At 43.7% G+C, this 72089-nt stretch overlaps 1 protein-coding gene across 1 annotated transcript; it reads left to right on the top strand.

Moving 5' to 3' along the window:
- Positions 1 to 31701: 31701 nt before the first annotated feature.
- LOC137677091 (phosphatidylinositol 3-kinase regulatory subunit alpha-like) lies at positions 31702 to 59158 on the top strand. The gene is given in 15 exon segments (XM_068424277.1): positions 31702 to 31735; positions 32673 to 32765; positions 34496 to 34570; positions 36660 to 36791; positions 37675 to 37876; positions 38069 to 38148; positions 48847 to 48892; positions 49326 to 49506; positions 49966 to 50091; positions 52375 to 52515; positions 52770 to 52948; positions 53055 to 53123; positions 57878 to 57966; positions 57969 to 58044; positions 58972 to 59158. Coding segments are annotated over 15 exon segments (1710 nt in total).
- Positions 59159 to 72089: the final 12931 nt, after the last annotated feature.

The following is a 72089-nucleotide window of genomic DNA, read 5'->3' as shown; positions in this document are numbered from 1 at the left end:
TTTTGGGTCACCTGTCCTGTCCGCTTCCCCCTGCAGGTGCGACCCCCCTTCGGCCCTTCGGCTCTTCACTCATAAGCAGTGAGGAATTCATCAGTGACCTTGGTTTCTCTAAGAACAAGTACAGCAAGAGCCTTTCTGCACAACATCCCTACCGGTGCCTCAGCGATAACTACAAACTTCGAGCGTTATCAGTCCTGAAAGCAGACACTGTCTGCAAAACATGCAGTTAGTTTCAGAAAGTGCAGTTACTTAGAGGAGACTGAGCTGAAAGTAAAAATCACTGAAAGGAAAATTGGCCTGGTTTAGGCCAAACCAGGACATAATTGAACCTTCTCAGGTGGGACTTGCAATCCCAACCCTTCCAGGTGTGTGATAATTGCTGACTGCACCTTGCCCACAGATTCAATTTGGTCTCCCCCTATTAGCACATCATCAATGTATTGATAAGTTGTGACATTCTTTTCCAGAGGGATTTGTTCTAATTCCCTTGCCAGTGCGTGATGTGCCAGAGTTGGGGAGTGTTTAAACCCTTGGGGTAACCTTGTAAATGTATATTGCTGTCCTTCCCAAGTGAAGGCAAAGCGAGCCTGATCCTCTGGTTGGAGGGGAGCCATGAAAAACGTATCTTTAACATCAATAGTTGCCAAAATAGGGTGGGCTTGCTCCTGAATGGTACTAATGAGTTCGGTAATGTTAGGCACAGCAGCAGTTAGGGGTCCGGTGTTGGCATTCAATCGACGATAATCAATCGTCAGTCTCCATTTTCCATTTGGTTTTCGCACGGGCCATACCGGAGAGTTGTAGGGCGAGTGCGTGGGAACTATAATTCCTTGTTCCCGCAATTCTGTCAAAACAGGGGCTATGCCTTCTCTGGCTCCCAGGGGTAGAGAATATGGTTTCACATTAGTCAATTTAGATGGGGGAAGGGGAGGGGCTGGAATCAGGAGTCTCAAATTTAGTTTGGCAACTCCAAATATCCAGTTACCTCCCTGATTGTCTGTCCACTTACGGCCCTTTAAGACATCCATTCCCAATAAATTTGATGGGAATTCTCCCATTACCATTTCTACAGTAATTGATGTGTCTTCCCCGGGGAGTCTGAGAGAGGCTCGCACTAACCTCTGTACCTTAACATTCCCGAATGCATTCGACACCATCAGGGATTTTTTTGAAGGTTTTATTCCACATCGACGGGCATCATTCTCCTGTATAGCAGAGATTTGAGCACCAGTGTCCACTACAAAAGGAATAGGTATTTGTTTAGGTCCCACCACACAAAATAAAATCAAATCACCTCGTGGGGTGAGGGTGAGCTGTCTAATGTGCATCCACCCTTCGCCCATCCGCTCACGAGAGACAGGCGAAGGAACTAGTTTTCCTCCCTTCTGGGTGAAAATTTAGAAACTACCTCCTGCTCCACCCAAGGTGGGGCAGAGGGAATTTCGCACCTTCCCCCAGGGGCATTAGATGATGTTTTTTTCGGGTAGTTTCATTACCCATTCCTCATCAGTGGTAATTACTCTTGTGCCTTTCCCTGGCCACTCTAGTACCATTTTCTCCAACTGTTCTGTACTAAGCCCATTCATACTCTTCAGGGGTATTCCCTTGTGTTTTCCTATTAACCACAATGCTTTCCTGTGAGATATATTATAACACCAGAGGCCTTGAGGAGGCGTGATCACCGCCTTGCACGTATCATTTGGCCGTGGCTCCAGAATCTGAATCCAGAACAGAAAATGCGGGAGCATCATGGGTTTTTGGATGACTGGTTGGGTGATCTGGGAATTGGAGGGTGGATAGCCAGCCTAGTGAAAGGCTTGGCGCAAGTATTGCTATTCATTTTTGTCTTGGTATTCTGTATCATAAAAGGTTTGCGGGGAATGAGATCAAGAACCATTGCTATTGTATTAAGAAAGAAAGGGGTGTTGCCGCTTGTCTGCAGCAAGCTCCGTTCAGTTGCTGGCTGGCCTGAGGCTATCCGCACCCCAGGGCCATTGAGCACTGACACCAATGTGAGGATGCAACAAATGGTGTTTATTTAACTGCGCAACAGCCTTATATAGTCGTCTTGTCCCGTACGAACTCGCACGATAATGACACATCCTGCTCCTTTCGCCACGCCTACCTTCCGTTACAGCCCGAGATTTTCCAGTCGCTGTACCCTTATCTACCTACATTTCCCCCTCCCCATGCTTCAAGTCATGCAAAGTAAAGCGTATCGCTGATTCTGGAGCCTTGCATCAAAGCGTAAGCGTAGCTGGCGGATACAACATCCTGAGCCCAGGTTCTCCAGTAAGATTCCCCTGCAACTCCTGAGATGCAAAGCAAAAGCAAGCTAATCATAAGCGCATTGTTTAAAGCTTTTGTTTCACTCAGCAGCGGTCGCCGTTCCTCATCTTTCTTGGCACCCCGCCGCTTTACCAGACTCTCTGTACTGTCATGACTCCTCACGTCTGAAGGTCGAGGCTGGTGCTGTTTCGGCTTCCCCCACAGGTACTCTTAAACCTGGTTCCCTGTGTCTCGCAGAGCCCAGTCAGAGAATCCCAGCCTTGGTTACCCATAAATCCTGCTCTCTGTTGTTGAGCCACAAAGGTTGTATTGACCATTCGTTGCACAGTTTTCTGCAAATATGCAAACAAACAGGGTAACACAAGTAGGATAATGCCTATTATAAACATTCCCATAAGCAGACTCTATCTACAAAACATGCAGTTTACTTCAGAACATACTGTTATTCTCTGTTATTCTAGCTGAAAGGGAAATTACTGACAGGAAAGCTGATTCTGTTTAAAGGTAACACAGATCAGGCCTTTTAGAGCCTACTCTGAGGCCTACTCTTGCTAAACCGTTGCTAAACCATCCGGTATCAATTTCCCCCTTTGGAAGTAGTTAGATTTATTATCTCACTACTTCCATATACTATTCTCAATGATTTTCTTAACACAACCCACGCAGATCCCTATGATAATTATAATCACAACTATATAAACTATTCCCTCTAATAATGTGGCTAACCATCCTTTTAGAGACAATCCACCGTACTCCTGCGCCTGTAGAGACAGAAGCATAACCTCGACCCATTAGTAATAGTTCCCCCGGTCCCAACCATTCGTTAGTACCTGGTTCCCTATACCACACTTTGCCTTTGTTTTGCACATAGCTTGCTCCTTGTCGAACTGCCTCCCAATGTATTACAATCGGGGGTCGCTCCTTATCTCCTGCTAAAGTTAAATGGTTAAGTACATAAACAGCTTTTGCAAGTCTCTCAGAAGGTTCAGTTTCCTCTCCCCCTTTTTGTTTTTGCAGAAGCTGTTTCAATGTACTATGAGCACGTTCCACAATCGCCTGACCCGTAGGCGAATGAGGAATCCCGGTGACATGTGTAATACCCCATAGTTGACAAAATTGACGAAAAATTTATGAACAGTATGCTGGTCCATTATCAGTCTTAAGTTGTTGTGGAACCCCAAGACTTGTAAAGCAAGCAAGTAAATGTCATTTGACATGACGACCTGTTTCCCCAGTTTGTGCTGTTGCCCATATTATATGTGAAAACGTATCAACAGATACATGAACATATTTGAGCCTTCCAAATTCTGCAATGTGAGTAACGTCCATTTGCCACAGTTGCAACGCACTCAACTCTCGAGGATTGACCCCTATTCCAATTCCCATGCCAATTTTCTGACAACTAGGACAAGCACTAACTAATTCACGTGCTTGTGCCATGGTGAGGTGAAATTGTTTCGCTAACGTTTTCGCTGATTGATGAAAGAATTGATGGGATAGGTGTATTTGTTCAAATAAATTTGGTGATATTTGCGTATAGGATACAAGTGTGTCTGCTTTATTATTTCCAATGCTCAAATTTTGATCAAATTGATGACTACGAATGTGGGTGACAAAATAAGGTATCTCTCTGAGGTTTATTGCTTGATGCAACTGTAGCAAAATAGTGTAAAGTCGCATATTTCTTATTGGTCCATTTTACAAAAACCTGATATATCGCAAAAAATTCAAGTGTCTGCAATGAGTCCTCAGTTTGCCCTGAGAATTTACAATGTTTCTATTGTCCATCCTCTTGCCAGGTAATAACTGCTGAATGTGATCGCTTCCCTGCATCAGTAAAAACAGTTAGTCCAGTCATAGGTATCTCTGATCTGATAGGTTTTTCTTCCCAATCCTGTTTGCAAATAAACTGTAGCTTTTTATCTTTTGGCAAATGTGTTAACAATTGTCCAGTAAAGTCCTGTAAGGCCATTTGAAAAAGAGTTGACTGATTTGTTAACCACTGTAGATATTCCTTTCTGATAGGTAAATAGATAGCATCTGAGTCTAGTCCGGTAATGTCTGTAACCCTTTTATGCACTTTGACAAGCAATTGTGCTATTGCTTCCACTCTGGTACAAATTGTTGTTTTAGGATGAAAAAACAAAGAGTCCACTCGAGCATTGCCTTCTGCAATAAACCCAGGCAAATTAGTATGATTTCTTACATGTAAAACATAAAACAATGCAGTTCGGATTTGAATTTCTTGCCACAGAGCTCGCAGCAATTCAAAAACACACTGATTACATATATGCTCTATAACAGATCTATCCAATTGCTTTATAATGCCAGCTACATATGCTGAATCAGCAATCAAATTAAAGGGAATGGGAAAATTCTGAAATATTTTTAATACAGCTCGTAATTCTACCACCTGAGGTGAACCCTTTTGTTGTATTACCATAGATTCCCACTTGCCATCAGAATACCAGACAAGGCCCGCCTTGCCTCTGTTCCCAGATCCATCCGTAAAAATGGTAGTTCCATCCACAGGAGTGTCTGCGCACCACACTCCTGTGGCAATTGGAAGTTCCACACTCAATTTTATAACAGGATGGGAGGGCAAGTGGTAAACAATCTGTCCAGAGAAATTCTCCATAGCTGTTTGCAAAGCAAAGTTATTAGCCATACACCACTCAAAATATTGAGCTGCAAAATAGGAACGGTTAGTGATGCAGGGATCTCTGGCCACAAGCTCCCGACATCGCATCCATCCTTTGATGAATAATCTGTGCCAATAGCTCTGTAACGAATCTGATCATTCTGAATTCCATTGACCAATTATTGCATACAGAATTTGCCTATCAAACAAAGTGATAATTTGTATTTCCTGATTCAAATCAATACGATGTACAAATTTGGAATGTAGCCTGCTTTCTATTTCTGTAATCAGTTGCTGTATCTCTGAAGTAGTGTGTCGTGGCGCTGTTAAAGTTGTGTCCCCTGCTAACAATTGGAATAGAGACTGCAATTGTGACAACGTAAGCCCCAAGTACGGCCGCAGCCATAACTTGAGCCTTATGTTCCACAGTACCCACTTTTGCACATGCCTTTATCATAGCATTCAAATCTGTTTTTCCAGGTAAAGCTTCAATGATCTTTTGACAATCATCATTAGCATTATCCCTATTTGCCACAGGTCCAAGGCTTGGCAGCCGCACAGGTTAACCCCGTGTGGAAACACCAGTCCTGCGCTCCCTGCGGTTTGGGCTGCGAGTTAACTGCATAGGCCTGGAACTGGTTGGGAAGATTCATTTGTGTCAGCATACGATTCCCCCCCCACATTCTTTCTCCAGTTTCCCTGTATTCTGCAGCTGGTTGTTATCAGCTGACCTTGAGCATTATACTGAGACCTGCACAGCTTCACAAAATGCCCTAGCTTCCCACAGCAATGACACATCAAAACAGAGTTATCTCTCCCACTCAGCTTCAACTTCTTAAGGCAGTTTTTCTTAAAGTGACCTTCCTGTTCGCATGTATAACAACGATGAACTACCTTAATTGCCGCCGCAAAAGTTTTTGCTAAATGCTCCATCTGAAATGTGGTGGTTCCTACTTTCTCACAAGCATCCATTAGCTCAGTTAAGGTGGCATTACTATTTGCCTTCCCTGCAACAACTTTTCTGCAGTCCTCACCTGTGTTGTCTTTCGCTAACTATAGTGGTAATGCTTCTTTTACAATTTTCCAATCTAACAGTTGCCAAATATTTCTTCCCTCAGGACCCGCACCCACAATCACCGGATATGCCCGTGGAATCACAACTCCTTCTAATAACACATCTCGAATGACCCCTTTCCATTTCACTCCTCCCTCACCTCCCCCCCCTTCCCCTGTATACGCGGGCGGAAGCTGACCCTCTCCCTCACCTCCCACATTACCAGATGGACGCAAACCTCCCCCCCGCCCTGATCTAAAGGTGGAGTAGGGAGTTGTAAAGGAGGTTGAGGTGGCCCTAATACTTGTCTCGAACACAGAGGGGGGTTTTTGGGGGAGACATAGTCACGTGTCCCGAGGCATTGGCTGAACGATGCTGCTGCAATTCCGTCTTTAATTCTTCCAGTCGTCTACCAAGCTCTGTCATGTCAAGTTCGTGTCCATTTCGTGATGGTAACAGTCCTTTAAGTCCTTGTGACTCTGGTACTGCTGACTCTGTAAATGGTGAATCCGGTAAAGGTGGGTACAAAGCATGTTTACCCTCCTTCTTGTCCTCCTGCTCAGCCTCATCCGTAGAGAGATCAATGAGAGGGAGGGGGTTTCGGAGGGGGTTTCTGCCAAGTCTCCTGTTCAGCGTCTGAATCAATTAGTTCAAATCGAGTTCGTGTTTTAGGGCGCACTACCGGTTCTGATGGATCTGTATCTATTTTTCTCACTCCCCGCTCCTCAGCTTTTTCGGAGCCGTCCGTACCCACGGTGATAAAGGAGCTGCCACCGGTACAGCCACCGGGGCCATGGGAGGTGTTGGTCCCGCAAACAGTGAGGGGGTAGTAGGCGCCTGTGGTCCTAAAGCCATAAAAGCTGTATGTGTGACTTCTCTCTCTGCTTTTATTCCTTTTAACGCTTCACTAACCAGCCTCCATGTAGCAGACAATTTAAAGGCTTCCTTATCACCACTTGACACCGCATTCCAGAGAGAGTCACCAATCTTCTCCCATAAAGGCACTTCAAAGACATCATTAAAGGTTGTAAAATGTCCTTTATCTTTTGCCCAAAACAGTAACTGCTTTAACGCAGCTTCGTCATATTTAATTCCTCTCTCAGAGAGTATATGTTGGAGGAGTTTCACCACTGTCACTTCTGTCTTGGTCAGGGTAGACCCCATGTAAACACGTCCGAGCCGCATCCCATGTCGCCCAGTCCTCCCGCGCAGCCCGTAGCAGCCACAAGATAACTCCCCATGTTTTTAATTCTTTGGCAGAACCCGCTGCCATAGCTCGCTCAGCGAGCTGCATCGAGCACCGCTCCCAGGTATTCGGCTGTAAACAATCAGCCGGTCCTGCCACCGCCCCCCCCTTTAACGAGACGGTCCACACACTGGGCTATGTCTTTCGATTTCACAGAAATTCCCCGCCCAGTAACGAAATCACCTTTATCAAGGTTTCCATGGTTCGCGAACCTACTCCGACCGCCTGCGGTCCGCCAGCCCAGCAATCACGTCGGGGTCACCACTTGTTGCCGCTTGTCTGCAGCAAGCTCCATTCAGTTGCTGGCTGGCCTGAGGCTATCCGCACCCCAGGGCCATTGAGCACTGACACCAATGTGAGGATGCAACAAATGGCGTTTATTTAACTGCGCAACAGCCTTATATAGTCGTCTTGTCCCGTACGAACTCGCACGATAATGACACATCCTGCTCCTTTCGCCATGCCTACCTTCCGTTACAGCCCGAGATTTTCCAGTCGCTGTACCCTTATCTACCTACAAGGGGGAGATGTTGGGGCCTGGATCGTGGAAGAACTATAGAGAGAACATACGAATACACTGTTATGTAAGAGCATGAGTCAGCAAGAAAGCATAAGGATGTGGCTTGCTTAGGCTCATAGCAAGTATCCAATCAGAACAGTAGAAGTGGCACGCAGCCAGAGTGTGTACAGTGCTTGCAGCCAATAGCTTAAGGTGTAACCGAGAGATAAGAAAGTATGTATGTTATAAAAGAGCTGTGTTAACTACAATAAAGTGACTATTAGAGCATCATATTGGTGTGCTGTAGTCCGTTCCTCGCATGGACCCCAACAGAAGACTATAATGTAATGCACATCTCAAAAATCAGAGCCAATTTATATTACAAAGCCTTGAAGTGTAGCACTAATATTGCAAAAATTTGAGGGTTTAGGTCTTTTTTTTTTTTTGAAGAATAATTTTGTAAGGTTTACAGTGCTCATGCAGTCTGTGTCAGTTACTAGAGAAGCTTCTCTCTCATTCCACACTTTCTTGCAATTCGGGTGCTTACTGAAAGCCCTTAAGCATTTCACCTTGGTTGAGGTGCCTGCAATACGTTAATATGTAATTTATAGCGTTAACATGGCTGTTTATACAGGTGAGGCACAAAGCATATATAGCATATCATCATAGAATCATAGAATAGTTTGGGTTGGAAGGAACCTTTAAAGGTCATCTAGTCCAACATCCCTGCAGTGAACAGGGACACCTTCCACTAGACCAGGTTGCTCAGAGCCCCATCCAACCTGGCCTTGAATGTTTCCAGGGATGGGGCACCTACCACCTCTCTGGGCAACCTGGTCCAGTGTCTCACCACCCTCACAGTAAAAAATTTCTTCCTAAGGTCTAATCTAAATCTACCCTCTTTCAGTTTAAAACCATGACCCCTCGTCCTATCGCTACATGCCCTTGTAAAAAGTCCCTCCCCAGCTTTTCTGTAGGCCCCCTTCAGGTACTGGAAGGCTGCTGTAAGGTCTCCCTGGAGTCTTCTCTTCTCCAGGCTGAACAATCCCAACTCTCTCAACCTTTCCTCATAGGAGAGGTGTTCCATCCCTCTGATCATTTTTGTGGCCCTCCTCTGGACCCGCTCCAACAGATCCATGTCTGTCTTGTGCTGAGGACTCCAGAGGTGGACGCAGTACTCCAGGTGGGGTCTCACAAGAGCAGAGCAGAGGGGCAGAATCACCTCCCTCAACCTGCTGGCCACGCTTTTTTTGATGCAGCCCAGGATACAGTTGGCCTTCTGGGCTGCAAGCACACATTGTTGGCTCATATTCAGTTTTTCATACACCAGTACCCCCAAGTCCTTCTCTGCAGGGCTGCTCTCTCTCTCTTCATCCTCCAGCCTGTATTGCTACTGGGGATTGCCCTGACCAGGTGCAGGACCTTGCACTTGGGCTTGTTGAACCTCATGAGGTTCACATGGGCCCACTTCTTGAGCTTGTCCAGGTCCGTCCTGATGGCATCCTGTCCCTCAGGCGTGTCAACTGCATCACTCAGCTTGGTGTCATCTGCAAACTTCCTGAGGGTGCACTCAATCCTACTATGTTGTTGATGAAGATAATAAACAGTACTGGTCCCAATATGGACCCCTGAGGGACACCACTTGTCACCGATCTACATCTGGACATTGAGCCATTGACCACTACCCTCTGGATGTGACCATCCAACCAATTCCTTATCCACCGAACAGTCCACCCATCAAATCCATATCTCACTAATTTAGAGAGAAGGATGTTGTGGGGGACTGTGTCAAAGGCCTTACAGAAGTCCAGATAGATGACATCCATAGCTCTTCGCTTGTCCACTGATGTACTCACTCCATCACAAAAGGCCACTAGGTTGGTTTCCTGGTTTCATTTGGATTTTGTTTCAGTTTGTGGCCAGCCATGGTGATCAGGGCCATTAGCAGCTAAATCCAGGGCAGCTGACCCAGGCTGGTCCACAGGTGTATTCTATATCATTAACAATCAAGTTCACTATAAAAGGGAGGGCTTGGGAAGGAGAGGTGAGGCTCTTTTTGTTCTCCTCTCTTCTGGTTTTCTCTTTTTCTTAATTGCTGACAATTGCTATTTCTGGGCAACCTGCTGTAACTCTATAGCTAAGTATACTTTTGTGTGTTTTGAGTTACTATTTATATTGGTTTCTTTATTTTATTAAAACTGTGTAATTTCAACTATTGCGTCGTCGTCTTTTTTTTTTTTACCCAATTTCCTTCCTTGGTTGGGGAAGGGACATTGGGTGAGAGAGAAACTGCTATTGTTTAGCCCCAGGTGTGGGCTAAACAAAGTTTATTTGGTGCCCAGTGTAAATAGCTTACTTGGGAGAACCATATACTTCTGGTTTAAGAGTCTTGAAGGGTTGAAGCTTTCACAGATTTCACTGTTTTTGTTATGAGCATTCATTAGGTTGGTGTCAGTAGCAGGGTCACTGGGTGGAATTCTCTGGGGTTGGGTTTTACAGTTGCTTTTGTGGTGGCTAATCAAATGTCTGGCTTTGCTGCTGTTTGTCACCACTTTTGTGTGGTTTATCACTTCTGGGCATAGACTTAGAGGTATCACTCTGCTATGTTGTTTGGCATTGGTTTATGGTATTATAAATTCTTTTGGAACTGTGCCCATTTCTGATTTCTATGGAATGGGAATAGGTGACATGTACTTTCCTTTTCCCTTGAGGCTGATCTCAATGGCTTCTGAGAATTTTGAATACCCTTGGGGTGTTTCAACCATCATGCTTATATTGTTAGGCCTTTTGAATGTCTTTCAGTTCTTGTTCTTGCTTAAACATAGATATAAGGGTGGATACAGCACAGCTGCTGCAACCAGTGTAACGAGCCCCACAGCAGCCCTGGCCCCTACACCAGGCACCACAGCAGCTCCAGCCCCTATGACAGACACTGCAGCTGCCCCAGCACCCATGACTGGCATGGCAGATACTCAGAACCTGCCAGTTCCTACAGCAGGCACCTCGGCTACCCCAGAGGCTATTCAGATTTCTGCACTGGGTACTATGATTACTCAACTCTAGGAAGCACTTGCTGTGATGACCCGGACTTTGGCAACAAGGGCTGCATGTAATCAGCCCCCAGCGATGGGTGATGCGGCTAACCTAGGGACTCAACCAGTGCTGGTATCAGTGGCCCTGCACAGAAGATGAAAACCACAAAAAGAGCAGGTTGCAATGGCCTACCAGGGACATCAAAGGAAGAGGGACCAGAGGTAACCACTCAATCCCTATCCCTGAGTGAGCTGTGAGATATATGTAAAGATTACAGCCGTCTTGAACGTAAGCAACTTGTTACTTGGCTGCTCTGCTGCTGGGATAACGGAGCTGATGGTTTTGAGTTAGATGGTAAAGAAGCCAAGCAGCTGGGACCAATGGCTAGAGAAGTGGGTATTGATAGGGGTCTTAGAACAGGTGCACAGACCCTCACTCTCTGGTGGTGACTACTGTTAAGCATAAGGAACAGGTATCCCTTTAGGGATGATGTCATATACCACCCAGGCAAGTGGACAACCATTGAGAGGTGTTAAGAATCTGAGGGAAATAGCTGTGCCAGAGCTAATTTTTGAGGACCTGGATGACCCACAGACACCTCTATACCCAGATGCACTCAAAGTTACTGGACCCATGTGGTGCTAGTGGGTACTGAGCGCGCCACTGTTGTATGACAACACATTAGCATTATTTAGCTAGGCAGATGCTGATGCACCAATGGTGGGAGACATAGATAATTGGATGTGGTAGTATGCAGACAATCTCTCTTCCTCCCCACGAGCCCATGTCTCTGCTGTTGAAGAACCATCTGACAAATCCACAGAACTGTTCTGTGAGGTGTTGGCAAAATTGTCCCAGATGGAGGACAGACCTCGCTCCCCACCTGCACTGAAGAATGTCTCGGCCCTCAGGAGACAGCATCCCCCTGCAAGACCTACTCAGGAGAGATGTACCACATCATGAGGTGCCCTGTGGTTTTTCCTGCGTGACCACGGAGAAGACGTGAGAAAATGGGATGGAAAACCTCCCTCGGCTTTATGGACACACATACATGAGTTGCAAGGTGAACCAATTAGGAATGGGGCTTCTTCCAGGAAACTTGTTGTTCCAGTTTCCAAGGGGAAGCTCTCCAGACAGCATAGATTGGCTTTGGATCCCTATTTACCTCGTGTGAATAATGGGGATCGAATCTATGTGAGATGCTCAAACCAAGATGTTGATAACGGACACTATATTGAGGATTAGAGGGGCCTTGCCTTCATCCAGGTGGAGGATAGGGATAACTGTGGTTTTTGGACTGTGTGGATTTGATGGCCTGGCACATCAGCCTCACAGCAGTATAAGGCTCTAGTGGACACCAGTGCACAATGCAACTTAATGCTGTAAAGCTATAAAGGCACTGAATCAATTTGTATTTCTGTTGTGACAGGGGGCTCCCAAGAGCTGACTCTATTGGAAGCTGAAGTGAGGCTGACTGGGACTGAGTGGCAGACGCACCCTATTGTGATGGGCCCAGATGCCCCATGCATTCTTGATATAGATTACCTGAGAAGAGGATATTTCAAGGACCCAAGGGGGTACCGGTAGGTGTTTGGTGTAGCGGCCATGGAGATGGAAGAAATGAAACAGCTGTCTACCCTGCCTGGTCTATCAGAGGACCCTTCTATTGTGGGGCTGCTGAGGGTCAAGGAGCAAAAGGTGCCCATTGCTACTACTATGGTCCACAGGTGGCAATATTGTACGAATAGAGACTAAATGATCCCCATCCATGAGCTGATCTGTCAACTGGAGAACCAAGGAGTGATCAGCAAAACGCACTCACCCTTCAACAGTCCGATATGGTCACTGTGGAAGTCCACTGGGGAGGGGAGAGTAACTGTAGTCTATAGTGGCCTGAATGAAGCCATACCACTGCTGAGTGCTGCCATGCCGGACATGTTAGAACTCCATTACGAACTGGAGTCAAAGGCAGTGAAGTGGTATGCCACGATTAATATTGTAAATGTGTGTTCTTTTTCTCCATTCCTTTGGCAGTGGAGTGTAGGCAACAGTCTGCTTTCACCTGGAGGGGCATCCAGTACACCTGGAATCGACCACCCCAGGGGTGGAAACATAGCCCCATGATTTGCCATGGACTGGTCCAGACTGCACTGGAGAAGGGTGGAGCTCCTGAACAACTGCAGTATGTTGATGTCATCATTGTATGGGGTAATACAGCAGGGGAAGATTTTGAGAAAGGGGAAGAAGTCATTCAAATCCTTCTAGAAGCTGGTTTTGTCATCAAATGAGCTAAGGTCAAGGGACCTGCAAAAGAGATCCAGTTTTTAGGTATCAAGTGGCAAGATGGCTGCTATCAGATCCCAATGGATGTGATCAACAAAATAACAGCCATGTCTCCACCAACTAACAAAAAGGAGACACAAGCTTTCTTAGGTATAGTAGGCTTCTGGAGGATGCACACTCCCCATTACAGTCAGATTGTGAGCCCTCTCTAGGCAGTGACTCGGAAGAAGGATGACTTTAAATGGGGCCCTGAGCAACAACAGGCTTTTGAGCAAATTAAACAAGAGATAGTCCATGCAGTGGCCCTTGGACCAGTCCGGATGGGACCAGAAGTAAAGAACATCCTCTATACTGCAGCCGGAGAGAATGGTCCTACCTGGAGCCTGTGGCAAAAGGCACCAGGGGAGACTCGAGGTCGATCCCTAGGGTTTTTGAGCCAGGGATACAGAGGATCAGAGGACTGTTATACTCCAACTGAAAAAGAGTTACGGGCAGCCTATGAAGGAGTTGGAGCTGCCTCAGAAGTAATTGGCACTGAGGCACAGCTCCTTCTGGTGCCCGGATGGCCAGTGTTGAACCGGATGTTTAAAGGGCAGACCCCCTCTACACATCATGCAACTGATGCTATGTGGAGTAAGTGGGTTGCATTGATTACTCGGTGGGCCTGAATAGAGAACCTCAATTGCCCAGGAATTCTGGAAGTGATCATGTGTGGGGTTCCCACGGGACAATGGTGGGAACGAGCTATGTCCAGGGGGTGGTAATGGGGTGGTAATGAACTAGCCAATCATAAGACAGAACAAGGGCCTTGGCTATGAGAAAAATAAGCTATGGGGAAGTTGAAAAATAAGAAAGAATATCTTGCAGGTGCAGCATAGCTTTTTAGCATAAGCCAACCAGAACTAATATAGAGGCATGTGAACAAAGCATACTAACCAATCATAATAGAAATGACACGTACACAGAGCGTGTACAAAAATAGAATAGTATAAATGTACCCTCAGATACGTAAATAAACGAGATCTGCTTAACGATCATATTGGTCTGCGTGCATTTACTCCGAGCCCTCTCAAGAACACGGACAATCACGGACTGGCTGGAAGGCAAAGATTTTGGAATGTCACCAGAGGAGGAGGTCATGCATGCTGAAGAGGCCTCACCATACAATAGACTATCAGAAAATGAGAAGCATCGTGCCTTGTTCACTGATGGATCTTGTCATATTGTAGGCAAACAGCGAAGGTGAAAAGCTGCTGTGTGGAATTCTACAGGACGAGTGGCAGAAGCAGCTGAGGGAGATGGTGAGTCAAGTCAGTTTGCAGAAGTGAAATCCATCCAGCTGGCTCTAGATATTGCTGATCAAGAAAAATGGCCAGTACTCTATCTGTATACTGACTCGTGGATGGTAGCAAATGCCCTGTGGGGATGGTTGAAGCACTGGAAGGAAAACAACTAGCAATGCAGAGGCAAACCCATCTGGGCAGCCGAATTGTGGCAGGGATATTGCTGCCTGACTAGAGAAGCTGGTTGTGAAGGTATGTCATGTAGGTGCCCATGTACCCAAGAGCAGAGCCCCTGTGGAACAGCAAAACAACCAGTAGGTGGGTAAAGCTGCTAAGGTTAAAGTGTCCCAAGTAGACCTCGATTGGCAGCATAAAGGTGAATTATTTTTAGCTCGGTGGGCCCATAATACATCAGGCTATCAGGGCAGAGATGCAACATACAGATGGGCCTGTGACTAAGGGGTGGATTTGACCATGGACGCTATTGCACAGGTCATCCACAAATGTGAAACTTGTGTGGCAATTAAGCCAAAAGACTAAAACCCCTGTGGTATGGAGGACGATGGTTGAAATATAAGTATGGAGAGGCCTGGCAGATTGATTACATCTTGCTTCCATGAACCCGCCAAGGCAAGCGCCATGTGCTCACAATGGTGGAAGCAAGTACTGGCTGGATGGAAACATACCTGTGCCTCATGCCACTGTCCGTAACACTTATGGGCATTGAAAAGCAGATTTTGTGGCAACATGGTACTCCGGAAAGAATTGAGTCAGACAATGGGACTCATTTCCCAAATAGCCTCATAGACACCTGGGCTAAAGAGCATGGTATTGAATGGATGTATCGCATCCCCTACCATGCACCTGCTGCCGGGAAAGTGGAATGATGTAATGGACTGTTGAAGATGACACTGAAAGCAATGGGTGATGGGACATTCAAAAACTGGGATGAACCCTTAGCAAAGGCCACCTGGTTAGTTAATACCAGGAAATCTGTCAACCGGGCTGGCCCTGCTCAATCCAAACTGTTACGTGCTGTAGAGGGGGATAAAGTCTCCATGGTGCACATAAGGAATATGTTGGGGAAAACAGTTTGGATTACTCCTGCCTCAAGCCACGGCAAACCTATGTGTGGAATTGCTTTTGCTCAAGGACCGGGGTGCACCTGGTGGATGATGCAGGAGGATGGCCAAGTGAATTGCCGAGGCCTGAGCAATAGGCCCCAAACTAAAGTTGACCTCTAGATGAACCTCCAACCATACATTATATAGTATTAGTATCTGATTATTAGTGAAATATGCATGATTATTAATGAAAGACATAGCTTAGGTAAAATATAATCCTTAGTGAAAGTGACAAGTTATGAGAATGTATCTATTTTTTTTCCTTCTTTAGAAGCAGGCTCTCAAGGCTGGGAAACGAGGTGTTTGGCCTTGTTTGGGAACATGTAGTCAGAGCCAAACAGATGAAGACACTCCTTTACTTCCTCCTTGAGCCTTGGCAAGGCTTTGGGTGGCATCTAATGGAGTGAAACCAGACTTTCCGTATTTCAAGTTATGTAAGCTTGTTTATTCAATAGTATAAAAGCTGGCCCCTCTTACAGCGACTTTGGAGACCTCACCTATGAGTGGACGCGCTGCATAGGACCTCCCAATTGCTGGGAAAGGCTCTCCAAATCCTCGCTGTAACAGGGGCTCCCCAGCTGATGTATGGATCTGGATAATGGTGAAGTATTAAGGCAATTGGTGATGAATCTTTCTTAATCACTATGCTTAATTCCATGTAGTAATGATTAGGTGTATCACCTTGCTTTGTTTGGTTCCTGCTTCATTATTTTTTCTTTACTAGTCTATTGCTGCTTTAAACTAAAGTAAAAGTAAGCTCATCTTTTTAACCTGGTGTCTGTGCCCTTTGTGCTGACTCAGTCTATTGGCAAAACAAAGTTGGCGTCACGAACGGGATCAGAGTAAAATGGTGTGTGTGTGTTCTTTTTTTTTTTTTTTTTAAAAAAAAATCTAAATGTAAGGTATCAGCTTCATCTGAAATTCCCAGATGGGAAAACATTCCCTCCAGTTCGCTGGCTCTTGTGTGCTACACTCTGAGGACCGTGCGAACATTGGGAAAGTTTGTTGAAAAAAGCCAAACTGTTGGATGTCTTAAAAGGTATCTAAAAATTTTCTATTAAGGAAGAGAAAGAACAAAATATAAAACCAAAAACTTGTGGGTTTGGGAAGATGGGATGGATTTTTTTATCAGCGTATTGGACACAGTGTCAATAGAAAGAACAATTGTTATCAGAATGCTCCCTGATGGAGCAGCAGATGTGTGATTTGCAGAATCAAATTGTAATGTTACAGTGCCAAAACAAACTGCTTGCTGACAAGTTGGATGCTTATCAGACTGTAGCAGAAAAGGCTGCTCTTCGGGTTGCGCAGTATAAGAAAAGGAGGGGGCGAGTGAATTGCAAGAAAGTGCATTCAGTGATTGCAGAAGCAGGTGTACAAAGGGATCCTGATAAATGGGATGGAAATATTTGGGATTCTACAGATTCTGATGAGGCTGGTTCCCCAGATGAGTCTGTAGATGTGAGACTGGTGTGGCAACAAAAAAAGATTTAGATGTTAATGAACAGCAGGTGTTAAAGACTGGGGGAGACACTGCTTTTCTGGATGGTGCGCTTGCATGATCAGGGAGCATCGGGGTAACTCTAGATTCAGGGGATTCTAAGAAGTTTTTAATCCTTAGTTTGGACTCCTTTGTGCAGGAAGCATTCCAAAATAATGCCAAGGATACCAGTTTGTTAGCCTTAGCTGCCCAAGGGTGCAATGATAAATACCCCATGGAGAATGATTGGCCAGGTAGTGAACATCCGTGGTACACTTCATGAGATTGTATACAACAAAAGAAAGAAGAGGGGATGAAACTGGCTATTTTTATAGAGCTATGTCCTTGAAACGGTTAAACCTGAGAGTGAAGAGGAAAAAAAAATAAAAATAAAAAAATTTGGGGCCGCGGCTGCTATGGGTGGCAGGGTATTGGCTTGCCTGGTATATCGAGGGGACGGAAATGGCCCACCCGAATGGGAGCCATTCAATTGGGAAGTGATTAAGGAGTTAAGAGCTACATGTATGCAACATGGTCTGGGCTCGCCCTATGCTCAATCGTTATTGCGTAGTATTTTTACGGGAGACTTGACAGCCCACGACTGCCGCGCGATTGCTCAAGGGGCACTGACCCCTATGCAAATGTTGCTTTTTGAGGCAAACTGGAGGCGATTGGCTAACGAACAGGCATTGATGAATTTGGAATATCCACAAGATGATCCCCGTTTTGGGGCCGGGATACCGCAGTTGATGGGAGATCCTCCGATGAATTCTCCTCAGTTGCAAGCTCGCTTGCATCCTTTAATCCTGCAACAGGGAAAAGAACTGGCCTTCCAGGCCCTGTTGCAGGTCCCAGATAAGGGTGCTCCTCAACAATCTTGGACCACAATAAAACAAGGTCCAGGTGAGGGATACATGTCATTTTTAGATAGGTTGAGAGATGCCTTAGAAAAACAAATACAAAACGGGGCTGCTAAAGAAGCGTTGTTGTTACAGTTAGCGAAGGACAACGCAAACGAGGACTGCAGGAAAGTTATTGCAGGGATGGCAAACCGTAACCCCACCTTAACCGAGCTAATGGATGCTTGCGGGAAAGTAGGAACCACCACGTTTCAGATGGAGCATTTAACAAAAACATTTGCGGCAGCAGTTAAGGTAGCTCATCGTTGTTATACATGCGGGCAAGAAGGTCACTTTAAGAAAAATTGCCCTAAGAAGTCGAAGCTGAGTGGGAGAGGTAACTCTGTTTTGATGTGTCATCGCTGTGGGAAGCTGGGGCATTTTGTGAAGCAGTGCAGGTCTCAGTATAATGCTCAAGGTCAGCTGATAACAAGCAGCTGCAGAATGCAGGGAAACTGGAGAAAGAACGCGGGGGGGAACCGCGTGCTGACACAAATGAATCTTCCCAACCAGTTCCAGGCCTATGCAGTCAACTCGCAGTCCGAACCGCAGGGAGCGCCGGACTGGATGTTACCACAGCAACCGCAATCACAACAGAGAATAGCAGAGTGCATAAGGTTCCACTGAATGCTGCGGGACCCATTGGAAACGGGTTAAGTGCACTATTACTCGGACGTTCTAGTGTAACCTTGCAAGGTCTATTTGTTTTACCAGGAGTTATTGATGCAGACTATATGGGTCAAATTTGTGCGATGGTATGGACTCCTACCTGCCCCGTGTCAATTTCCAAAGGTAGCCGGATCGCACAGTTGATTCCTTTCCGAGAGCAAGTCACTTGTAAACAGGATAAGATCAGAGGGGAGGGGGGGGTTCGGTTCGACAGGAACGCCGCAGATCTTTTGGGCTCAGAGCACACAGAATACCCGCCAAACTTTAACTTGTATACTCACCTTTGCCAAAGGAACCCCCTCGACAATACAGGTGACCGGGATGATTGATACGGGAGCAGATGTGACCATCATATCTGCACGTATATGGCCTCGATCCTGGCCCACCTGCTCGGCTGGCTCCATGCTGGCGGGAGTAGGTGGTGCGACACAGAGTGTCCAGAGCCAATTTATGGTGCAAGTTCAGAGCCCTGAGGGTCAGACGGCGACAGTGCGACCCTACGTGATTGATGTCCCCTTGAATTTGTGGGGACGGGATGTTCTGGGACAATGGGGAGTGGTCATTGGTGCACAAAAGGATTTTTAATAGGGGCCACTGTCATGGAGGGTGCACAGAGACCAACTCTGCCTCTAACTTGGCTAACAAACACCCCCGTTTGGGTGGAGCAGTGGCCCCTTCCTGAAGAAAAGTGTGTAGCCCTCTGACAATTAGCGGAAGAACAAGTAGCACAAGGTCACTTAGAACCTTCCCGTAGCCCCTGGAACACCCCTGTGTTTGTGATTAAGAAAAAGTCAGGTAAATGGCGACTACTGCAGGATCTGCGGAAAGTAAATGATGTGATGGAGGGGATGGGAGCCTTACAACCAGGCATGCCCTCTTCGACTATGATCCCACGAAACTGGGACATTTTGGTTATTGTTCTGAAAGATTGTTTTTTCACCATCCCTTTACATGAAACTGACAAATGCAAATTTGCTTTTTCAATACCTAGTAGGAACAACATGGCGCCTTGTCAATGATATCAGTGGATGGTATTACCGCAAGGCATGAAAAACAGTCCCACAATACGCCAATGGTATGCGGCAGAAAAAGGTACATTGTGTGGATTTAGAGACGCCAGTAAATTTATATGTAGCCATTGCCAACTATCATCCCATGGGATTACTGGGCCAGCGCTGGCAGGATCCGCTACACGTTCTAGAGTGGCTGTTTTTATCCCTTCAACCATGAAAAACAGTGAGCACTCAGATTGAGCTGATATCGAAAACAATCACGAAAGGACGCACACGATGCATTCAACTCACGGGCCGAGACCCCAGTCGACTGATAATTCCCATTGAATGCGATTATGTAAGCTGGTGTATGGCAAACAGTTTACCATTTCAATTGGCCCTGGAAGGATTTGAAGGGCAGGTATCTTATCACCTTCCCAGTCACAAATTATTACAAGCTCATTCAGAGTTACAAGTGACTCAAAAGCCGCTGGCAGCAGATAACCCAGTACAAGGCCCCACGGTCTTTACTGACGGCTCTGGAAAATCGGGAAAAGCAGTAGTTACCTGGTATGACGGAAGGCAATGGCAGGAATTGGTGCATTTAGTACAGGGATCACCTCAATTGGTTGAACTTAGTGCTGCCATTGTTGCTTTTAAAACATTTTCGCATTGTGCTGTAAACATTGTTACAGACTCTGCTTATGTAGCAGACATTGCGCAGCGTGTTGATCGTGCGCTGCTCAAAGAGGTAAACTCAGAACAATTATTTTCGTTGCTAAAAATGCTATGGACTGTAGTGAACCGACGTATGCATAGGTATTATATCTTGCATATTCGCAGCCACACCCGGTCTGCCAGGATTCATATGTGAAGGGAACGCGCGTGCCGACGCTCTTGCAGCCCCCGCTTGGACCCCTCCAGTGCCAGACCTAGTTCGTCAAACGTTTCTGTCTCACCAGTTTTTTCACCAAGGGGCTTGGGCGTTAGTCCGTCAATTCAAGATCTCGTTTGCAGACGCGAAATCTATCCCTGCCGCTTGTCCGGAGTGTCAACGCCTAGGACCCAGACTGGTGTTTCCACGTGGGGTTAACTCACACGGCTGCCAAGCCTTGGACCTGTGGCAAACGGACGTAACACATATTCCCTCTTTTGGTCGCTGACAATATGATCATGTCTCTGTGGATACTTTTTCTAAGGTTGTGTGGGCATCGCCCCATGCTGGCGGAGAAAGCAATCGACGCCATCTCACATCTTCGGCAAGCCTGGGCTGCCCTTGGGATTCCGAAACGTATTAAGACGGACAATGGGCCGGCGTATGTGTCTGCACGCAAGACCCGATTTCTCACCTCCTGGGGGGTGGAACATGTTACTGGCATTCCTCATTCCCCTACCAGCCAGGCCATTGTGGAACGAGTGCACCACACTCTGAAGCAACTTCTTGAAAAACAAAAAGGGGGAATGAGCTCTGAGACCCCGCATGCTCGCCTATGGAAGGCTGTGTACACATTGAATCATTTAACTGTGCCAAGCGGGAAAGAGTGTCCTGTAATTATCTCTCATTTTTTGTCTTTGCAGGGAGGCGATCCTCTTGTCAGGGCAAAGGTTTTAGCACGAGACCTGCAAACGGGAAAGTGGACAGGCCCGAGGGATTTAATTACCTGGGGACGTGGGTATGCTTGTGTCTCCACAGATGCAGAGCCACGGTGGTTTCCCACCAGCTGTGTTAAGCCTGCTTTGGATCCTGGAGCTGACAAGAGGACACCAGCCGATAGTCCTTCCGCCGACACCTTGGGAGGGCAGTCACCTCTGAGCCTCCTCTTCTCCAGGCTAAACAACCCCAGCTCCCTCAGCCGTTCCTCATAGGTCAGACCCTCCAGACCCTTCACCAGCTTGGTCGCCCTCCTCTGGACTCACTCCAACACCTCAACATCTTTCTTGAAGTGCGGGGCCCAGAACTGGACACAGTACTCAAGATGCGGCCTCACCAGTGCCGAGTACAGAGGGACGATCACTTCCCTAGACCGGCTGGCTACACTATTCCTAATAGAGGCCAGGATGCCATTGGCCTTCTTGGCCACCTGGGCACACTGCTGGCTCATGTTTAGCCGGCTGTCGATCAGCACCCCCAGGTCTCTTTCTGCCGGGCCGCTTTCTAACCACTCTTCCCCCAGCCTGTAGAGCTGCATGGGGTTGTTGTGGCCAAAGTGTAAGACCTGGCACTTGTTCTTGTTGAACCTCATGCCGTTGGTCTCAGCCCATCTATCTAACCTGTCCAGATCCCTCTGTAGGGCCTTCCTACCCTCCAGCAGATCGACACTCCCACCCAGTTTGGTGTCATCTGCAAATTTACTGAGGGTGCACTCAATCCCTACGTCTAGGTCATCTATAAAGATATTGAACAGCACCGGCCCCAGAACTGAGCCCTGGGAACACCGCTAGTGACTGGCCGCCAGTTGGACTTTGCCCCATTCACCACCACTCTCTGGCCTCGGCCATCCAGCCAATTTTTAACCCATCGAAGAGTCCACCCATCCAAGCCCCGGGCAGCTAGTTTGTCTAGGAGGATGCTGTGGGAGACAGTGTCAAATGCCTTACTGAAGTCTAGATAGACTACATCCACAGCCCTGCCCTCATCTACTAAGCAGGTCACTTGGTCATAGAAGGAGATCAGGTTGGTCAAGCAGGACCTGCCTTTCATGAATCCATGTTGGCTGGCCCCGATGACCCATCTACCCTGACTGGAGAACTCCTCACTGGTAACTGGAGCGCAGTCATCCTCCTAGGAAAACTCCCTCTGGTATTTCTTTTACCTTGCAACTCACATACTCGTGCCCACAGGGCAGTGGTAGGTTTCCCATCCCATCTCCTCATGTCCTCTCCATAATCACACAGGGAAAACCACAGGGTACCTTGCAGCATGTTCTGTTTTCCTCGGGCTGGTCTTGTAGGAGGGCTTCTTCTCTTAATGGCTGCGATGTGGGCCCGTGCAGGTGGAGAATCAAGTGTATTCTCTATCTTGGACAGTTTGTCCAACATTTTCTCAAATATGTTGTTGTTTTTCTAAGTCACCTGTTTCACAGGTGAGACAGAGGCCTGCATTCGGGAAGAAAGACTGTCTTCATACTGTCTCATTCTGTTAGCCACCTCACCCACAGTAGTTATTGTCTCTTCATCTCTTCCCCAGATCAATACTGTCAATATGTGGGCATATGTCAATGGTGCACTCTGCACAAACTTCCGCAAAGAAGGCATTCAGTAACTCTGCCTTCTTTTTATCCTCTGTCTCCAGGGCCCCCACCTCATTCATCAGTGGGCCTACATTGCCTCTAGTGTTGGTTTTACCTGCAATGTATTTGAAGAAGCCCTTTCTGTTGTCCTTGACCTCTCTTGCAAGGTTTAATTTCAAGGAGGCCTTAGCTTTCCTAGTTGCCTCCCTACATCCTCTGACAACAGACTTATATTCCTCCCAAGTGGCCAGCCCCTCCTTCCATGGTCTGTACACCCTCTTCTTCCACTTGAGTTTGCCCAGCAGTTCCCTGTTTAACCATGCAGGTTTCCTGGTACCCTTTCTTGACTTCCTACCTGTTGGGATGCTCTGATCTTGAGCTCGGAAGAAGCAGTCCTTGAATGCTAACCAACTATCTTGGTCCCCCTTACCTTCTAGTACCCTGTCCCATGGGATTTCCCCTAGCAATTGCTTGAAAAGGCCAAAGTTGGCCCTACTGAAGTCCAGGGTTGTGATTTTGCTAGCTATTCTGTTCCTGCCACATGAGATCCTGAACTCTACCATCTCGTGGTCACTACAACCAAGGCTGCCCTCAACCTTCACCACTTCAACCAGACCGTCCTTGTTAGCGAGAACAAGATCCAGCAACGCTCCTCTCCTAGTTGGCTCATCCACCATTTGCATCAGAAAGTTATCATCAATGCACTGGAGGAACCTCCTGGACTGAGGATGGCTGGCTGAGGTCGGTTGCATTGCACTTCATCAGGATCTACAATTATTTGTGGGTCACTGTAAATCATCTCTCACGCAGCTAATTCTCTCAGGTACTTAATACCTTTTTCCATAGTGGTTCATTTGCTTGGGCGGCATACATTATCATCCTTAAAGGGATACCTGCTCTTTACGGCTGACAAGAGTTGCCTCCAGACGCTGATAATTTTTGGCTTATTCCCAAGTGCCTTATCAATTCCCCCCATCTCTAGCCAGGGATCCCAACTGCCTGGTTTCTCTACCCTCCAAGTCCAAGCTATTGGCCCCATTGTCCCAGCATCAGAGCAACCAGGTAATAAGTGGCTCACCTTCATGATGGCTAAAATATTTTCTTATATTTCTCAACCCCTTCAGGGATAAGGAGTGGACAGTTTCCTCTGCTTCTGGCTCTTCCCCCTGGGATGGCTCTGCTTGAGAAGGACCCTCATCTCCATTGTCGTCTCTCACTACGCGAACTGATTTCTTTTGGTATTTCTTCCTGGTTACAGGGGCAATTGATACCGGCACGGGTTGGTTCTCTGGTCCATCTGCGGTGCTTCCCAATGGGGTTGTAGTAGCCATAGAGCACCTGCATCTGCACTGAGCACTAGTAGCAGATGGGGGTAGAATCACTGTGGCAGACACCGGGGTTGGTGTAGCTGCGGTGCCCATTGTCGAAGTTAAAGTAACTACAGTGCCTGTTGTCGGAGTTGGAGTGACTGCAGAATCTGTTGTCAGAGTTGGTGTAACTGCGGTGCCTGTTGTCAGGGGTAGAGTGGATGCAGTGGCCGTCACGGGGGCTGCAGTAGCTGCAGTGCAGGTTGCCGAGGATGGTGTAGCTGCGGTGCCCATTGCCAAGGCTGGCATAGCTGCGGTGCCCATCGTCGCAGTTGGAGTAGCTGTAGTGCCCGTTGTTGGAGTTGGAGTAGCGGCAATGCCCGTCATCGGAGGTCGAATAGATGCAATGGCTGTCGTGGGGGGTGCAGTGGCTGTCATGGGGGTGCTGAAGCTTGCTGGGGGGTGGGCAAGGGCCTGGCCCTCATCCTTGCTGGGGTTTGAATAGATGTAGTGCCTGTCGTGGTGAGCTAAAGGACACCCGGAGTACTCAGATGAAGTCACTGCTACTGATTCACAGTTAAAACTGGCCATCATTGTGTCATAGATATAAGAGATCAGAATAGTAACGGCCCAGTTTATCACGGCATAAATCAGTATCAAACCCCATAGCAACACGATGCATTTTGACCGCACATAAACATTAACAAGGAATAAGCAGTAACACAGCACAGATGGCAGGGAAGGCAGCATTACAATACTCAACTCTGTAAAAAGCTCTATAAAGACACAAGATAACATTTTGCTCAAAAAAAAACATGATGTAAGCTGTCTGTTTTAACTTCCAGCCCCTCAAAGGAAGAAATCTGATACTCTCTGAACTAAGCTATTTGGGTCTCCTCCCACTGGAGCCAGGATTTGAACTTATCAGAGCAACCTGTCAAAGCCCTCTTGAGTCGAGCCCCATGTTGGGCACCAATAAATATGTCACGGATTAAAGCTGGACTGACTATTAAACCAATGGCAGATGGTCTCTATTAACTCCTCCCCCGAGAAGGGAAAGGGAAAGGGAGAAGGGAGAGAGACTTACAGGTTGGAAAGTTAAAACAGTTTTAATAAACTATAACAATGAAAAAAGAGTATAATAATAATAATGGAAATAATTAAATATATACAAATACATACAAAACCAAGATCGAGGGCCCCCCCCCCAATTACATCACCACTGGCGCTGCAAGGCATGCTCCGGGAAGCCCCAGACTGGACTCAGTGGCAGATGGGAACTGGATTCAGGAACGCATGGATTGGGATTGAGGGCAGGAGAAAAACAGACAGAGTCCTCTTTGGACCCCCGCCATAGCAGAAGAGAGCGAGACCTTTGTGATCCCCCAGCTTTATACTGAGAATGACGTATATGGGATGGAATACCATCAGTTTTGGGTCACCTGTCCTGTCTGCTTCTCCCTGGAGGTGTGACCCTTCTATGACTCTTCCCTTGTAATTAGTGAGGAATTTAGCAGTGACCTTCGTTTCTCTAGGAATAAGTACAGCAAGAGCCTTTCTGTATACCATTCCTACCAGTGCCTCAGTAATAACTATAAACTTTCAGCATTATCAGTCCTAGAAGCAGACACTGTCTGCAAAACATGCAGTTAGTTTCAGAAAGTGCAGTTACTTAGAAGAGACTTAGCTGAAAGTAAAAATCACTGAAAGGAAAACTGGTTCTGTTTTAGTCCAAACCAGGACAATCGTTCCACTTTCCCGGCAGCTGGTACATGGTAGGGGATGTGATATATCCATTCAATACCATGCTCTTTAGGCTAGCTGTCTATGAGGCTATTTCGGAAATGAGTCCCATTGTCTGACTCGATTCTTTCCATAGTACCATATCACCACAAAATTTGCTTTTCAAGGCCCACAATAGGGTTACAGGCCGTTGCACAAGGCACGGGGTATGTTTCCAACCAGCCAGTACTTGCTTCTACCATTGTGAGCACGTAGTGCTTGCCTTGTTGGGTTTGTGGAAGTGAGATGTAATCAATGTGCCAGGCCTCTCCATACTTATATTTTAGCCATCATCCTCCATACCACAATGGTTTTAGTCGTTTCACTTGTTTAATTGCAGCACAAATTTCATATTTGTGGATGACCTGTGCAATAGTGTCCATAGTCAAACCCACCCTTTGATCATGGTCCCATCTATATGTTGCATCTCTGCCTTGATGGCCTGATTTATTTTTAGCTCAGTGGGCCCGTAATACTTCACCTTTATGCTGCCAGTCCAGGTCTATTTGAGACACTTGAATCTTAGCAGCTTTATTCACCTGCTGGTTGTTTTGCTGTTCCTCACTGGCTCGACTATTGGGTATGTGGGCATCTACATGACATAGCTTCACAACCAGCTTCTCTAATCAGGTAGCAATATCCTGCCACAATTTGGCTGCCCAGATGGGTTTGCCTCTGCGCTGCCAGTTGGTTTTCTTCCAGTGCTTCAGCCATCCCCACAGGGCATTTGCTACCATCCATGAGGCAGTGTACGGATAAAGTACTGGCCATTTTTCTCGCTCAGCAATGTCTAGAGCCAGCTGGATGGCTTTTACTTCTGCAAACTGACTCAACTCACCTTCATCAGCCGCTTCTGCCACTCATCATGTAGGACTCCACACAGCAGCTTTCCACCTTCGCTGTTTGCCTACAATGCGACAAGATCCATCAGTGAACAAGGCACGATGCTTCTCATTCCCTGATAGTCTATTGTATGGTGGGGCCTCTTCAGCGCACATCACCTTCTCCTCTGGCAACATTCCATAATCTTTGCCTTCTGGCCAGTCCATGATTACTTCCAGAAGTCCCAGGCGATTAAGGTTCCCTATTCGGGCCCGCTGAGTAATCAATGCAACTCACTCCACGTAGCATCAGTTGCATGATGTGTAGAGGGGGTCTGCCCTTTAAACATCCAGTTCAACACTGGCAATCTGGGTGCCAGGAGGAGCTGTGCCTCAGTGCCAATTACTTCTGAGGCAGCTCCAACTCCTTCATAGGCTGCCCGTAACTCTTTTTCAGTTGGAGTATAACAGTCCTCTGATCCTCTGTATCCCTGGCTCAAAAACCCTAGGGATCGACCTCGAGTCTCCCCTGGTGCCTTTTGCAAGAGGCTCCAGGTAGGACCCTTCTCCCCAGCTGCGGTATAGGGACGTTCTTTACATCTGGTCCCATCCGGACTGGTCCAAGGGCCACTGCATGGACTATCTCTTGTTTAATTTGCTCAAAAGGCGGCCTTGGGAGTGACAGTGTCCAGGAGCGCCGCGAACAGAGCTGGCAAACAGAGCGTGGAGCGTCAGCCAGAGCGTGGCACGGCAGTTTGCACGGAAGGGCACGCAGGGAGGGCGCAGACATCCTACCTCACCCTCAAGGCAGGATGGTGAGCACTCACCTGAGAGCAAGGGCTGCAGCTCCGTCTCGGGGATCTCCACCATCGACCCCAGCCATGACCGATGCCTCCACCCAGATAGAGCTGCTGAAGGGAGAGGCTGGAGTGCAGACCTCGGGCTGTGGTAAGTGCCTTGATCTTTCGCCTGGGCCAGGGATGGGCAGCAGCAGACCTGCCTGCATCAGGTGTGCCCAGGTGGAGGATCTCCTGCAGCAGGTGGCTGAGCTGCAGGAGGCAGTGAGGAGGCTGTGTGACATCAAGGAGGCTGAGAAGGAGATGGATAAGGGGGTTCAAGTGCAGTCTGCAGTGGCCCCACAGTCCATGGCCAAACAGCCAAAAACCCCCCCAGCGGCACACTCAGAAGGAAGGGGGGATAAAACTGCAGAGGAATGGAAGGATGCAAAGGCAAGGACTAGCAGGAGGAAGAGACTTCCCCCGAAGCCTGAGGTGCCCTTGCAGAACTGCTTCAGTCCTCTGCAGTCTGAGGAGGAAAGACCCGCCGCATCAGGAGAGACACTGGAGCCCAGTAAGGCAGCCCAGTGTGCTCCCCATATAAAGACCAGTGCTACCAAGAAAAAGTGATGGGTGATAGTGGTAGGTGACTCTCTACTGAAATGCACAGAGGCGCCCACCTGCTGACCTGATGCACTCTCTAGAGAGGTGTGCTGCTTACCAGGGGCTCCCATCAGGGATGTCACGGAGAGACTATCGAGCCTAGTACAGCTCACGGACTATTACCCATTGCTGCTGTTTCACGTGGGCACCAGTGATACAGCTAAGAGCAGTCTGAGGCATATCAAGGAGGACTACAGAGCCCTGGGAGCAGTGGTAAAGGACTCTGGGGCCCAGGTAGTTTTCTCATCAATCCTCCCGGTCAAAGGGAAGGGGACTAAAAGGGACAGTCGAATTAGGCAAATCAACACATGGCTACAGGACTGGTGCCACAGCCAGGGGTTTGGCTACTTAGACCATGGGAATCGTTTCGAGAAACCTGGTCTTCTGGCAGCTGATGGGGTCTATCTGTCAGAGAAGGGGAAGACCATTCTCTGTCATAGGCTTGCCAAGCTGGTAAAGAGGGCTTTAAACTAGATTTGCTGGGGGAGGGGAACCTCAGTCCATCCCAATTCAGCCAGTCTGATGCCAGGGCCAGCAATAGGTGCCCAGAGACTGGAGAAGGATGGCAGGTCAGCAGGAGAGCGCCTGAAGAGCAGCGGAAAGGAATTTCAGACAGCAAGGAAGCTTCATTGGGGGCCCAACTGAAATGCCTCTATGCAAACGCACGGAGCATGGGGAACAAACAGGAGGAGCTAGAGACGTGCGCATACCTGCAAGGCTATGACCTTATTGGCATCATGGAGATGTGGTGGGATGGCTCCGATGACTGGAGTGTTGGAATGGAAGGATACAGGCTCTTTAGGAAGGACAGGCAGGGGAGACGAGGAGGGGGTGTCACCCTCTGTGTCAATGACCAGCTGGAGTGCATGGAGCAATGCCTGGGGATGGAGGAGGAGCCAAAAGAGAGCTTATGGGTCAGGATTAAAGGGAGGGCAGGGATGGGAGACATTATAGTGGGTGTCTGCTACAGGCCACCTGACCAGGAAGACTGAGCGGATGAGGCCCTCTATAGACAGATAGGTGTAGCTTCACGATCACAAGCCCTGGTCCTCATGGGGGGCTTCAACCACCTCGATATCTGTTGGAGGGACAGCACAGCAGGGCATAAGCAATCCAGGAGGTTCCTGGAATGCGTGTGTCACGGTTTAAAGCTGGGCTGGCAATTAAACCTGCAGCAGACGCTCTCTGTTAACCCTCCCCCCCCCCACCCGAAGGGAAAGGGAAAGGGAAAAGGGAGAGAGACTTACGGGTTGGAAAGTTAAAACAGTTTTAATAAACCTATAATAATGAAAAAGAGTATAATAATAATATTGGAATAATCAAATATATACAAATATGTATACAAAACCAAGATCGAGCTCCCCCGATGTCGGCAACGTCACCACCAGCACTGCAGGGCAGGCTCCGGGAAGGCCCAGGCTGGGCCTAGCGACGGTCGAGAGCTGGATTCAGGGATGCAGATCAGAATCGGGGGCAGCAGGAAAACAGTCGGAGTCCTCCTTGGACACCGGCCATAGCAGAAAGAGCAAGAGCGAGCCAGAGGAGAGAGACCCTCGTGATCCCCCCGCTTTATACCGAGAATGACGTGTATGGGATGGAATACCCTCGTTGGTCAATTTTGGGTCACCTGCCCTGTCTGCTCCCCCCTGCAGCTGCGACCCCCCCTTCAGCTTTTCACTTGTAAGCAGTGAGGAATCAGCAGTGACCTTGGTTTCTCTAAGAAAAAGTACAGCAAGAGCCTTACTGCACAACATCCCTACCGGTGCCTCAGCGATAACTACAAACTTCGAGCGTTATCAGTCCTAGAAGCAGACACTGTCTGCAAAAACATGCAGTTAGTTTCAGAAAGTGCAGTTACTTAGAGGAGACTTAGCTGAAAGTAAAAATCACTGAAAGGAAAATCGGCCTGGTTTAGGCCAAACCAGGACAGCGTGGATGACAACTTCCTTCTCCAAGTGATAGAGGAGCCGACGAGCAGAGGTACCATGCTGGACCTTGTTCTCACCAACAAGGAGGGGCTGGTGGGGGATGTGAATCTCAAGGGCAGCCTTGGCTGCAGCAACCATGAAATGGTGGAGTTCAAGATCCTTAGGGCAGCAAGGAGGGCGTGCAGCCAGCTCACCACCCTGGATTTCAGGAGAGCAGACTTTGGCCTCTTCAGGGACCTGCTTGGGAGAGTCACTTGGGATAAAGCCCTAGAGGGAAGAGGGGCCCAAGAAAACTGGTTAGTATTCAAGGACCACCTCCTCCAAGCTCAGGAACAATGCATCCCAACAAAGAGGAAGGCAGGCAAAAATGCCAGGAGGCCTGCATGGATGAACAAGGAGCTCCTGGATAAAATCAGGCACAAGAAGGAAGCCTACAGATGGTGGAAGCAAGGGCAGGTAGCCTGGGAGGAATACAGGGAAATTGTACAAGCAGACAGGGACCAGGTTAGGAAAGCTAAAGCCCTGATAGAATTAAATCTGGCCAGGGATGTCAAGGACAACAAGAAAATCTTCTATAGGTATGTCAGTGATAAAAGGAAGACTAGGGAAAATGTGGGCCCTCTCCGGAAGGAAACGGGAGAGCTGGTTACCCAGGATATGGAGAAGGCTGAGGTACTCAATGACTTTTTTGCCTCAGTCTTCATCGGCAAGTGCTCTAGCCTTACCACCCAAGTTGCAGAAGGCAGAGGCAGGGACTGGAAGGATGAAGAACCACCCACTGTAGGAGAAGATCAGGTTCGAGACCATCTAAGGAACCTGAAGGTGCCCAAGTCCATGGGGCCTCATGAGGTGCATCCGCGGGTACTGAGGGAACTGGCAGATGAAGTTTCTAAGCCGCTATCCATCATTTTTGAGAAGTCATGGCAGTCTGGTGAAGTTCCCACTGACTGGAAAAGGGGAAACATAACCCCCATCTTCAAGAAGGGAAAAAAGGAAGACTCAGGGAACTACAGGCCAGTCAGACTCACCTCTGTGCCTGGCAAGATCATGGAGCAGATCCTCCTGGAAACTATACTGAGGCACACGGTAATCAAGGAGGTGATTGGTGACAGCCAACATGGCTTCACTAAGGGCAAGTCATGCCTGACAAATTTGGTGGCCTTCTATGATGCGGTTGCAGTGCTGGTGGATAAGGGAAAAGTGACTGATGTTATCTACCTGGACTTGTGCAAAGCATTTGACACTGTCCCACACGACATCCTTGTCTAAATTGGAGAGACATGGACTTGATGGATAAACCACTCGGTGGATAAGGAATTGGCTGGATGGTCGCACTCAAAGAGCTGTGGTCTACGGTTCGATGTCCAAGTGGACACCAGTGACGAGTGGTGTTCCTCAGGGGTCGGTATTAGGACCGGTCCTGTTTAACATCTTTGTCGGCAACATGGACAGTGGGATTGAGTGTGCCCTCAGCAAGTTTGCCGACGACACCAAGCTGTGCGGTGCAGTCGACACACTGGAGGGAAGGGATGCCATCCAGAGGGACCTTGACAGGCTTGAGAGCTGGGCCTGTGCAAACCGCATGAAGTTCCACGAGGCCAAGTGCAAGGTCCTGCATGTGGGTCAGGGCAATCCCAAGCACAAATACAGGTTGGGCAGAGAATGGATTGAGAGCAGCCCTGAGGAGGAGGACTTGGGGGTGATGGTTGATGAGAAGCTCAACATGAGCCGGCAATGTGCGCTTGCAGCCCAGAAGGCCAACCGTATCCTGGGCTGCATCAAAAGCAGCATGGCCAGCAGGTCGAGGGAGGTGGTTCTGCCCCTTTAGTCCGCTCTTGTGAGACCCCACATGGAGTACTGTGTCCAGCTCTGGGGCCCCCAACATAAGAAGGACATGGAGCTGTTGGAGCAAGTCCAGAGGAGGGCCACCAAGATGATCAGAGGTCTGGAGCACCTCTCCTATGAAGACAGGCTGAGAGAGTTGGGGCTGTTCAGCCTGGAGAAGAGAAGGCTGGAGAAGGCCTTATAGCAGCCTTCCAGTACCTGAAGGGGGCCTACAGGAAAGTGGGAGAGGGACTTTTTACAAGTGCAAGTAATGACAGGACGAGGGGGAATGGTTTAAACTGTAAGAGGGTAGATTTAGATTAGATATTAGGAAGAAATTCTTTCCTGTGAGGGTGGTGAGACACTGGAACAGGTTGGAACTAGCCACCCGTGTAGCCTCCCCGCTACCAAAACCTTGCCACGCAAACCCAATACAATGAAATACTTGTTTCTGCTGCTATTTCAGGCCTTTGTAAGTGTGTTTTGCCCAGGGGATCAGCAACTCCCAGCACACTGGATGTACATTTTTCAGGCCAAAAGATTTTTTAATTTTCATCCTTGCATTGTATTTCTGACCGTCCATAGGTTGCAAACTTTTATTGTGTTTTCTTTTCCTAGGTAATATGGAGGGTGATTCTAGCACTAGCTAAAAGAAAATGCTGTAAAAATGCAATTGTCATTGTTTTTATCTGCTTTCTGATTAGTTGCGGAGTATTCTAATTAGGCCTGGCAAGTGGGATATTTTTTCAGTACTTAAAAATTAACTGGTTGCATTATGTGCCATGACTTTTATAAACAGAAATTGCATTTATCTGTAGCTTAGCTTATTTTTCTTCTTTTCTTTTACAGCTTTTTCATTTACAGATCTTACGGAGCAGTTTGCACCTCCTGATGTTGCTCCACCAATCCTCATCAAGATAGTGGAGACAATTGAAAAGAAAGGTAGGCTGAAGAACGATCTACCAAGGTTTTTTGTTACTTGTGTGAGCCAAGACTGCAAAATCGGATCCAGAGCTGGCATCTCCCCTTCCTAGAGCTGCTCATGCATCACATTACTCAACAGATATGAAAATAATCTCATTTAAGGTTTCTTGTGTTGGTTTCTGCTCAGTAGAGGCTACTTGGACTGTAGGAGCAAAACTAAAGCTTATGTCAAATGACATTTAATAACTCAACTAATATAAGTATTATTGAAAGGTAAGGGAGAAGGGTTTGGTATTGCTTTGTTTTTTCTAACTGATGAGCACCTTAAGTTGCTTATGGAAATGCCATCATGACATTGAATTGGATACAAGGCCAAACAAGTAATGTGTTGCCCCAAAGCAGAAAAAAAAAAAGAATTAAATATGAAAAAGATACAAGAACTGTTTTTATACTTCAGGAGCCAGTTCTTTATTGCAGCTGTATGCTAAGCCAGCCAGTGTTATTTTTATGTGTTTTTTTTTTATCTGCTTTCCTATGTTGATATTTCTCCATCCTTTTGAGGCTTTCCCCTTTCTTCTACTATGTCCTGCCTCTTTTGCCATTTATCTCTCTTCATGGCTTCTCCTCTGATTTTACCTTCATAGTTCTGGTGAGGTAAACAGCAGCCCAGTGGGTCCTGCTCATTCAGTGGCCTTACAGCCTGGGAGCAAGAGGAAAAGTGGTATTCTGATCAGACTCAGACTGCTGTCCTTGGGGACATGGGTTCTCACATAGTGCTGTGACACTTTAAGAGAGCATAAGCCTTTCCTGAATGAGTAGGAGCTTGCTAATATCAATAAGAAGGGCTAATGTTTAGCAACAGTTTGCATAAGCAAACGCTGCTTCCAGGAAATGCCACTGATACTGTTAAATTGTCGGTGCTCTGCATCCTTGGGTATGGTCTCTTTCCTTGTGTATTCTGTATTTTCTCTGAAGTAGGGAAGTAGTAAACAGTATCTTTCATCTGAAAACATTGTATTGGTGTCTTTTATTCAAGTGGATTCTCAGACATATTATGTGACATATACAGACATTTTCTCTCACATCAGTGATGTGACACTCACCCTACATACACTGTGAGGTTATGGGCTCTACGGATAGTCAAAGGCAGCCTAAGAGTTACCTGTCCCATAGAAGGGACTCTGTCTCTGTTGACTGCATAGGGTGCCAAAGGTTAGGCACGTTTGTAACTTATAAGTCTCAGTTAAATCTTTAAAGCTAATTAGGATGTGTCAGAAATTTTGTCATATCCCTATCTCATTCCTGTGGGGTATCATGACTGAGACTGCTCACTTGTTATCCACCTGAAGGACATGGTGTTTCCAGCTGGTATGTAGAGTGTAAAGGAAGATCTGGCTCCCATGTTGCTCCTGCAAGCTGTTTTCTTCCCTGGGTTATGTGAATCTCTTTCCTAGTCCTGGCCTTCTACAGTCAGCCCATGGAGAGTTGTCCAGAATATGCGGGACTGACAGCATCTCTGGTCTTCCTTGGCCAGCTCTTTCTGCAGACCCAGCAGTTTGCATGTACAAAGAGGTGTCTTACAGCCTTAAAAAGCAATCACGTTCCTTAGTGTAGTAGGTGGTAGGAGGATGTTGGGGAGAATGTTGCTCATTTATACTGTAAGTACGTATTTGAAGAAAACAGAAGTATGTTGTTTCATGGCAACAGGCACTGGAATGTTAATGTATCCCATCGATTTTGTTTTGAAGATCTGGAGTGGTCAACTTTGTATGGAGCACAAGGCTCAAGCAGCTCAGCAGAATTAAGACAAATTCTTGAATGTGGTAAGTACAGTTCTCTTCCTTAAAGCACTATACAGATTTTGTGGTCAGGTGGATCCTGTTTTCTTTGCTCCCCTACTCAGCTTATATATGAGCTGGTTCTGAATAATATAATATTAAAAAGACAAATATAAGTAAAAAAGGTTTCTAACTTTTACACTTAATATGAAAGGTATTTTTCACTTTTACAGGTTGTCTTTTTTTCATGGCTCCACTGCATGGTTCTTTTTCCAAGAATGATTATTTTAATCATTTGTTGGTAACTTGCTTGTTCAAGGACTGAAAAATCTAGCTATACAGAAAAAAAAGGTGTTTTGTTCAGAAGCAAGGTAAAGATACACTATTCCTGTAAGGCTGCAGGTTAATATTTTGTAAACAAAAGGCCATTTGTTTATGTACAGTTCTGTGCATGCGTTTTTTTGGTCCAGTAGTGGAGAGGCAATAGCTCCACATTCCCTGCCTGCTACTGAGCTGATGCTGGAAGGGAAAGAGAAAATTAAATTGATGTTGCTGCAGTAGGCTAGGTTCTCAGGTTTTGGACAGTAAAATGCAGCTACAACACTAACACCACATACTTGTTCAACTTTTCTGAAATATGCTTCCTTCTCTTTTTGGTACTCTCTTATTCAACTTCAGACCAGAATATACTGGCATGGCAACGCTCAGTTGCACTATGAGAGATCAGGAGCTATTGTAGGAGGAGTGCTTGACCACACCTTTGCAAGCTGGGGTGCAATGTGGGATGTGAACTTCCACTTGCATAGAAGAGCAAAAAATACAAAGGCTAGAAAATGAAACTGGTTACATGACATGTTGCCAAAGGGACAAAGGAAAGAAACTCAAACTGTGAATTAGCACTCTCAATTTTTAGTAATTGCAAATATTAACAACATGAACAAGAGATGATACTATGAGTTGTCTGTTCCTTCAGATCAAAAGAGTCCTCTGCTGATTGTGATGGGAGTGAAGGAGTATATGAGTGCAAGCAGGGAGAGGAGATATGCATATGGTGCTAGCAGCCTGTCCTGGTTTTGTGGGGATAAAATTTACAGAATCAATTTTCTGTTACATTTTGTTTCAGTTTGTGGCCAGCTGTGGTATGGTGATCAAGGCCATGAGCAGTAAGCCAGGGCAGCTGACCCAGGCTGTCTCTCTCTCTCTCCCTCTCCCTCTCTCTCTCTCTCTCATTTGGTTTAAACTGGCCAAATAAATTCAGGAGTTATTTTACAGGGGACTTGACTAGCCTAGAAAGTTGGTCAGCATTAATATCTCTAAATTCTTGTACCAAATGTGGATCTTTCTGTAAACATTTAGGACTTTACTGTATGGGTTTCATGTTTTAAGAGGAAACCTAATCTTGCTTGCATTAAGTAAGCATTTCTGTATTTTCCTATCTTTATTTTTGCTGCTGATATTCCTTGCTCCAATGCTAACAAGTAGTCCTAGCCCCATACTAGCTACTATGAAGAAAATTAACTGTGTCCCAGCCAAAACCAGCACAATGTGACACTCCCAAACCTTAGCCTAAGTCATAACTATGCTGGAAGGATACCAGGTTTTACAAGATAAATCCTCACTGCTGCATAAAACACCAAGCACCCAGTTCTGCATGTGTATATTTGTTTCAACTCATAAATATCTACAGTCTTGGGGCCCCAAGTTGTTAATCAAGCTTTCAGTCATAATAGAAGCTGCATTTGTCCAAAGCCTTGATTAATACTACTTACACAAAAAATTTACAGGTAAAACAAAGACCTGTTAAAAACACTCTGATGTTACATAACACTGTCGACTTACAGCAAGTCACTACCATTATTCTGACTTCAGCCCTGCACTGTATATGACAGAAGGCCACACAGCTTTGGAAGCTATGTGGTTCATCAGGTGCCAAAGGCCTAGGCATGGTGTTGAGTGCTGTATGTTCTTCATCTCAAAGATGTGTTTTGGTGTCTTAGATTCTTTCTTACAAGTTGTTCCCTGTAAACCAGATATAAGTTAGCAGTTTTGGCTTGGTATAAAGTGTTAATATCATGAGCCTATGTATTTTTTCTAATTTCTAATGTCTAAAAAGTATGTTGCTCTTTCCCTTTAGATGCCACTCTGTCGGATTTAGAGACATTTGATGTGCATACTTTATCAGATGCTCTCAAGAGGTATCTCCTGGAACTGCCAAATCCCATCATTCCAGCAGCTGTTTACAGTGACATGATTTCTGTAGCTCAAGGTATTGAATATCAAATTATTTCAAATGTCAAAACAAAAAGCTTTTGTTAGGATTCTGAATATCCAGTGGTCCAGCTGTCACCCACAGAACATGGAAGATTCTGCACAACCTGGTATCATCTCAGAAAAAATATATACCTTCACTGCTTTTGATGAAAGCAGTTTCAGTTCAGATTTAGACATGCATTATTTACTTATCTATTTAGGTAAACATAATGGAAAATATAAGGAATAACACAGTTCTCTTCATTTTAGTAAGTAGAATGACTATACAAAAAATGTGGGGGCAATCAAGGATTTATCTGTATTCAGAAAGCTAATTTTTAACTTTTTATCAGTGCTGACAAAGTAAATGTATTAGAGGTCATGATGTTCTGCAGTAGATTGGGAGTTGCAGATTATGAAGTGACAAATATATGCATGTAAGATTCATCATCTACAATAGTCACTTCAAACAAGTACAGATTATAGGCTTTCAGCACATGGGCCAAATATTGTTATATGTCTCGGGACAGGATATTGTTACTGGTAACCTTCAAAGTTAGAACAGCACCTGTGAGAATTATCTAGTGCATTTCAGAATTACCCAATCATGTGTGACACTAAACACAAGACAGACTTCTATCAGTACACTCTGAACACATTGTGTTTTTTACCAAAATGCATATCTGTTTCCATTTGACTTTTAAATACTTGTTCTTTACTCTTCCCTGAGCATTTCACTTTTTTCAAAAGAAGAAACAAGTCTTACGGCACTAATGAAGGACAGAATTATTATTTTTTTCTGTAAGATTCATGCTTCCAAAGGAGTCATATATAGTTTCATTTTACTTGTTGAATGTTACTGTTCTGATATCAAGATCCTTTTATCTGTTTGCTTGCAGAAGTGCAGAGCTCAGAAGAATATGCTCAGTTGCTGAAGAAACTCATCAGATCTCCAACTATACCTCCCCAGTATTGGCTCACACTCCAGTATTTGCTCAAACATTTCCTCAGACTTTGTCAAGCCTCCAGCAAAAACCTCTTGAATGCAAGGTTTCTGGCTGAAATTTTCAGTCCTCTGCTTTTCAAATTCCAGATAGCAAGGTACGTGGGTCATCTTTATTATATTCTGTACTGTAAACATGGGTTAGCTATATACAAAATTAAGTTTAATTAACTTCCTGACCTTACTTCTAATGTGGAGGGCATTGTTATAAATTTTTCCAATGTTTTTTGAATAATACTAATGTAAACTTTTGCATTTTTCCTAGTTCTTGTCTAATTCATCTCTTGCAGCTCTGATAATACTGAACACCACATAAAAATCCTAGAGGTTTTAATCACAAGTGAATGGAATGAGAGACAGCCTGTACCAGGTAAAAATATTTTTACTTAAAAAAATTATATACCGTTGTTTTCTTAAATATTAAAATTCAACTTAAGGACAGTAAATGCATGTTGTTTTTCTTTTTTAATCAAACTTAATGCAAAAGTGCAGAATTACAGAACTAAGTAGAAGTTGTTCATATGTTCCATAGTGGTGTGCAACATTTTTGTCACGGTTTAAAGTTGGGCTGGCTATTAAACCGATGGCAGATGCTCTCTATTAACCCTCCTTCCCCTTCAGAAGGGGAAGGAAAAGAGAAAAGGGAGAGAGACTTACAGGTTGGAAAGTTAAAACAGTTTTAATAAACTGTAATAATGAAAAAGAGTATAATAATAATAATAATGGAAATAATTACATATATACAAATATATACAAAACCAAGATCGAGCTCCCCCGATGATGGTCACGTCACCACCAGCACTGCAGGGCAGGCTCTGGGAAGGCCCAGGCTGGGCTCAGCGATGGACAGGAAATTGATTCAGGAGCGCACGGATTGGGATCGGGAGCAGGAGAAAGATGGACAGAGTCCTCTTCGGACGCTGGCCATAGCAGAAAAGAGCGAGACCCTTGTGATCCCTCAGCTTTATACTGAGAATGACGTGTATAGGATGGAATACCTTTGTTGGTCAATTTTGGGTCACCTGTCCTGTCCGCTCCTTCCTGGACGTGCGACCCTTCTGCGGCTCTTCACTTGTAATTGGTGAGGAATTTATCAGTGACCTTGGTTTCTCTAGGAATAAGTCTAAGCAAGAGCCTTTCTGCATATTATACCTACCGTTACCTCAGTAATAACTATAAACTTTGAGTATTCTCAGTCCTAGAAGCAGACACTGTCTGCAAAACATGCACTTAGTTTCAGAAAGTGCAGTTACTTAGAAGCAGCTTAGCTGAAAGTAAAAATCACTGAAAGGAAAATTGGTTCTGTTTTAGGCCAAACCAGGAAATTTTTTTTGTAAGAAATTGTATTTTTCATTAAAATCATTTTAGTACCTGTAGTTTGTACAGCCTTAGGACTTTCATTTCTTTTTCAGAAAACAGTGAATAGGAATTTGTGAACTTATAAGACCTGTAAACCAATAGAATACATATCATATGGTGGTGGTTGTGGTGGTGGTGATATTCTGGAGATTTTATTTAATTCTCACTCTACTTCCAGGCAAATTTTCTTAGAAATACAGTACCCCATAGAGATCATCTGAAGAAAGTAAGATTTCCCCCTTTCTTTACTTATATGCTTTTTTTAATCCAGAGACTCAAAAGATTTCTTAAGCAATATCAATAAACGATACGGAAAAATATTAACACCCCACTCAAGAAAGTTAGATTACACTTGTTTTGATTCTGTAAATTAGCACCTAATTTAGTCAACAAACAGTAAAACCCACCTCTAATTTATGCAAAAATCCCTGGTTTTAAATCAAATATTTGGTAGGAGCAAGTCAGAGTTGCTAACTGTGTGAAAAAGAAATTATTAATGCAGGGGGACTTTAGATATTAGCTTTTACAGCTTAGTAACAGAGAATATCCAAACAAAGGATAGGGCAATGATGAACAGAACACTGGGCAGGCTATAGCTCTCCCGCCTCTCGAGGTAAAGTTCATGGCAGTAGGATTTGTAGGGCTGCTTAAGATTTGAAGAGCTAGAACACAGCAGCAGAAAAACAGCAGCAGAGAAATGCCTTATGTCTCGTATTTCAGGTAGGCGCATTGTATAATCCCCTTCATCAACTAATGAAGATTAATTTAAAATGGCTAAGATTTTTATTCTTACTGCTTTGATTGGGAGGCTTTTCCAACCTTGCCAGCTCTATTAGTTAGGAACCTTTCCCTAACATTTAGCGTACATGTATTTTCAGCTAGTTTATACCTATTTGGTTTCATTCAATTTTGTCAAAATAGTTAAGGAGTCATTTCCAGAACCACTGTGTATTTTTCTTCCTAATGTTTCATAACAACCAGGAGAGTCCAAACTTTTAATGACTACTTGTACTTAAGAGATCACTTGATTGCGTATAGTCCTGAGTTGCTTCATATGAGGAAAGTATAAAAGTGAAAGGTGTTGATGTTAGAACTACTAATGAGGACAAGGAGTCTAGTCATCATGAGATTATCATTAGGGCACTTGAAGAAATGTGACTGTATTCATCAGATTTATAGGGTTTGACACTACATTAATAATTATAATCTAACAGCTACTTGTTTTTAATATTGCTTCTGAATTAATTTTTTGTAATGCAGTAGTTTATTTTGAGGGTCCTCCTGGGATTTTCCATATGATCTGTTACAAAAATAGAACTCCTCTGTGCATTTCAAAGTCAATGGAATGTTTTTTTAGTAGAACATTTGTACATCTATTAATATGCTGAAAAAAAACTCAGATACAATTTTTCAAGCTTTATGTAGTCTATGGTTAGCTAGCCTCTGCTCTTAGGCCTGTAAAGTGCTTGAATAATTTTCAAAAGTTGAGTCTTAATAGAATGTTATGTAAGTTTACAGGATTAGAACACAAGTCTGTTTTCAGCACCAAAATCATTCAGTGACCTGATCATCTGAAGTGCTGTGTTTTTATAGTTCTCATAGAAGACTCGAAGATGTATTTTTCAAAATTATCATCTTCAAGATTATTGGTTGTAGTGGCTTGAGTTTTCATTAAAAAATGTTTAGAGACATTATAATAAAGGAAGATACCTAGAAAAGATAACTTATTAGTCATATAAGTGTTCTGAGAATGACAGTCTATAATAGAATTTTTAAAGTTCAGAAGTTAAGAGGTTTTAAACAGAAAGAATCTTGCTTGTTGAAAATCATGTAATGACAACTAAGTGATAACAGGTAAGCCAATGCTGCCAGGTTTCGTTTCTTTTTCACCGGCTGAAGTGATAGCTTCCTCCTTTCTTTTTTCTTTCTGTTATTCTCAAGCCTGGATGAAAACATTCTGTCTAAAATGAGCTGTGCATGAAATTTTAGTGGTATCTATCTTACACAGTATGTAGATACATTAAATGCAGGGTTGAAGATAACTGATCTGAATAGGGAGGAGATCTTTGCACAACTGTGGTGTTTTTTCTTATCACATCACCCACTAATTATCCTTCTTGCCTCAAAGCAATAGAAATTATGGAATTGGGCCGTATACCTTAATATCTTAAATTGGACATCTTACAGCTAGAGTGATGTACAGCCCACCATAGCACAAAAACAGGAGTTACTGTTAGGCCATTACTTGATTTCTATTTTTTTATTTATTTATTTTTTAATCACAACTCTGGACTGTTTTTTTTTTCTCTGTCACAGTGTTCAACAGCAAACTGCATTTTTGTTTGTGAATTAGAATAATGCTTAGCCCTTCACAAAAGCTAAAGTACTAAAGGTAAAATACCTGTTGTGCTTATGTGTGTAGTACATCAAGACAAAGTAATGTTGCAGAAGTAAGATTAGAGAAATGTTTGGTGTTTTGAATAATTGGTAACCAGATCCATTTTCTCATTCCTGTCTTATTCTTTGTGTTTATCAGTGGGATGTCTGAAAGGTGATAAGTGTCACTGGGCAAACTAGATGATTTAGCATCCAGTTTTAACACCCCAACTTGATGAACACAGGCTTTAAAAAGTAACGTTGATTTTACATTCAGAAACAAAGTGCATGTCTCTAAATATGCTATTCAAAACAGCAGTATTAGCAGAAAGTATCTTAGTTATAACAGATTATAGCTAACAGTGCTGCTTATGTCTCGCAGATAGAATCTCACACGACATAGAGATGTGAAGACACATATGCTTTTAGAGGTAATATATTGAAAAATGGGCTATGTTTGTAGGTATAGAAGACTGGATGTTTTTTTCAGTTCATTTTTGAGGATCGTAAAGGGTCTTGGTTTTTCTGTCTGAAGCAGGCTTGCACTGGATGCAGGTCCTGCAGCTGTCCATGGGGCCCGGTGGCTGCTTGGGGTGATGCGGTTGGTTTGGCTGAGCTGGGAGGAGGGCATGTTGTACAGAGGAAAGTGGTGCGATAGGAGAGTTAGGAGGGTTGTTTTGGGGAGAACTCTCAGGGAGATGGGAGTCCTCTTGGGGTGGAGGTGTGTTGAGGAGCGTGGAGTGGCTTTGGGTGTGCGAGATCAAGGTGTGTCTTATCGCAGGAATGAAAAGAGGAGCAGAGGAAGAGCTATTGCAGTGGCTGGAAGGAGCTGCTGTCCTGTATGGATAGAATCACAGAATCACAGAATGTTAGGGATTGGAAGGGACCTCGAAAGATCATCTAGTCCAATCCCCCTGCCGGAGCAGGATTACCTAGCCCATATCACACAGGAACGCGTCCAGGCGGGTTTTGAATGTCTCCAGAGAAGGAGACTCCACAACCTCTCTGGGCAGCCTGTTCCAGTGTTCGGTCACCCTCACCGTAAAGAAGTTTTTCCTCATATTTATGTGGAACCTCCTGTGTTCCAGCTTGCACCCATTGCCCCTTGTCCTGTCAAGGGATGTCACTGAGAAGAGCCTGGCTCCATCCTCATGACACTTGCCCTTTACATATTTATAAACATTAATGAGGTCACCCCTCAGTCTCCTCTTCTCTAAGCTAAAGAGACCCAGCTCCCTCAGCCTCTCCTCATAAGGGAGATGTTCCACCCCCTTAATCATCTTCGTGGCTCTGCGCTGGACTCTCTCTAGCAGTTCCCTGTCCTTCTTGAACTGAGGGGCCCAGAACTGGACACAATATTCCAGATGCGGCCTCACCAGGGCAGAGTAGAGGGGGAGGAGAACCTCTCTTGACCTGCTAACCACACCCCTTCTAATACACCCCAGGATGCCATTGGCCTTCTTGGCCACAAGGGCACACTGCTGGCTCATGGTCATCCTGCTGTCCACTAGGACCCCCAGGTCCCTTTCCCCTACGCTGCTCTCCAACAGGTCTGTCCCCAACTTGTACTCATACATGGGGTTGTTCTTGCCCAGATGCAGGACTCTACACTTGCCCTTGTTATATTTCATTAAGTTTCTCCCCGCCCAACTCTCCAGCCTGTCCAGGTCCCTCTGAATGGCTGCGCAGCCTTCCGGTGTGTCAGCCACTCCTCCCAGTTTGGTGTCATCAGCGAACTTGCTGACAGTGCACTCTATTCCCTCATCCAAGTCATTAATGAATATATTGAATAGTACTGGTCCCAGTACCGACCCTTGAGGGACTCCGCTAGACACAGGCCTCCAGCTGGACTCTGTCCCATTGACCACCACTCTCTGGCTTCTTTCCTTCAGCCAGTTCACAATCCATCTCACTACCCGATCATCCAGACCACACTTCCTCAGTTTAGCTGCGAGGATGCTGTGGGAGACCGTGTCAAACGCTTTACTGAAATCAAGATAGACCACATCCACAGCTTTACCATCATCTATCCACCGGGTTATGTCCTCATAAAAGGCTATCAAGTTGGTTGAGCATGACTTCCCCTTGGTGAAGCCATGCTGAGTGCCCCTAATGATCCCCCTATCCTTGTTGTGCCTAGAGACAGCACCAAGGACAAGTTGTTCCATCACCTTTCCGGGGATGGAGGTGAGGCTGACCGGTCTATAGTTACCCGGGTCCTCCTTCTTGCCCTTTTTGAAGCCTCTAATGGCCTGCACGCTAACTCAGGCTGAGCTACTTTGTCTAAACTGTCTGTCCCAGTTTATTCCCGTTTCCCAGGCTTGTAAATAACATTGTAAATGTGAAATATTGCAGTTTTAAGCATGAAGAGGTAGGTTTTACTACTCACAGGGTCATTGACAAGAATAAGTGAGGTAATGAGACTGCTTTACACATAACTGCTCCCTTGCTGGGGATGGGGCGAGAGTTCTGGCAATATTGCCAAGATGCAGACACTTTGCTTTTAGCTGAACACAATATTAGCAAGCTTGGTGGCATAACAACCAGAGCAGGAGAGTGTAAAAGCTGATCCTGTTCCTCTTGAAATTGGTCACAAAGCTCCCCTGGACTGTTGTGGTCAGGCTCAGCCCGCAGTCCTGTCGGTAGTGTCTTGGGGACACAGCCAAATATGTAAAAACGCTGTCCCTTGTCAGGATTTTCTGCCTCGTGTCATGGGCTTGGCTGGACTGTTGGCAGCACTGAGCGTGGTTTGGCGCATGCAGAAGGCAGTCTGTCCCGGGGAGAACTGATGTCACACGGGATGTTGCGCATCCATGCCTCAACCGGCAGAGGGCTCCCTCCCCTTCTAAGCTAATAAAAATCAGGCTTTATATCTGATTTAACGGAGAGCAAAATACTTTAATCACCATACCTAGCAATGCTGTATTCTTGCTTTAGATTTTGACAGTAGTGTATGCTTTGTTTCTCAATACCTAATTGAAAGTATTTGGTAAAACTGAAATATGTATAATATTATATTATAATTTTTTACAGATTAATATGTGTATGTGTGTATTTGTATGTAAGTATGTGTAACACACGTGCAAGCCTGTCGAACCTGATCAGTTCTCTTCCTGCTTCGTACATCTATTTTTAGAAAAAAATTGCTTTATAGATAGAACACCACTGTGAGTATGACTGCAAAAAGTCATAGGCTGCTAACTTTCTGCAAATACAAATCTATAGATTCAGTGGGCACCACTCAAAGTTTTGAAATTTAAATTTAAATAAAAGTTAAGATGGGGCAATTGTATGAAAATGCAGGTGTGTGCATATTGTTTTTTTTTTTTTTTTACAAGACACATGATTCCCTTCTGCAAGATGATTAGGAACTCATTTTTGCACAAGGCACTGGAATCCAAAAAAGAATTGGACTTGGGAACAAAGTCTTATCTTTTATCTCTGTGTGGGTACCTATGTTTTTAAAAATTATAAACAATTAAATGAACCAGTTTTGGGTTATCTCATCTCCTTTGAGAATATGCTTCTGTATTGTGTCCCTATAAAGCAAAAAGTGTTATCAACCCCTTCTGTAATTTTAACAGTAAATAGGAGGCATATCAGTTACTGTCAGAAATTGGATTTTCCCTCTTCTCTTGCTGTGTACTGTCATTAGTTCAGAAATGCGGGTTACTCTCTCCATTTGAAGTAGGCTGTACCTTTATGACTGTGCTGCTTTAGATCATATATAGAACTGACAATTGTTCAAGTAGACAAAGGCTAAAACTAGAAAAGCAAGGGATTGTTATAGGTGAAGCTAATCAATAAACTGTAAAACATAAAAAATGTACTGCAGATATTTGGGATTTCATTATGAGGTACAAATGGATTTGGTATTTTGTAGCATAGGAGGATTTGGTAGGTGGAGTGTTCGGGAGGTGAAAACTTCAATGCCGTTTGACTGCCGTAGGGAGCACGAGCTTATCTCAAGGAACGTAGCTACTAGAAGTTCTCACTGTTTCTAACAAGTAGGAGGAAAATATTAACCCCCTTCTCTTCTTTCTCTGAATTAAATATTGTGGTTTGCTTCTCTTTTCATTTTGGATTTATTTCCTTGTAAAAGTATAGCTGGCAAAGTAGTTAACCTCTGTAGGCAAAGGGGAGCAGACTCTTCAGTTGCTGTTCTGTTCCTTTAGCAAGTCTGATCTCCACCAAACACTAAGGCAAGGAAAATATATTTAACCTAAACTGCTCCCTCTCTGTACAGTCCCTTTTCCTGCTTGCCTGCCCAAGAAATCAGCAACCCTTTCGTACTGGAAAACACCATGGATACGGGCAGGTGTTTTTTTTCTACTATTTTCAGTTTATGGAAAATGGATAAAATGCCTCACAGCTTCATGCTAAGGATCTTCAAGCAACACTTGTATTTGTGATCCAGCATGAGCGTGTAGGAGGTGATGCTGTGCTTGCAAGCAGGCTATTTTGCTTGTACAGGGCTGCTCTGAGATGCAGCTCTTTTCAAGGAAGATTTTGATTCTGGGTTTTTTTTCTGCAATCAGTCAGTTAGCCACTTCCTGTATTTGGCTGTTTATGGTGCTTTTCTCAACTTTAATACTGCACTCAGCAGCCAGTGACAGAGCCTCTTACAATGGTCTTCTCATTTACTTAGCTAAAATGAGAAAGCCCTGCATTGGCCAATTGTTAGCCAATGACAACTTTTACTTTGAATCTGACTCCCCCTCCCCCACCTGAAATCCCATGCTCAGCAAATATTTAGACTTGCCCAAGTTAATAATGAAACAGATCTTTATCTGAGAGATGTGCAAGCTACCAAGGGGTGGTGGTTTGTTTTTTTTTTACAGTACTAAAGTCAGATTCACTTTTTAATGATGAACCAGAGTAAGTGGATACCTTCTGCACAGCACAAAGCTTTAAGCATTTAAGAAGAGAGAGAAGGCTTGGATTTTCTCACTGCATGTTACCGCTTTTTTATGGAACTTTTTGGTTAGAAAGCAGAGTAATCTCTTTTTCAGAATTTTTTTTTGCTTGCTTCAGAGAAGCTTCCTCTTAAAAGGAGTTTTGGGGTTTTTTTAAGCAAGATTTTTATAAGAGGAAACCAATTAATTTCTCAGGTTATTGGATTGTATTTTCAGGCTGTATTACAAGGGTGAGCATTTGTGATGCATAATTTACAAAGTAAGTGATATTGAATTTCTGTGTGTGTTTTCTTCATCACCTTGTGGAAGTATTTTGCTATAACTGATTATCAAGTAGAGCTTTCATGGTCTTAAGGTACATGAATGAAAGTCAAATACCTCAGTACCTCTCCAAGTTATATGGGGAATTGCCTATCTACCTCCTGTCTTTTCTTGCCTGCAAGCTAGGCTAGTCTGAACTGAGCACTAACCTGATTATACAAGTGTGGGCAGTCCAGAATTTGGCCACCAGTGAAACCTTGGAGAAGTAATTTTTCCTGAAAGGCTTTATTCAATGGAATAAAAAAATCTTACTGATCCCACATGAGACCTAAATGCAGCAATGTAGTCTTTATATAAATTAGGTTATAAAGATTTCCTACAATTGCCTTGGCAACTCAGCTGTTTGGGTAGCAGGTGGGCTAAACCTCCAAGTTCAGTGTTTGGACTTGTGTCTGGGATGATTTTAAGTATCCTATTTCATTCTAGAAACAGAAGGAATCTTTGGAGCATGTCTACCTAAACAGGGAGGGGAGAATCTACTTCAAAAGTGAATTTAAGCTTGTTAACATATAAAGCAAACTAGCATGCTGTCCTGGTTTCATTGGGATTTGGTTTCAGTTTGTGGCCAGCCATGGTGATCAAGGCCCTCAGCAGTTAAATGCAGGGCAGCTGACCCAGGCTGGCCCACAGGTGTATTCTATATCATTAACATCAAGTTCACTATAAAAGGGAGGGCTTGCTGGGGAGAGGTGGGGCTGTTTTTGCTTTCTTCTCTTCTGGTCTTCTTTTTTTTCCCTCATTGCCAATGATTGGTATTCCTGGAACCTGCTACAACTGTAGCTGAGTATACTTTTGTGTGTTCTCTGTTATCATTTATATTGGTTTACTTTATTAAATCTGTTTAATTTTAACCCATTAGTCTCCCTCTTTTTCCCAATTTTCTTCCTTGTTTGGGGAAGGGACATTGGGTGAGAGAAAAACTATTATTGTTTAGCCCTGGGTGCAGGCTAAATGAAGACATGCGTTTTTTGGTAGCTGTTGGTACTCCAGACATGTTCTTATATGTTAATGGTAGTCTAAAGGGGGTGAGCTGGTGAGGAGCACAGAGGGAAGGTAGATGTGTGTGAAATATTTGGGAAGGATATAAATTGTGTTAATTTTTTAATGAGTGTTGAGATGGAGCACATTTGAGCCACACCAGGATTTCTTATGATGTAGGCACTGATAGTTGCTACAGCTACTCTTTGTTGTGGTTATTTTTGGTGTCTGGTTTTCTGCCCCCATAGGTTATAGCGAGTATAAAGCATTCAAATTGCTTTACATAGCATTCTGCTCTGGAATTAATAGTCTATTCTGTTTCTTCCAAGAGGTCTGAGAGAGTTACAGTCATTGATGGGAGGGGAGTTAAGAACGATTATTTCTAAATGGTAGGAGAATACTGATGATGTAATGTCAAGTGAAGAAGAAGACACTGACAAAGACTCTTGCTTTTAAAAACAATTAACTTGATAAATATCTCAATGAGAACAGGGTAGAGAAACAGTATGAAAAGGCAGGCTAAGTCTTGTTGTGTCCTGACAGATTGGCTTTTTATGTTCAGCAAAATCATTTTTCAAGATCTTGCTCAGTTTTGACTTTCTTCCATGGTTTAGGAAATTCTTCTGAATATAAGATTACAATATTTGATTTTTAGATTTCAAAATGAGTTAATCCAGATCGATTGGAATTGTATTTTATTACAAAATGGTAAGGGGGGAAGGCATCTCTGCAGTAAGCACATTTTATATAATAATATCAAGTATATCAGACTTGTGTGTCTATTATGTTAAAATTATAGAAATCTGTGCAGTTTAAAAACATAATCCATATTCCATTATGTGGAGATATATATGTCTGTATGTGTGTATAATAAATACACATACACACACATGAAGTCATGCTCTTTTTCCCTTCTGCATCTTTAATATGTACAGTAGGTCTGCAAGCCTTTTATAGGTTTTTGAATGGTAAACTTCAGGCATCTGAGTAGGAGAATGAAAGAGAAGCGACTGACCTACCTATAAAGGGAGCTGCCCTGTGTGTGAGCGTGCCTGTTGCGTGCATGTGTGTGTAAGAGCTATATGCTGCAGCATATCAGCCTTTTGTCATCCTGCCAGGATTGGACTGCACCATGGGGCAAAGTCAGGAAAATGAGCTGGGAACGTGGGCAAGGAGAGCTCACTCAGTCCTTTGTAATACCAGGTGTATATTGCAGTTCTGCTAAATGTAGATTCTTTCAGAAATTAAAAATGTTTTAAGATTAATGTAGAACAAAATAATAAAACAGGAATGGTCTGGTGACATTCTTTTGACATGATTGGCTGAGGATTATGATGTAATAGGTTACAGTGCAGCCCCTTATAGGTTTTAAAATGAATTCCAAGACACCATTACAAAGAGAGCCTGGCACTTTTCTTGTATCTGAGCTTACTCAGTGAAACTCGTACAAACGTACAATACTGTTTGGAATATGGAAGAACTGGATATAGAATATCCTAAGACAGATATAAATTGTGGAATCTGCATTTAAAATATGGTGCTCCTTAGGAAATAGTATTTGAAATATGCCTAACTTTTCAACAAATTTCATTTGCAGGAAAGGAGGAAATACCAAATTAATCAAAATATTTCACCGAGACGGGAAATATGGCTTTTCTGACCCATTAACTTTCAACTCTGTGGCTGAACTAATAAACCACTACCGGAATGAATCTCTAGCCCAGTATAATCCTAAACTGGATGTAAAATTACTGTATCCAGTATCTAAGTACCAGCAGGTAATTTGGTCCATTTTCTTTGTGTTACACTTAAATACAGAGAAGTTACTTCAGTCATTTATCATGAAGAACTTCATCTCTGTTAATATTTGAAAAAATAAAGTGAGTATAAAAATTGATGTTTGTTTAAAATCAACTCCACAATTTGCATATAAATAATTAAAACTTTAAATACTGCAGATACATTATTAATAAATAAACTTGTTAATAAATATCCCATCATTAATGATGAAATATTTTTTCAGTATAAAGCTGAACACATGCAATGCAAAATTGCTTTTTGTCATTAATTTTATTTCTAATTTGCATATTATGCATGTAGTATATCATATCTCCATATTGATAAAAGTCTCATTTACCATGTAACTATTTGGTCATTTTTAAGCAGTTTTATCCTGAAAATCTGTGCAATATAAGTGTTTCTTTACAGAATATCTTTCCTTCTGCTCATCATCACAGGATCAAGTTGTAAAAGAGGATAGCATTGAAGCAGTGGGAAAGAAATTACATGAATATAATACCCAGTTTCAAGAAAAAAGCCGAGAATATGACAGACTCTATGAAGACTACACAAGAATATCTCAGGTGAGCTAGATTTGAAACCAAAGGCAGAGTGGAAGACTTCTGTAGATTTAGAAGAATATTACTGTAAATTCATACTCCCATCTTCCTCCATTCTTCTCCCTTCCACCACCACTACCATTGCCCAAAAGAGGAAACATATCTGATGTGCTTGCTCAGTATAGTAAATTGCTTACTCATGTTTGAATAGTCACCACCTGTAACCTAACCCTGTACTCAAGTCTGCCACCTGCATCCAAAGCAAGCACAGAACTGTCTTGATTTACCAACACTTCTGCATACTGAACTCATCAAGTTGAGTTAAGCTTTTCAAGACACATCTGCAGGGAAGCATTGTATTTTATTACTAGTTTTTTTAAGGGTCTGGTTTCACCTATGCTGGGTGGAGTGATGACATGTGTAGATACAGTGCAAGAATGAAAAGCTGCCTCTATCCTTCTTACATCTTAATAAACTATTAGATAAGTCCTGAAGTGCCAGTGAATTAGTGCTGTTTTACAGCCCCAGAATCAAGACTGCTTCTTAAAATGTTCAGGAAATACACCTCAAAATAACTGAAGAAAGGTGGAGGAGTGCAGGCAACTTGAACTTAAAATATGTAGCTATCAACTAGATATGTAGGTGCAGGAGGGATAAACTAGATGACCTCTTGAGGCCTGTCCAGCCCAATATCGTATACCTTTATTTCAGAAATACAGATGTACTTCTAAGGACATTAGTTGGTACAAAGGGCAAAGTGCATTGCCATAAGGCTTTAATCATCACAAACAAATTATTTATACAAAACAAAGATTGTAGCTAGCTCTTTGTCTAGCAGTTTTTCTTTCTTGGAAAACCTCATTGTGGAAAGCCTCATAATGGTAGCCTTTTGTACAGGCCTGTTTTCTCTGTTTTGTAAGGCTCTGCAGACATAGTGTGTTCTGGTAAAGGGATATTGAAGTCATAGAATCATCATAGAATGGTTTGGGTTGGAAGGGACCTTAAAGATCATCTAGCTCCAACCCCCCTGCCGTGGGGGTATGCCTTTCCACTAGACAGGAAAGGCAGGGACAGCTTTCCACTAAACCAGGTTGCTCAAAGCCCCATCCAACTTGGCCTTGAACACTTCCAGGGAGGGGGCATCCACAACTTCTCTGGGCAACATGTTCCAGTGTCTCACCACCCTCACAGTAAAGAATTTCTTCCTAATATCTAAATCTACCCTCTTTCAGTTTAAAACCATTACCCCTCGTCCTATCACTGCATGCCCTTGTAAAAAGTCCCTCTCCAGCTTTCCTGTAGGCCCCCTTCAGGTACTGGAAGGCTGCTATAAGGTCTTCTCCAGCCTTCTCTTCTCCAGGCTGAACAGCCCCAACTCTCTCAGCCTGTCCTCATAGGAGAGGTGCTCCAGCCCCTCTGATCATCTTCGTGGCCCTCCTCTGGACTTGCTCCAACAGCTCCATGTCCTCCTTATGTTGGGGGCCCCAGAGCTGGACGCAGTACTCCAGGTGGGGTCTCACAAGAGCGGAGTAGGGGGGCAGAACCACCTCCCTCGACCTGCTGGCCATGCTGCTTTTGATGCAGCCCAGGATACGGTTGGCCTTCTGGGCTGCAAGCGCACATTGCCGGCTCATGTTGAGCTTCTCATCAACCATCACCCCCAAGTCCTCCTCCTCAGGGCTGCTCTCAATCCATTCTCTGCCCAACCTGTATTTGTGCTTGGGATTGACCCGACCCACATGCAGGACCTTGCACTTGGCCTTGTTGAACTTCATGCGGTTCGCACAGGCCCAGCTCTCAAGCCTGTCAAGGTCCCTCTGGAAGGCATCCCTTCCTTCCAGTGTGTTGACTGCACCGCACAGCTTGGTGTCATCAGCAAACTTGCTGAGGGCACACTCAATCCCACTGTCCATGTCACCAAGAAAGATGTTAAACAGGATTGGTCCCAATACCGACCCCTGAGGAACACCACTGGTCTCCACTTGGACATTGAGTCATTGACGGCAACTCTTTGAGTGTTACCATCCAGCCAATTCCTTATCCACGGAGTGGTCCATCTGTCAAGTCCATGTCTCTCCAATTTAGACAAGGATGTCATGCGGGATAGTATCAAATCCTTTGCACAAGTCCAGGTAGATGACATCAGTCACTCTTCCATTATCAGTCAACGCTGTAACCCCATCATAGAAGGCCACCAAATTTGTGTTCTTCTGTTCATTCTTTTACAACATACTGTGTTTCTGTGATACAAGCCAATAAATCATTCTCTCTGTTTGATAGCAAATGTAATAGTGATTTTATTTACAGGAAATTCAAATGAAAAGAACAGCTATTGAAGCATTTAATGAAACAAGAAAAATATTTGAAGAGCAGTGCCAGATGTAAGAAAGATACAGTAAGGAATACATTGAAAAATTTAAATGGGAAGGAAATAAAAAAAATACTAAGGTCAGTGTTTTTATTTCTGATTGTATGATTTTGAAGAAACAATGCTAAATATAGATCTGCCTAAAACTAAAGCAAGTTGGCAAATTTAAAGTTGTTCAGTTGTAAGCACAGCAAGCCTCAAATGGGGTAGAACTTGCAAAACATGTACCTACATCTAGAGAAATAATCTGTTCTCTTAAATGTCTACATGAGAAAATAGCAGATGTAAAGTCATGAATAAAACTTCGAGTATAATGTACCACATTATTCCTTTCAGAATTATGCACAACTATGAAAAACTGAAGTCTCAAATAAGTGAAATTGTGGACAGCAGGCGTAGATTAGAAGAGGATTTAAAGAAGCAAGCAGCTGAATATAGAGAGATAGACAAGCGTATGAACAGCATTAAGCCAGACCTCATACAGCTGTGGAAGACAAGAGATCAGTACTTGATGTGAGGATCATTATTAATTAACAAAACTGGTTTTAGAAGTTTGGGATTTTTTTTTATTGGCATCTAACTTCTGTGACTAACAATTTTATTTGCAATTATTGTCCAGGTGGCTGACTCAAAAAGGTGTTCGGCAAAAGAAGCTAAATGAATGGCTTGGAAATGAAAATACAGAAGAGTGAGTATTAAGAGATTTAAATATTACTGGTATTTCAAGTAATCTTACACAAAAGTGAGATAAAGCATATTTAATTTCAGGACCACACTGTCACGGGGGAGAGTGGAAGGTTTTAGGTCGCCTAAAGAATCACCACCAAAGATATTAGCAGAAGTGATTTTAATGAGAATTTGTAAAAGCGTGACTTAACAAAGTTCAAATGGCAAAGTTCACTCTGTTCCTTTCTACAAAGGAGCAACTAGGGCAGAATTGGGCTAGAATGGTTTATACAGAGGTTGGGAGTGTGCAGGAGTAGATGGAAAAGGGAAAAGAATAAGGAAGACCCTCCCATTGAGTCACGAGGTTCAGAAAGGACCCCCTTGCTTTCTAAACTCCTCCTCAGAGAGGAGTCTAGGTGCGGCTGGATCCAATCCTAGTCCCAGACTTGATCAACAGTTTATGTCTAAAGGAATCGGGTACAGGGATTTCAATATTGATTCTATGTGCTTTGTGTAACTTTGGGATAGCAGCAATTAAGGTTTAACACTATTATGGTATATCACAAGATTAGATTATGATTCTCTAACAATACTTAACCAATTAATAATCATCAATCTATTATAATTGATACAGTGATTTAGTTAAAGATTCAAAAAGTTACTTAAATCAAGTTGCGTATATGCATATGCATACGCCCACAGAGATATAGAAAGAGATAGATATAGAGGTTAACCTATATTTTAAGATATTTCCTTTTCTGCAGATCATAAATTTTGGAATCCAATAATCTTTGAAAGTTTTACGAAATCAAAATATAGTGAATTACTCACTATATTTAAAAACCCAATAATAGTGAATTACTCTTTCCCTTTGTCGGCATCTATTGGCGGACAGGTTAAATTATCTCACGAGTGTCCTGGTTTGGCCTAAACCAGGCTGATTTTCCTTTCAGTGATTTTTACTTTCAGCTAAGTCTCCTCTAAGTAACTGCACTTTCTGAAACTAACTACATGTTTTGCAGACAGTGTCCGCTTCCAGGACTGATAACGCTCGAAGTTTGTAGTTATCAGTGAGGCACTGGTAGGGATGTTGTGCAGTAAGGCTCTTGCTGTACTTAGTCTTAGAGAAACCAAGGTCACTGCTGAATTCCTCACTGCTTATGAGTGAAGAGCCGAAGGGGGGTCGCAGCTACAGGGGGGAGCAGACAGGGCAGGTGACCCAAAATTGACCAACGAGGGTATTCCATCCCATACACGTCATTCTCGGTATAAAGCGGGGGGATCACGAGGGTCTCGGTCTCTTTTCTGCTATGGCCGGTGTCCAAGGAGGACTCTGACTGTTTTCCTGCTGCCCCCGATCCCGATCTGTGCATCCCTGAATCCAGCTCTCGACCGTCGCTAGGCCCAGCCTGGGCCTTCCCGGAGCCTGCCCTGCAGTGCCGGTGGTGACGTTGCCGACATCGGGGGAGCTCGATCTTGGTTTTGTATATATATTTGTATATATTTGATTATTCCAATATTATTATTATACTCTTTTTCATTATTATAGGTTTATTAAAACTGTTTTAACTTTCCAACCCGTAAGTCTCTCTCCCTTTTCCCTTTCCCTTTCCCTTCGGGTGGGGGGGGAGGGTTAACAGAGAGCATCTGCCGCAGGTTTAATAGCCAGCCCAGCTTTAAACCGTGACACGAGTCAAGCCTGGATGTCGCAGAAGTGACCCTGAGAGGTGTTTCAATTCAAGGAGATCCAGGGTCATAGCCTGCTGCAAGGCCTCAGAGATCTCAAGGGGCCTCACTCAGGATCAGTATTTATAAGATTGCAAGGTGATTGACTTTGGTCAGTACTTTTTTTTTGAGCTGGACATAATTCTTGTCAGGCAGTCTTGGCACCGTTCAGAGCAGGAGATGGTCCAGTGCAGGAGGAGTTTGGGTACGTTTTTCAGCCAACAGGAGTCGGGAGCAGGCTGCCAAGGGGAAGGTTGTGGAGTCTCCTTCTCTGGAGATATTCAGAACCCACCTGGGCACAACCCTGTGCAATGTGCTCTAGGGGAATGTGCTTTGGCAGGGGGTTGGACTAGATGATCTCCAGAGGTCCCTTCCAACCCTAACCATTCTGTGATTCTGTGGGAGTGCCAAATCGTCCTAGCTCATTGTTTTTGTCCGTTTCCTGGGCAACAGGAGTTGCTGGTGCGGTTAAGGGGTGCCTAATCGTACTAACTCACTGTACTTGTGCCAAGGATGGGGAGGTACCAGGTTGTCTTGAGCAAGCAGGATCAGGGAGTGCCAGATTGCCTCAGACTGCCCACTGCATCTGCAGGCAGGATCAGAGAGTGCCTGTTTGACTCAGCCCATTCAGTGTTCCCTGATTAATGTTGGCTGGTCCATCCTGACATTATCATGCAGCCTGGTGGTGCGAGGGGGTCTGCACCACCACGCACAGAGGAAATCTCAAGCCTAGCTCTCCTGTAACAATGCACACTGTTAACGCGTGGCAGCCTGTGTAATGCAAGTATTAGAAAAGACTGTCTCACACGCTACTCTGCCATTATTCAGGGAAGCGCATAATCAAATTACTGTAGCAAAGCACTGGAATTTAACCCGTGTCTTTATTCTTACCAGCAAAATGTAGATCATAAGACATTAGTATCTTGTAGAGATGTTATATGGATAGATAAATTGTTCAGAAGGTCTCTTAGGCATGGGTAGGCTGTTTCCAAACTTCAAGCATTGGTACCATGGTGCTATCTAGTATAGTGGTACCCACATCAATATATCACATTGCTTTTGGAGATGATAAAATTGTGTATACTGAAGAATGGTCCTCCTCTGGTTGTGTGATCTGGTTAATTTTTCTGGGAAATGGCAGGATAGTATTCTGTCATTTCAGCAGTTCAGTTTAGTATAGATTCTGACTGGGGCTTGGCTACTGAATATGTTTCACTTCATTCCCGGGAAAAAAGCAAAAAGCACCCAGGTGGTGCAAATGTAGGCTAAATTTAAACAAAAGCAAGCCACAAAATAATATCAAAAGTGTAGTAACAGTGAACAAATAGAAAAACAGAAAAATAGAAAGTGAACAATGAACAAATAGAAAAACAAAGTTGTCTAAGTAATATTCATATCAACATTTTCTGCTGATGTAGTTTCACGTGCATGCCTTTTACACTGCCTGGCTCAACACATAGCAAAAGCAGCACGCTGACAATGACTGTTATGTGGATTTACATTCTAGCTTTGTCCACGTTTAGTGGTCTGTTTTAATTTGGCTTGGTTTACTGAGTCTCCTACTGTTATCCTGGAAATTGTGCATCTCTGCTGTGGGCTGCGTTGGTAGAAGCAGGGGATAAAAATGGCATACACGTTTTTAAAGCCATGTTGTTCACTCAGCCTTAGCACAGCTCAAAGATAATATGATGGAGAATATGTAGACACCTGTTTCCAGTGGTACTCCCATCAGTTAAACAGTAGACAAAGAATAATGCCAGGTCATGGTTTTAACATAGCATCAAACAGTAAGTGGAACTGTTTAAAGAAAATTTTTCTTTTCTCTCACTCTGTGACTCTCCTTGCCAGCGAGTCTGGTAAATGCTCAGGTTTCTGCTGAAAAATTAAACTTTCAGAATGTGACTTTTTTCTAAAGTTGTAAAGCAGAAAAAAAAAAAAAAAAAAAAACACAGTATAATGAGCAGCAGTAAAAATAGGAATCCCTTTCTCTAGGTGCTGGTTGAAAATAGAGCCACTGCTGAATGCATTTGAATATCTTGAAGGACAAAGGAGTACGATGGGATAAGGGAGCTAGAGAGTGTCATCTGAAACAAAAGCACCCTTCTTTCTGCAAAATTGAATTCTGTGTGTTCTGCGTGAGATTGCGGATTTTTCCTGTAGACTACTTTGAGAATCTTCAGAAAGACACAACTGTGGATGAGTGAAAAGTCATGTTTTCTTAGAGCAAGGAAAATGATTAAAAACCTATTACAGAAAGAATAAATACATTAGCCAAACACAGACTGATTGCAAGCTGAGCAGGAGAGGCAGGGCCCACTGGTGCAGGCTGCTGGGCAAGTGGGGAGCTCTGGAACTGCAGAATATCAAAGTGGTGTCCACACAGCTGAACCAGACATCTTCTTTCATGGTGGGCTTTACCTCAGAGGGTTCTATTTAACTCTGAATCAACTTTATAGTTGATGGCTGTTTTGATAGAGAAGGCCCTATATTATATGCTCTTCTCATAATCTGGTTATAAGGAAAGACAGCACTGTACTATTCTACCCTTTCCACAAAGCCATCTCCCCTATGAATAATTAACCTGTCTACCTATACAACTGCTCATAGCTTTTCCAAGCAGCAGCTGTAGTGGATACATTGCATGATTTTTCACTGCTGACCAAGTGTTCTGATCTTTGGAAATAAAGATGACTCGGAGGGTATTGATTTTGTTGGGCTTGCTATTTACCAAAACAGTGAGTACGGTTGAAGTACTGAAGTGCTCACAGCACATTCTGAAAGATAACAGCATCCTTTTATATCCTTCTTCAGATTAACATGAGTGTTTTTAAAAGAAACAAGGACCATAACTTATATTTTATTTTTATTCAGTGGTCGAAATGTTGCAGTATTACATGGTTTACATCACTAGTTTTACCAGGGAGGCATCCTACTAACCACTGACTTTTTTTGTTTTTTTTTTTTTTTAAGTAATATGAAAGGAGGACTACTTGATTCATGGATTTTGCTCTGCAATGTGTTTCACAAACACATTTTGTCCTATTTCAACAGCCAGTACTCTATGGTAGATGATGAGGATTTGCCACATCATGATGAGAGAACGTGGAATGTGGGAAATATCAATAAAAGTCAAGCTGAAAATTGCTGCGGGGAAAGCAAGATGGAACATTCCTTGTTCGAGAGAGCATCAAACAAGGCTGCTATGCCTGCTCTGTTGTGTACGTACCCTAATTTGTGAATGATGTAACCAACATTTGAGGCACCTACTTTGAGCCAGGGGCAGATAGACACTTGCATATGAGTCTGTTAATTTGAGAGGGCACGGAGTAAATGCACGCAGACCAATATGATCGTTAAGCAGATCTTGTTTATTTTCGTATCTGAGGGTACATTTATACTATTCTATTGAGGGTACATTTATACTATTCTATTTTTGTACACGCTCCGTGTATGTGTCACTTCTATTATGATTGGTTAGTATGCTTTGTTCACACGCCTCTATATTAGTTCTGATTGGCTTATGCTAAAAAGTTATATCTTGCAGGTGTAGCATTCTTTCTTATTTTTCAACTTCCCTATATCTTATTTTTCTCATAGCCGAGGTCCTCAACTTCCCCTGTATCTTGTTGGTCTCATAGCCAAGGCCCTTGTTCTGTATTATGATTTGGCTAGTTCATCACCACCCCATTATCACCCCCTGGACATGCCTGGATATAGCTCGTTCAGTACTTGACTGTTGTCCCGTGGGAACCCCACAGCATATGCATGGATCCTATTGGATCTTCGGGCTTAGAAGCAGACCAAGTCCTGAGGCCATCCTTATTACTGCTCCATTTCCTACACAGCTCAAACCTGTGCCACTCCCACAGATCAGCCTCATGGAGAAGGGAAACCAGAGCATGGATGCACTCCTTTTATGTGCAGCTGCTAAGTCCTGCCTATCTCCTGCCTCCCTAAGCTAACACAACATCTGGGAATCTGGGTTAAACCTAGGCTTTTACCATTATCCTACCACAGAAGACAGGAATTCTATGTAGTGACTAGCACTTTTAAGATTTATTGCTAGTACCATATTTTCTAGCTTAACTCTACTGTACTGACAAAGTAAAAACTGGTTGTTTTGGTTTTGTTTTTCCCCTCTTTAGGGTGGATGGAGAAGTAAAGCACTGTGTGATAAACAAAACACCTACTGGGTATGGATTTGCAGAGCCATGTAACTTGTACAACTCGCTCAAAGAACTGGTGCTACATTGTCAACACACATCACTCGTGCAGCACAATGACTTTCTCAATGTCACATTAGCCTACCCAGTATATGAACAGCAGAGGTGATGAAGATCTTAATACTCTGGGTTGTTTGTTTTTTTTTTTTCCTAAACAAAAGATTTGGAAACATTGAGGCCTTTGGAGAGAGAAAGCTCCTTTCAGCCTTACTCGAGAATTTGAGCTGTCATATCAAAGCTATCTGTCTTCAGATGGGACTAGAGCTTTCCTTCATAACTGCAGTTGGAGAGATCACAGTATTAAGCTGTGAACATATGTTTCTAGTCTGAAGTTCTTTTTTTTTAATTAAGAAAAACAAAAGAGAGAAATCCTAATCTGATCTCCCTGCAGGGACATAGAGGCCTTTAACCATGGTGCTTGTTTAAGAACACTTCTGAAGCTTTACCAGCTAGAACATGGGATTCTCCAGTCACAAGGTTTAAAGAGGTCCTTGTCATTCAGTTATTGGAATTTCTTGGTCATGACCTGGCTTGAATTTGATGTTGCTGCACTCAGTGGATCCAGACATGCAGCACTGTGGATTTTTTTGGTTTCTGGTGAATGATATGTAGCAGAATGGCACTTTCATTTCTAAGGGACACTTCAAAAAGGGCTTCTGTTACAGTATGTTGCTCAGAGGAATTGTAATAGCGAAGTGCCAGGAAGTATTTTGTTTAGACGTTTAAAAATCCTGTTTTAAGAATATTTTTAAGACTGAAGAAAACAGGATTTTCAATGGCATACAGTATATAATAATGTACATAGTATTGGATGACTGTCACTGATGGAAACTGTCAATACCCAACTGCTTCTCTTTTCCCTTTTCTGTTTGCTGAAAGCTGAGTTCTTAGACCGTGCTATGCAATACTCAATTTTCTTTAGACTGTAGTTTTCTCCCAAGCATATTTACAGGTTAAGCTTGCTTTTCTCCTTTTCTTTCTTGTTTCCTTGTCATCTTTTTTCTTTTGCCTGAGAATATTTTTTTCCTGATGATTATTTTTTGTTATTCATTTTGTTGTTTGTTTTTAAAAAAAATTGTACAGGAAGCCAACAAGAGTTGGCTTCAGAATTAAAGCTATGAAATATTTTACATTTTTTTTGTATAGAATATTGAGCTACTAGCTCAAAGTTTAAAAAGTTCATAATTTTTTTTTTACTAAATATTTTCTTGGGCAGTGCCTGATAAGCTTCAAAGCTGCTTTATTCAATAAAAAATATATGAACATTACAAAATATCACTGAGTTCAACAATATTGTTTCAGAGATATCTTTAGAATATGGTACTGTGCTATGTTTGCTTCTTGAAGCATTTTGAACTTCTATCATGATTGTCTTTAGAAGATGAAAAATTGTGTATCCTTCTCTGATAGTGACTGCAGAAAAAAACAGGAAAATTTTTTACTAGGGTAGATAGTTTGGATTTCAGAATGAATCCACTCTTCAGAGTAAGTATATGATGACTTGACCTACTGTGGCAGAATTTTTGTCAGCATGTCAAGGTATTTTCATTTCATATGAAGGAAGTTTCTCTAAACTGTTGCCTAGGTTTGTTTGGGGTTTTTTTGTATTAGTATTGTGGAAAAAAAAGCTCCCACCTTTACTCAGAACAATTGGATACAACATAGAGCTAATTAAGACTGGAAAACATTTGTTTTGAAAATGATTAGGCTTTCACATTTAACATTTTGGATTTATTTTCATAAGTTTGTAGACTGAGGCAGTATCAAAGTGAACACTTCTATCATTTCAAGCACCAGAGACTTATTATGGTTTAAAGAAAACAAATACATGAATCCCACTAAAGCAAACTTATTAGGAATTCTGGGACAATTCACTGAGTGGTTTGCAATGGTTATTTACTGTCCTGACCACTGAGGAAATTCACACATTGCAAATTGATGAAGTAATGAAGTTCAGAGAAATCTTGGAGAACTTTTGACTAAATGAAGATATGAATTTATTCTTCCCCCAAGATGCAAAGGGAAGACCCACTACTATTAAAAGGAGTTGCACACACAATCAAAAGAGTAAGACCCATGGAGTTTTCTCATAATAGCTCTGTTTTAGAGATAGAGATGTTTTAATTCGAAGTATGCAGTGCTTATTAAGCTATTGGAAATAATAAGAAATAATAATAAGTAGTTTTTATATTATCTTTTATTTTTTACATTATTCCTTCATTTTTGAGGCTGTAAGGCTTTTGATTTTTTTGATTTTTGTGCCTCTTTTGTTTGGGCTGTCTTTGCTTTCCTACAGGTGTATTTTCTTACTAGAATTTATATCAGGAAACAAGATTTAACCAACATTAATGTTTTTGGATAGTCACTACTTACAAAATTATTCTGATTTTTTTTTTCTGAATAGAAGTTTAGTCTTCATCCCTTCCCTTCCTCATTCCATCCTCTTTTCAGGCCTGTAGGACCATATACATTTGGTTTACTAATAACTCTTTTTACTATGAAAAGCACCAACAATTACTCTAGCATGACATTCATACTACTGGATTTGAAGTTACAAATTAGTTCAATATACAACAATTTAACACTTGTAGCAAGTTAACACTTTGGACATATATTGAATTTTGAATGTTAAATATTTTAAGAGTAAAATTGTGGTTTTTTTTCTCTATAAGCAAAATATATGTAACCTGAATTGATGTTTCACTTAATATTTCTCAAGAAATTTTATGGTAGTTAAGGCATTTGGATATAATTTTCCTCATATTAAGAAAACTTCTACTATGTCAGTGGGCCATATCCTTAGTATGCCCAGCCTAGTATTGGGATATCATTTGTTCCTGTCGTGCTATACTACTACTCTTCATCTGTGGTTGCAGGAGAGAAAAATTGTGCACAAATTTGGCACTTGCTTTTCTTGCACAAGCAACAATGAGAAATAAGCACTATGTTGTGAGGATGAGTGCTTAGGGCTTCTTAAGGGAAAGTTCTGCCTACACAGGGTCTGTGCAATTTGCAAGGATCACTTACGCCCTCAAAGTGGGCATGAGTGGGTTTTCTTTGGTACCTAGGTATTGTGTGGCCTCTGCATTTCCCTCCCTCCTCAATGCACAGAGCTACATCCTGCCAAAGGCCCTATTCACTGCAGAGTTGTTTGTCCTTTGTGTACCATATTGTTCACTCCAGTTTTGATCTCAGACTAATGTATACAGGAAAAAAAGCATGTGGATATACCTGAAGAAACACAGTGCTTTTCTATATTTCTATTGACATGTAGTTTTTGCATCTGATGTGATTCAAGGGTGGGAACTGTTTTAGTATGCTTTTTGGTTTGGGGAATTTTTTGGTTTATTTTAAATCCCTGAATTTGTTATGCTGCGCTGCAGCAGCACTTTCACAAGGTTTTTGAAAGGTATGAGACATAACACAGAGAACCAACACCCACAACAAAATTAGGAATTTCTGATTTCCTGAAGTTGAAATTTGAATTTGCAGATTTGGGGATGTGTATATGTACATATGCATGCACACTTGCTGTGTTTATGTATGAATAAATCCCAGTATAGGTGCATTTTCACCAAACATGATCATTTTGCTGAATTCAGTAAGTGATATCATTAACTTTGTTTAAAGACACACACACACACATGCACACTAGACCCTTGTGGGTACAGCATGTTTCCAAATACAGTTAGAAAACTGAGTTTCTGTGGTGGTGTGTTTTGGTTTTTTTTGTTTGTTTTAAAAAAGCTTGTCTGTATGGTTCACTTATCTAAGAAATCTTGTCAAGCAGTCTGCAAAACCAAATCTTCAAATTTTCTATTTGGTGCCAACTGTTCCGTAGTAAAGAAATGGCTTTGTCTTGTAATTGGCAATAAAATAATAATGCTTGGGAAAACATTCGATGTTTCTAATGGGGAAAACTGCCGATTTTCACACAGTGCTTTTGCTATGCATAGTATTAAGTTGGGAAAGTGAATCCTGATATTTTTTTCAGGGTCACTTTAGAAATGGGCAGCTCAAAGCACAATGCTTCCCATGGGACAAGGTTCCAAAATGCAACATTTTTGTAGAACATGTATTTACTGCAGTAGAAGACTAAACTGGACTGTGGGAGTTGGTAATGTTACATTGCACTTCTCCTAATGAGACTGCATTAGCTGCCCAAGATACTGCTAATTTTTTTTTTTATTCTTGTTTTTAAAAATAAAGCTCTGTTCTGTTGAATGTCTTTAGAACATTGATTGCTTTGGTTTAAAATGGTCTTTCAGGAGGTTGGAGGGTAAAGTGGGTTGCAAATTGCCTTTTAAAAGGCAACAATGAAAACATGCCTTCTTGAAATTTTGTTCAAGCTATAGAGTTGATGGAGCTGTGTCTTGTTTTTAAGTTGTTTTAAAAATTGTAATAAGTCTTCAAACAGAATAAAGGTGGTTTTGAAACTGCATTTCAGTTGTTGAGGCTTCATTAAGGACTGAGATGTCCCTTTACCAGAATCCTTGGCCGACTCTTCCTGCCTATATGTGGCCTAATTTGAAAATGAGACCCAAATGCTCATATTATTAGAGGGAACTAGGGAGCAAATGATTTCAGCTAACTCACAGCCATCCTATGTATTGAACTGAATGGAGTAGTTGAGTAGCTCCAAAATAGTCTCGTGCCAAAATGACAGTTCTACTCAAGTGGGTGTGATCTTTTTAAAGGTTTGGTAATGCTTTTCATGGGTGGTTTTTTTTTTTCTCCCCAAGCTGCTTGACTCATGCGAAGTCATGTGTGAATAACTTCACACAAATCCCTTTGAGCTGTGAAGCCAAAAAGGAAAGAGGAAATTTTAAACTTATTATGTTCTCCAGGCTTCAATCAAGGGACAGGTGATGTCTCCTCTCCACTCAGGGCTGGCCAGGGCCATGAGCTGAGCTGGCTCAGCACTGTGGTGATGCTGAGATGCCAGCATAGCCTTGGCTCTAGCCTGTCAATGAGCATCAGATCTTTTAGCTCCAGGGTGAAACCTCTCAAGGATCCCTCTGGAGTTTGCACCCGGAGCGCCCTGTGGGGCTGCCAGCAGCACTGCCCAGTGCCCTCAGCCCCCAGCAGCTCACCCCACTCTGTGCCCAACACTCGGGCCTTCCCCACCACCCGGAGGAGGTTCCTGCCGAAGCCAACCAACCCAGCCCACTAGAAATCATACGCCAGCACTGGTCAGCTGGCTGCTAAGCAAGGGTGGTTTTGGCAGGCAGAGGTCCCTGTAGTGCAAACTGGCTGAGCGAGGGGGCAGGCAGAGCACAAGTGGATGCCCATGGGCAGCTCTTCATGGACAAATACAGGCACCTACACAGCTGCAGGTAGGGGCAGCCAGGCAAAAAATGGCAGGGGTGAGGAGAGCCCTGTGGCACAGCCTTGCTGAGGCCCTGGGCTGCCCATTGCTGCCTGTAATGGCATCACATGGAGGTAGCCCTCTCTTACACCATGGGGAAGAGCGCCTCTTGTTTGCAGAGGTATTCAGAGGGACCCTTTTGAGATTATTATGTTTAGGATACACCTAACATTTACCCCAGGGGCCCACCACTCCACAGAGGCCCTCGTTTAGAGGGTGGAAACTGAGGAAATGGTAAACGGTGAGGTCCTGACAGTGTCTCTGGCTGGAAATAAGGCAAAAAATAAGCACTTCTGCTTTCTCTGCAGGGTTAGCACATGGGGGAGTGGGGTCAGACACACTTCCAGTGAGACCTGGGTTGTACAAAAGGCACTAAGCCTTTCCTATCGCCTCTGAAACAACTAAAAGCATTAACTGTGGGAGCTCTGCTCAGGATGTGGCTCTGGTGTCTCTCTTTTTATTTAATCCCTTTGAGGACCTATGTCCTCAAATACATAGACTGCCAAAAATAGAAACTCTGTAGGGACTTTCTGGATATACAGATATCAATTAATCAGATAACATTCAAACTTTAGATAATCTTTGCAGGGACCAGCACTTTAACCTCTGACCAGCAATCAGATAACCAGAAACATCCTGACAATTCTTTGAAAAAACAGGGGTTTTATCCATGGCTGTGCCAGGCCATATTTCCTGCCAAAATGGTATTACAAGAACACCTCTCGTTGCTCTGTTCTTTCCTGTACAAAGAAATTACCTTTGCATACTAAACAAGGAGGAGTTTAAGCTGCTGATTTAAACATGTGCAAATATTGACAGAAGAAAAATTTAACAGGTAGCACACAAAAGGATCTAAAACCTGCCATCCTCAAGTCTCTGAACAAACAATATTGACAAAACTGGACATGAATATAGTTAATTCAGATGATGATTTCACTACCGTGTGTCTGGTATTCCAAAATCATTAGAAGACTGTAGCCTGAGAAGATAGATAATGAATTCATACCTGAGAACATTTCTTCCTCTATAAATGTTTATTTCTGATATAAAAAGGCCTAAATTATAGGCCTCGAACCAAAGTTGACTTCTGAGTGAACTGCTTGATCAGCATCATATCAGCATGAAATATGACCATGGGAATCATGCCTGGAAACTGTCAAAGCTAGAAGTAGAATAGTCAAAACAAAACTCCTCGGATACACCTGGGATCCTGGCCAGATCTGGGATGTGCCCGAGTGAGGAAGCCAATCTACCAGATGTTTCTGTGCATTTTGATGTATAGATTTGTTTGTTAACCTGTATAAAAGCAGGACCCTCTCACAGAGACGATGGAGACCTCACCTACGAGTGGATGCACTGCATAGGATTTCCCAATTGCTGGGAGCAGTTCTCCAATCCTTTGCTGTGACAGGGGCTCCCCAGCTGAAGCACGGATCTAGATGATGGTAAAGTATTAGGGCAATTGGTCATGTATCTTTCTTAATCGCTATACTTAATTCTATGTAGTAATGATTAGGTGCATTGCCTTGCTTGCTTTCTTTTTGCTGCTTTAAACTAAAGTAAAAGTAAGCTTATCTTTTGAACCTGTGTGGAATTAACTATCGGGGGGGGGGCAACTTATTGAAATTATTGGAGGCACACTTATTGAGAGTAAAGTTATATCCACATCTTATAGAACTAAGAAAGCGGCTGGGGTGGGACGTGATCAGCATGTACCATAACAGTTCCCCAGGCAACCTGACCTGCATTCTTAGATGTTTGCACACCAAGGGACCTTGGCATGCTAACTCTGATACAATGGAGGGTGGAATGGTGTGGAGATAACTGTGGCCAGGCTCTGTTAACAAGGCAGGTACGAGAACTCCATGGTACCTTGTAGCCGACAAATCACATAACCATTGTCCAGCAAAAAATTATACCCCATTCCACCCAGAACACTGATCACTGAGCCAGCGATTGTGGCAAAATCATGCCCTGTGGATGAACTTTGCTCATTATAATCTCATTATAATACCAAAACACACCTCCATCCCAAAAGCTACCCGCCTCCCTCTACCCCCTGAGCATGCTCTCTGAATTTTTCTTAGTCTATACCTTTAAATCAAAGCGAGAGAATTTTGCACCAATCAATAATAAAGGTATGTATGACTAGAGGCACTCAAGCTCCATCTAAACATAGAAAAATAGTATTAAAAAACAAAACAAAACAAAACAAAAAAAACAACCCTTAAGAAAGAGACAAGTAAGGGAAGATACCATCACTGAGAAGTCAGGGAGACATCACTGTGGACTTCTGGGATCAGTCGACAGCCTGAACCTCTCTTCCCCACCCATAGGGACGCCTTTGGGTAAGATTCATACACTTGGTTATACCAGGTGCTTCCCTGGGAAACTAAGAAATCAAGCTTGTATTTGTAATCATATTAATAGCACTATATAGTCATCCTACAACATATATATGTTCATAGGTACCTAAGCATGCTTTGCAGACAGTGTATTCATCACCGGCAATCTAAAAGAATCTGTATCTATTGCTTAAATAAATTACCTTAATTGGGGAACTGGTCACGAGACTTTTATTTCAGTGGACACACCCAGATTTATGGCATAATCTGGAACCGTGTAAGTTCATTGACCGCGACTGGGCCCTGCACCATTAGTGCATCCAGACCTGTGTTAGTTCAACATATTAGCTGTTGAACGCAGATGGACTGATAGCGCTGATTTTGGCCTATTTCAGCCAAAATCCAAAGTGTCACACTGGGCATCACTCAGAAGCTAGGCTCAGCCGCCCCCAGCCCCTCTGATATCTGAGGACAAGCTGGAATGCAAGAGGGTTCAGCTTCTGCCAAATTAGCCCTCCTACAACACATCTTAAATGCAACAGAAAATTGGCGTCATGGACAGGATTGCCATGGATGAATTGTTGCAAAAGTACAACTGTGCCCCTTCCCAAGCTGGGAAGGAGTGGGCCCAAGAGTTTTGGAAGAATGAAAAGAAAGTGATAGAACGCATTAAACAATGTCAGGCAGCGCAGAAAATTAAAGTGGGAAAAGGTAAAGGTGTTATTTGTGCAGTACTTGGGGCCTGTTTGTCTTGTGCTCAGCGAGAAGCTAAGGAAACCCCTGCTCCCAAACAAGTTGCAGATACAGAGTATCGGGCTGTGAAATCAGAAAATGAGGTATTGAAATCATCATTGGCCTTTGAGAGGGAGACAGGAGAAAAATTAGGAGCCCGAATTGTTAAACTCATGAGCAAAAATGACCATCTTAAAGGTGGAAATTATCATCTTAAAAGTGAAAATAATCACCTTAAGCAAATGCTGGAAAAGTTAAACCTGCTGCTAGATAAAGTACAACCCTCTAATTTGGTCAGGCAGATTTGTAAATACATTGTGCAAACCCTGAAACCTGGAACGGGGACATCTGGTCTGATAGCGTGGAGGATGAGATCGCAGAAACCCCCGATCCCAAATCTCATCCAGTCCCATTATATGCCTTGATTAAAACTGAGACCGCTGTTGACAGTGATGAAGAGGTCCGCACTACTGTGCGCACAATTCCCTGGTTGCCAGCAGAGTTAGTGAAACTACAAGAGAGAGGAGACCTGCTGGAAATTAAAACTACTGGCTTCTCCGATTTGGCAGCGTCAGTATGAAAGACTGCCTGCATACAAGCAATGTATGAAAGAGACGAGTTAAGGAAAACCCCAATGCTAGCTCCCATTGACCTGGCACGATTAACCCCTCTTATTCGTGGCCTTCCTGACAGTCTTAAAATGTTTGTAGCAAATATCCAAGATCGCATACAAACTGCTCATGACCACAATAGTAGTCGCAGACGAGATCGAGCAGCATCCCCCATGACCACTTGGAGCGAGTTTTTACAAGAAATAGTTAAATACGGATGCCGAATGGGCTGGGTCAGTTCAGTCAGTGGAAAGCCTGCCGATCACAGCCGGCGAGTTCGCCAAATCCATACTCCAAAACCCCTACCTAAAAAGAAATCTAAATTTAACTGGGGATGGGGTATATTGTGGCGTAAAGCCTTGGATTTGGATACGCCTCGGCAAGTTCTGCACAGTATATCCACTGGTGATCTCCAAATATTGATTCAGTCTATTAATAGGAAAATTAACCCGCTTGGAGGAAATAGTTCAGCTGAGAAACCTCCAACATGTGAAAAAACTGCACTTTCTGCACCAGAGCATGATCAAATTGACTTGGCAAAATCCCAGCCAAAAAACTCCCATCCCCAGGGAGGGCAGTGAGCCACCCTGCCCGGCAGATATTAGCAGTTCAATGGCTCTCTAATAAATGCTCTAACCCTGTCATTGCAATTCCCACGGGACCCCGGAAAATATTAATAGACTTTCTTATTGATACTGGGGCTTAAATGTCAGTAATTTCCAAAGAGACAGCAGAAACCCTTGGTGTAAAACCTAGCCATCGAAGAGTTAAATTCACTGGGATCAACAGTGCAGTAAGGGAATGCCCTACTGCAAAAATCACCCTCTGGTTACAAGGGGAACAGAGATTAACCTGGGCAGAAGTTTAGTTGGCACAGCCCACAATAACATTCTGAGGTTTGATTTATTATGTGGATGAACTTGGAAACTCCCCAATGGAACTGTACAGAGTTTTGCAGGACAAGAAAAGGAGTTAGACATAGTGAGATTGAGTTTATTAGAAACATCTATACCCTTACCCTCCTCTAAAATTACCTATGTTTGGCAATATCCGTTGCTGGCGGCAGCCCTTATAGGAATTGACGGGGTGGAAACAGAATTGGAAAAAAGAAATATCATCAAAAGAACTCATTTGCCTTACAATTCACCGGTACGGCCAGTGAAGAAACCTATCGGACAGTGGCGTTTCACAGTAGATCATCAACAGTTGAATGCCAACGCCATCTACCAACTGAACAACAGATGGAGTGGAGATGGGTCCCCTAAAATGAAAACTTTCTGTGTATCTGCTAATTCAATTACCCCAAAGGTTCATACCAAGCCAGGGAAATATCCTACAGGATTTTCTGCTGGACAACCCGTGCTGGTAAAAATGCCCCAGACTGGAATGGTACCAATGGTACTAACTACCCCTAAAATTCTTTATGCATGGTAGGCTAAAGATTATTCAGGAAAAATGCACCAGATTAGTACCTGGTGGATCATACCCTCTTTTTAAAATAACCCTGCTGGTTGTATACACAACTGAGCATGTTTCCTTTCTTTTGTATTCACAGGAATCCCGAACGCTATCAGCGCTGGGAACCAACCAATGGCTCATATCTGATATATTACCCCAATGGGAAAGAATTAATAAAAAGAATCACCAATTAATTGTGAATGAACACCTCTCTTAGCTGTATTCAAGCTCAACTGTGGATACAATCTACGGTAGCAGAGAGGGTGAAGGAGACACTTTACCCACTGAAATTCAAAAGGTAATCTGGGATAATGCAACTAAATTTGAAAGAAAATTCCAATCTTGGTGGAACGCAAGGGGGTTCAGCTTCTGCCAAATTAGCCCTCCTACAACACATCTTAAACTCAACAACCTGTTTTATGTGTCCTTTGTGCTGACCCTGTCCACTGGCAAAACAATTTCCTATGTGGTTTACTTTCTTTTCCACAAATCTTGTGCTTGGTGTAAAGCAAATATTCTGTGAAGGTTGCTGGATTAATCCCTCTTCATTTTTTCCTTCATGTTGCAACCACCCAAAGTACTTCAGCGGATTTGTCCATGGGGTGTTAGGTGAAACGGCCACACCAAGAGTCAACATTTAGTGACCTGCCTGCAGGGAAATGCGTGGCTGGTTTGTGTAACAGGGTGGTACATCACACCTGCCTGTCCAGTACCCATAGCAGTGCTTCATACTGATTCTGGCTTTTGTGTGCACTCAGGAGAATAAGGCGTAAACTTTATCTAAAAGGTGGGTATAGCAACTCTTAGCAGTTTGTATGTTGTGAGGCTGAAGGGGAGTAAAGACCTGAAAGAACATGAAATGGAAATATGAGAGGAATGCAAATCCAGCAGCTCTCAGAGCTGGAGCCAGCCATGCCATACGAGGGGGCAGAGGTGAAGGAAACAGCCTCACACCTCTCATTGCACCCTCTGGGCAGGGTGCAGACTACACCATGCTGGGGCTGGAGTCACAGGCACCTTTCACCTTCCCTGTGAAATCCATGCAGGATTATTATTCTGTTGGGTAAAGGCTGCCACTTAAAAACAGGAGCTGTTTGCATGGTCACGCAACTTGCAGCTCTTCCCTATTTCAGGAAGACAGTGAGGTTGAACATTTTGAGGTGGGATTCATCTTGCCTAATTTTGGGTCTGGCTGGGATGAAGTGAACTTTCCCCATAGCAGCCCTCATAGTGATGTGCTTTGTATTTGTAGCTGGAAAGATGTTGATAACACACCAGTGTTTTGACTACTGCTAAGCAATGCTGGCACAGCATCAAGGCTGTCTCTCCAAACCCCCCTCCAAAGACCAGTTGGCTGGGGGTGGGCAAGAGGTTGGGAGGGGACATAGCAAGAACAGCTGACCCAATCTGACCAAAGAGATATTCCATACCATATGACATCATGCTCAGCAATAAAAGCTAAGAGAAAGGAGGAGGGGAGGGGGGCATTCGTTATTAAGGCATTTGTCTTCCCGAGCAACTGCTACACATACTGAGGCCCTACTTCCCAGGAAGTGGCTGGACATCACCTGCTGATGGGAAGTAGAGAATAAAATCTTTATGTTTTCCTTTTCTTCCATGCACAACCTTTGCTTTTCTGTATTAAACTGCCTTTATCTTGGCCCAGAGGTTTTTTTTCATCTTATTTCCCCCCCCCCGCCCCAATCCTGCTGGGGAGGGGGAGTGATAGAGTGGTTTGGTGAGCACCCAGTGGCCAGCCAAAGTCAACCCACCACATCATCATGTCATCAAAGCCATCTGGCAAAGCTCTCTTCACAGAGAGAGACAGGCAATTCCCCAGGGTGATTCACCCCACCTACCTCAGGCACTATTTGTAGAATGTGGTGAATCATGCTCTGGAGACACTCCATTGACTGGAGGGGGAGTCCAGACAAATGGCTTATGCTAGACGTGCAACTTTAAGATGGCTAAGGATAGATGAACTCAGTCTCTTCCCTGCTGATAGGCAGTTCAGTTTTAATCTTTCCAGTACCAGCTGTGATATCTTCTGCTCTTAGGTATAATGATAAGGGACAATTAATTTGGGGCAGGATGTTCAGTTGGTTTATAGAATTTGGGACTTTCATAATAATTGTGAAGGTAGCAGACAGGTTCGAAAACATGCTGGGCTGTATCCTCCTTGGAGCTGTAATGCTGGACTCCACGCAGGGGACCATAGATGAGCAGTAATGCTGGGACAGTGCTGGCTTCTCTGCATGCTCCAGGGCAAAACCTGACACTGCCTCAGGCCTGGCTTATCAGTGCCTTCCAATGGCCTGTCTGTGAAATCTGGAGACCTGTCTTTAGGGAAATAATTTGATCTCTTGCTAGCCATGTGATCAGCTGAAAAGACATGGATGAAGAAGATGCTGCTGTTTTTTCCAAGTGAAATCAGTTTGTTAGTCACTACATCTGTATTTCCTTTCTTATCCAGGGGAAATTTATGGAAATTGGACTTTCTTTCCTTCCAGTTCTTCCATAGCCAAG

Source organism: Nyctibius grandis (genome assembly GCF_013368605.1).
Source record: "Nyctibius grandis isolate bNycGra1 chromosome W unlocalized genomic scaffold, bNycGra1.pri SUPER_W_unloc_1, whole genome shotgun sequence".
In the NCBI taxonomy this organism is placed as follows: domain Eukaryota; kingdom Metazoa; phylum Chordata; class Aves; order Nyctibiiformes; family Nyctibiidae; genus Nyctibius; species Nyctibius grandis.
This window is presented reverse-complemented; position numbering and strand designations above follow the sequence as displayed.